This window comes from Lygodium microphyllum, chromosome 11 (genome assembly GCF_053477565.2).
Source record: "Lygodium microphyllum isolate KBCC chromosome 11, Lygodium_microphyllum_v1.1.10, whole genome shotgun sequence".
Lineage (NCBI taxonomy): Eukaryota > Viridiplantae > Streptophyta > Polypodiopsida > Schizaeales > Lygodiaceae > Lygodium > Lygodium microphyllum.
The window spans coordinates 26,050,723-26,122,811 of NC_141145.1; the positions used below are offsets into that span (position 1 = coordinate 26,050,723).

At 40.4% G+C, this 72,089-nt stretch overlaps 1 protein-coding gene across 6 annotated transcripts; it reads left to right on the forward strand.

Moving 5' to 3' along the window:
- Positions 1-11,512: 11,512 nt before the first annotated feature.
- On the forward strand, positions 11,513-55,042 carry LOC148028645 (uncharacterized). Of its 6 annotated transcripts, none has more exons than XM_087687448.1 (4): positions 11,513-11,753; positions 52,210-52,308; positions 52,469-52,657; positions 52,760-55,042. In XM_087687448.1, exons 3-4 carry the CDS (start codon positions 52,529-52,531, stop codon positions 54,593-54,595), a joined length of 1,965 nt encoding a protein of 654 aa, XP_087543574.1. In that variant the 5' UTR covers positions 11,513-11,753; positions 52,210-52,308; positions 52,469-52,528; the 3' UTR covers positions 54,596-55,042. The 6 variants fall into 6 exon arrangements, with proteins under 6 accessions (XP_087543574.1, XP_087543572.1, XP_087543570.1 ...); XM_087687446.1 differs by having other exon boundaries at positions 52,237-52,308; XM_087687444.1 differs by having other exon boundaries at positions 11,514-11,753; positions 52,210-52,657; positions 52,760-55,041.
- Positions 55,043-72,089: the final 17,047 nt, after the last annotated feature.

The window sequence follows — 72,089 nt, forward strand, 5'->3', positions numbered from 1 at the left end:
CATGATTGAACTTCATTGACAAGTTCTTAACTAAGTACCAGTGTCAACAACAGGACCTTGCCACCTAGCTGGACTAATCACCTCAAGTAGGCCAATATTGCCCTCTCTAAGCAACTCCAATAGGACACTGCTCTCTGGGAACATTGATAAAGCCTAGAGGCATGCCAACAGGCACAACTGGCCTTTGGCAATGATGTCAAGAGCAGAGTGGAGCAGTTGGAGAGAGAGAATGTTTTTTTCCAAGCATATACAACTAGAGCTAAGAACCCAAATGGCACAATCTTGCTCTTTTTGGAGATAATTGAAGAACTCTAGTGCAACTATGAAGCAAAGTGGCTCGAACGATAGAAGAAGCTTTGATGAGAACTCTAAGCTGCCATGACCAATTCCTACTCCAAGTTCCCACCTCTGCTCAACACACCAAGTAAGCCAAATTTTGATGCAAAGTCCATTCCCCTTGCCCATTCCCAGCCCACTACAACTCTATCCCATCCACCACAACATGACAAAAGCACCCCTATCGACTTCGCTCCCACTCTATGTCAAGCTATGCAGCCAAGTTCAAACTTGTCACCCTACTTCCTTTGACCTAACTGCCCACACTCTAGATCATTGTAGACTAGCCACCTAGGGAACAAGCAACCATAGCCAACTACCTCGTACCCACCACTGATAAAGGTAAACATGTTGCCACAGAGAAGCCTGTCTGTACCTTAAGTGAGAAGGATGCATCTTCACAACCCTTGGCTCTAAACTTCTTCGACTTCTCCACAGGTACCAATTCCATCGATCCAAAGTGGCAGCTCATGGTGGACCACTATCAAGCACTAGAGCAGTGGAACACCGAAGCAAAGGAGAGAATCTAAGTGCTACAATAGGTAATGTTGGACTTGGACCAAGACTGAAAGATGGAGTCCAAGCTTCTTTAGTAGCACATCCCAAAGGAACAATGGGTCAATGTAACCAGAGAGATGAAGAAGGTTGTGTTGAAATATATGACAAATGATGTATGCTCTAGGAAGAGATGCTCTGTATCCCATAAGCACAATGAGGAGAGTGGGACAATCCAAAGGCTACATAAGCATGTACTTGGTTCTTATTTCAAAAAAATAGTATTGTACTTTGTCCTTTCAATGATTGTCATGTCCTACTCAATATTTTCTTTATGAGTCCAAGCACTTAATCTTAGAACCTAATCACTTGAGTAATAGTCATTGTCTCTTGTTTATGTCATCATGGTTCATGTCTATCTATTCTACCTGCCGATAGCTAAATTGTGCTCAAGATTTGTGTTGTTTAACATGGTATTAGAGTCATGGTGAGCATGGTTCTAGCTCAATTCTCTACTTCTTTAGCTCTCCTCAATCTCAATCCAACTCAATTTTAGCTCATTATCTCCACATGCAAGTATACTTCGAGCTACTCTCTCCCCCCATATATAAGGCTAATACCAATAAGAAGACAAGTTTCTATCGATGGTGTAAGTTCCTTGATTGACCAAGCCTCAATCTCTAAGATACCCTAAGTCCCATGACCCACTCTATCATTATTTCTTCAATATCAAATAGGTTATCCCTCTTGAGAGCCGTCTCAAGTCTCTTGATCTTAACATCACATTCCCCTCATAGAGGTTGGAAAGTCCTCTTGGACTATATTGTATTCCAAAAGAAAGAAAGAAGAAAAGAAAAAAGAAAAATATGCATGTGCAAACATGACATTGCACTTAGGGATCCTCACGCTAGGAACGCCTGGTGGCCTCAGTTGGCTAGCTCCATTCCTAACCCCCTAGCCCCTCTCTCTATTCCCTCATATAAACTTAGGGCATATCAAGGGTAAGACACACCTAGGGAGCCTTGGATTTCCTATGGTTAGACTAGTCTCCCTAAGTCACTGACACAAGTTCTTTCAATCTTTTTCAATCTGTCACTACCATGGCAACAATATAGAAAATATGACAATTAACCATTCAATCAATAATCATTGAATGCTACAACCTCGCTTCGTAGCCCTACTCAGCACTATAGTCTCTACTCATTGATAAATTGTAACATAATCTCCACCATCACATCCATGATTATAACTCTTATGCACTTCATGGCATCTTGAGCTTCTCTTCAGGATTCCCCCCTTGACTCTCTTGTCCCTCAGCAACAACAATAATACTTGAATCCCATTAATTGGTTCCCTACTTCATGGAAAATTGACTAGTGGAAGCCATCATGCTATCTTCTACCTACATAATAGCATATGTAAGTAAGTACACTCACATAATAACTGCACCATATAACTGATACATGGATTGGGTTCTCAAGTATGGGACAACACTCTGGTTTTTTTCTAACCCTTCTCCCATCCATCAATATGTGCAGTGTAGGTAAAAAAAATCTAGCACTCCCCTAGGAAGAGAGCATGAGAGATTTTCCTTTGTAGATACAAGCGAAATTGGCAACTTGCAATTTCTACCCCAAGGTAGCATCTGCCATGGTGATGAGATTCAATCATTCCATTCAAATCCAACTAGTCTACATCTAGAAGGTCCTAATCTCAAGAGCACCATCTAATCTCAATTATCACTGCTTGCTTGACATCCAATGCACAAAACAACTCCAATCCCCACATTAAGCTCCAAGCAACTTTAATATCCAAAATCAAGCTCCATTGACAACCACTACACTCATTGCATATAGCCTTACAACAATCCCCAACACTTTGTGTCTCTGATGTAAGCTAACACATGCTAGCTTTGACAAAGAGTGCCATGGAATTAGCACTTGGTTAGAAGGGGGTGGTGTTAACCACCATAAAATGAGAAAGAGAAGAACATTAAAATCAATCGGCAAAGGCACACAAAGGTAGCAAAAGTGAAGACAAGTATAAATCAAGCAAAAGACACAATGCATATAATAATATTTTATCAATATCCATAGTCATACAATTAATTCTTATATTATTCTAAGCGAAATGTAGCACCTATGTAAGTTGTAACATTTTTTTCTAGGAAGTAAAGACCCATAGCTCAAAGAGGATGCAAGCACTAGCTGAGAGTGAGGGACTTGAGAGGTGAAGCTTCTTTCTTGCCACACACTTTTCTCTCCTTTCCCTTCTTGGGTGAGAGATGGATTGGAGGAGAGTTGGATTGATGTTCATCTTCATGTTTCCTCTTGTGGATTGAATGTGAGAGATAGCCAATGCCAAATTGAGTGAAGTGCTTGAAACAAAAGGTGATCTATCAAGTCCAGCAGTCAAGCTTGCAATTACTTCTTGCTTGTCATCTCAGCAACAATCTCCCAAGGTGCAAAATGGAAGACACTCTAGTTGTGGGATCAAAGAGAGAAGGTTTAATCAAAGGCAATAAGGTCAAAAGTTGTTGATAAGTGCATAAAAACATATACATGTGGAAAAAGTGTAGAGGGACAAATGATAGCACTACTCCTATGGTGTGGGTAATTTTTTAAAATGGCATAGTTAGGCTAATATGGCAACATTACAACTTGAATAGGAAACTAAAAATCTGGAGGTTGAAAAATGGCCCAAACTAGGTAAGTGACTAAATATCCTTTTCTGAAAATCTATCTTTTTACAATGATGCAATTGGCACAGCCTCTGACTAGCCTATAAACTAAGCTGTTGCAGAGATGTTTTCAGGGCATACTATGGAGATTTTGAAAAAGTAAACTTTTGGATCTATATCTTCTCAACCACATATTCTACACCAAGTGCTAATGTAGCAATAGTTTATAATATGAGGGATACTATTGCTATGAAACTTGACATAAAGCACCAGTGTCTCAATGCAGTAAAAACTACTCTTGAAGCATCAAGAACTAGGGGAGATGAGTAAGTTGGCTTGCTACATGGCACTACAAAGGTAATTCAAAGATTGAAATAAGATATGTAGGTCCTTCAAATGCATAAATCTAGGTCGGTGCCAAACAAGGAACTTCAAATGCACAAATTTGAGCTAGTGCCAAAAGAATTCAAAGTGTAAATCTCAAGGGGATGATTGTCATTAGAAAGGAGTCCCTAAGAGACATGGGTGTTGAGGATATAGACATGCTTAACATTGATTGATTTGAAGAAAATGTGGTTAAGCTATAGGCCTACAAGCTTGATTTTTAGCTAGGAAGACTTGATATTTTTCTTTAATGGTCACAAATTTAGTGTGTTCTAAAGTATACTTTTCTATTTTATTACAGTATCAACATGACAATCTAGTATGTAAAATAGAGGTGGCAATATCACTTCTCTAACTTTTGGAGACAATAATAACTTGTTCAAGAAAAAATTACATATTCTTCTTCCTAGACTACCATTTCATTGGGCGTAGCACATAGTAGTGCACCATTTGGTGAGTTCACTATTTATGGGATATCAATAATGCAGAGTATTATAGCAGGTGTATACATGCTTCAATGTCAATACCTGTATCACCCACTCTACTTTGTAACTACATGTACCTCTTATTCCCGTTGTTTGTTTCATGGATGTGAAGAGCCTTTGAATGATGCATTGACACTACCAGTACTTGATAATACATATATGGACAATCATAGTGCAAGTAATACATGTGAAGAGCCTTTAAATGATATAGTGACACTCCCATTACTTGGTGATACATATAGATAAGTATAGTATATGCAATATATGTGAAGAGCCTTTGAATGATGTGTTGACATTCCCATCACACCTATATATATATATATATATATATATATATATATATATATATATACATATACATATATATATATATATACATATACATATATATATATATATATATATATATATATACATATACATATATATATATATATATATACATATATACATATATATATATATATACATATATATATATATATATATATACATATATATATATGGACAATCATAGTATAGCTAATATATGTTTATACCCCTTACAATAAACTACTCATCATTGTTTCACTCTTTGAACATTTTATGTTTTTCCCATGTAGATAAAGCAGAGAAAAAACCAGTTGAAGAAACCTTTGGATTGTCACTTGATGCTATTGGTAATACCTTGAAACTCTATTTTACATTCTTCTCTAGAAGTGTGAATATGATTGCTTTGTCATTTATGCAGTGCATTCTTAAGCTATGTCTTCTCATGAAAGCCCAATATTGATAGTGCATGCTATGGAGGAGACAACAAAAGTATATCCTAGAAACAAGTACTCGATACCATAGAGGGTGGTAAGAAGCCCCACCATATGATAGAGGAATGGATTGAGGGACCAGTGTATCGAGTGGGAGGTGGAGAGGACATATTGAAGAAGCTTGATCACGAGCTTGAGAAGATAATGCTTAAAGTAAGATAACATCTACATGAAAGTAAAAAACTAAATAAGAAAAAGTCAGTTGAAGGAGAAACAATGGAGTTGTAGATTGATGAGGTGGAAACAATTTCAAATGTCTACCTTGAAATTTTGAGGAAGAAGAAGAGGAGAACCATTGTGTAGTGCCTTACTCTAAAGAAGAAAACTAAGATTTTGGCAATGCTTGATTCAGGAGGTAAAAGAACTAGAAAGCATTCAGCTTGTCAAAAGAATACTAACTTTGAATATCTTAACATTAAACTCCTCAAACTAAAGTCTTGAAAGAGACTCTTCTAACCCCCTAACATTATTTGCTCTACAGTATTTTTATAGCATATGGCCTCATTGTATCTTTTTTTTGAATGTATACTTTTCAATTGTAATGGAATGATGACTTCCTATTTTATCCATTTATTATTATTTAGTTACATCCATTTATTATTATGCTAGTGTTGTTTTTTAAATCGTGGTACACATTTCAACTTTTTTCTCCCCCCCCTCCCCCCAGTTTCTAAAGGCAAAGGGGGAGGTATGCTTAAGGGGATTATTGTTGACATTAAAGAGCATGAAAGAAATATAATGGATAATAGTAGTCTAAAAGGTATAAGTCCCAACATTTTTTACAATAACTTTGTGACTCAAAAGTATTTAATTCAACAAATAATTCATATTCAGTGGGTTAAATTTATGGTATAAGTTGAGAAAAGTATTTCTCAAGGCTTTATACAAACATACATTTGTATATGGTAGAACTAGATTAGATATAGAATTGGATGACAAGGTAAACAAATAGTTAGATAAATGTCAATGTGCAACCAAATGAAATGAAGGAAGATCTGGATATTGATCTCAAGATTGAGAAATTTTTACCAAAGTACCAAAGATGGTAGTATTTGGTTTCAAACTTTTGCAAGATCAAAAAACTTATCATTATTGATCTTAGTGGGCTATTGATATCAAAAGAGTGAAAAAATGAAAAAATAGAGGTGTTTTCTTTTGTGTACATGCGTCTAATGAAGATGTGAAGTAAACCCGGTGGTAAGCAATAAAGACGTTTGTATGTGTCAAATCAATGTGTGTAGTATGTTGTGTTTAGAAAACTAAAGAACATTGTGTAGATAAATGGGCAGTGTGCAAGTGAACTTTCTTAACAAAATTGCTCAATGGTTAGGTGGACCCGAATAGTCGAGTGCTTATGGAAAATAGGATCAAAGTCGAATGATGAATTCCAAGGACCATGTCTTAAATTTTGAGTAAGCACCATTTTAGGGGGGTGGATAGGAGATTTTTCCTTAGGTAGAGGGGTCAAGCCCAACTCCCCCTCGTCTCTCACTCTCTTTGAACCAAGTATAATGATTTATTTTCCTTCAGCCTTGAGATCAATTACAATGTATTAGGTCAATAGGATTTCTCATATTGATCCTCACTAAGCAAGGCCAAGAAGCTTCATTGTGCGATAGACCCAAGGCTGAGACCCAGGGTTGAGACTCAGGGCCACCCTATTGGCAAAGTCGGACAATTCTAGTGGAGTCTAGGTGGTGATGACTAGGAGTGGACCTTGAACGATTACTAAATGTTTACCTAGGCTATGGCCCAGTGTGTACATTACAAGTGGTATCATGGCAAGTTAAATAAATCTCCTTCAAATAATAAAATAATCAAAAGTTTGTTAAGAAAATTAAAGAGATTCCATATAAACAATGGAAGTTGAGGGACAAATCTTGGAATATTAGGATGATTATGACTCGTCCAATTGAGTATTTAGGCAATAATGTATACCTCGAACTTAGTAAATTACTCGGAAGAACATCTAGACTAGTTATCCATGAGTGTGGAATCCCAAAAAAAAGATTCCCTAATGGTGGCAAAAGAGATCTAATTGGAACTATAATAAGATAAAGAAATGAAATTCTGTTATAGTGAACAAAAGGCAAACAAAGATAAGGTAAGAAGGTCTTGGACTAAAAAAACACGACAAAATAAGGAAGAGGTAAAATAATGCTAGGTAGTATGGGAAAATAATATATTTAAGTTTAAAATAGAATAATGTCGTGAAAAGAAATCTCTTTTCTCACTCTTCTTGGTCATTTGTGGGATGGGCTATAACAGTTTCATGAATTGTTTCCTACACTCTATCAAGCATGATCTTAGTGTAGCTTCACCTTGAGAGACAATATATTTTGCACAATGGAGATGATCTTGCTCCTTCGACTTTCCAACTTGCCCAAATTCAAGCATGGTCTAACTACCTTGACACCTACTTACTCCATCCATGCCAACCTAACAAGTGGCATATAGTAGGACATGTGGAGGCTACATCGGGCAGAAAGACTTCTCTTGGTGTGACTGCTTATATTTTACAAGAACGATAGGAATCCTATGGTGCACAAAGATGGAGAGACAATAACCTTTAACCAATGGGTCTATCATTGTGTCACTAGAGTCATCCTACCTTGCCGCATAGTCATAGTTAGTCAATCACATGCAGATAATTATGAAGTTGAGGATCTCTCCAACTTGCTTAGTGAGTACTTAGGACTAGATACCATGAGTGATCCTCCTACTTTACTATTCTAGTAAATATTAGTTTCATGGTTGATATCATGTATGCAGCAAGAAAGCTCCCTATATCATGGATGCTATTAAAAGTTTTAGCCCCTTTATATGAAAACCATATGTAAACTTTTTGTGTAGCCTATGGCACAAATGAAAATGCAAATATATATCTCTCTTTTTTGCTAAAAGTCATGCCAAAATGATTATATAGAACCAAGCATGTTTCTTATGATGGTCTCAAATGAAAATTTTATTGGCAATCAAGTTAAATTTAAAGAAACATGAGAAGGATGTGGATATATGATCATACCAACTTAATGGATAATATGACTATCTTAATGCATCTTTCAAATATTAAAACTTGTAACTTATTCAAGCTGGCTGAATGGGTTATAAGGTACAAATAATCAAACTTATAATGATTACTTGTGACCTAACTCTTAGGGTTTTAAATCTTCCAAGCACCCCCATCTACTACTAGTCAAACAAAAGAGCAAGAGAGAAAGTTCCTTCTCAAACAAGTTAAGGAAAGAATGCGAAAGTTATTATTCAAACAAATGGAGGAATATTATTCTATCACTCCAAAGACATGTGTGGCCAATTAGGCAATGATTGCATGGCTTAGGCTTCTAGTATAAGCATGCTTATGATAGAAGTAGTGTTGCAGAGATAAAGCAGTTTTCAAAGCTACTCTAACTTGGGGACAAATTAAGGCTACAGTCCAAGATTGATGATTATAGCCTACCTATCAAAAATTGAAGATGAAACTTGTCTCAACCTAAAGTAGTAATGGATGATCCTAGAAGGCTATTAATACTATTTTGTAACACCATAGAAATATGTTCCCCACATGTCCATTTGCCAACACAAGTGGCAGGTTTCTACCAATGACTAAATATGCCTCGCAATCAACTTGAGGTAATGAGGCTTACCGATTTGGAGGATGCTTTAATGAGAGTGCAAGCATTGGTACCAACCCTTTCCAAGCAAAACAATAGGTTCAATAAAAATGATAATAATAAGTTCTCTTATCCCGATAGAGATCAAGTGAATTACCAACAAGCAAACAACAATCAGGGTCAAGCTAATCTTTCCAACACACCCAAGTACCAAAACAACAACAACAATAAAAATAGAGAAAATGAGCCATGATGCTATAGATGTAACCAACTTGGCCATTTTTGAGCTTAAGGTCCCAAAAAGGGAGTGAATGCCAATGCCAATGCTTGTCATAACCCTCCAAGTGGGGGGAACTTCAACAATCGAGGGTGCAGGCATGGAGCAAGGTGTGGAGTAGGCCATAGGAGTAGGATGCGGAGCTAGAGCTCATGTATGTGTTGTTTTTTATGACAAGATAAATCATTCTATTGAGAATGAAGTTAAAAGAGAATCTATTGATGTTACTATAAATAACCAAGGCGTTGGGTGGCAGTTCTCTATCATCTAGATTCCAACAAACCATTAAGATACTCCTTTTCAAATCCTTATTGATTATGGAGCTACTCACTCATTTATTTCTCTTAAGTGTGCAAAAAGACTAAAGTTAAGTCCAAAAATTATTAATAAAATTTTGGTAGGATTAGCAAATGGAAGGGAGACATTTTCAACCTAAGCAGTTCACAATACCCAATTTCAACTAGGAAGGGAAACCACAAAAGCCAAGTTTAGGGTCATGTTGTTAGGAGTTTATGACTATCTCTTAGGGATGAATTAGCTAGTTCTTAATGAAGCGAACATTCACTGTAGGAAAGGGCAAGTTACTTTCAAAAACCTCTTTGGAGAAATGGTTTAGTCGCAAGGAAAGTTGGGTAAATCAAGAATCCAACTAACTAAAGTAGGTTGAATCCTAAAGAGAACAAGTAAAGGACTTTCTAATTATCTAATCAAACTTAGTAAAGTGGAACACAATTAAGATGAGGACGAGTGTTCATAAGTAAGTGAGTATGCATACATCTTTCATGAGGAATTAATTCAACTACCACACTTGAATGAGAAGTAGATCATGAGATTAAGCTTATGCTTAGAGCTGAACCAGACATAAAAAGATCATACAAGATGTATATCCCTAAAGTAATAGAACTAAAGAAGTAGTTGAAACAATTATTGGACTAAGAACTCATACATCCTAACAACTCACCTTGGGATACTCATGACATTTTCTTGAAGAAAAAAGGTGAAATCCTCAAGGTTTACATCGAGTACAAGGGATTAAATAAGGTGACTATTAAGAATAAGGATCCCATTCCCCAATTAACAAGTTGTTGGAGACACTGCAAGATGATGCGATCTTTTTAAAGATTTATTTAAGATCTCAGTATTGTCAAATTCGAATGAAAGAAGAAAACATTCTAAAAACAACTTTCAATACTAGGTATGGCCATTACAAATTATTAATTGAATATTGAATCAACTCACAAATGTGAGAGAGATGAGAATATAGAAAGAGTACATGACATAATCAATGGATATAATCTCCTTGCATGCATGGATAAGCAACATCCCCATGTATATATTTATGGATTTTTGATTGGTTGTTTTGGGCTATTGATTTTCTCTTCTTACATGATATGCTTTTGCCTAGAGATATCAAACTATAGATATACTCTAAGATTTTTACCACAAAAAAAAAGTGACTAGTGTTGCATGCATGCCCACACATAATAAGTCACAATCATGTAGCAAATAGACAAAGAAAATCCACAAAAATAAAGAAAATGTTATTTTCATAGCAATTTCCATAACAACTATCTTCTTTGAGAAACCCATTGCCAAAAGAGCCCTCCTTACGAAATCCTAGCTTAGTTTCTCAAAGGCCTTTTCAATATCAAGTTGAAGATAGACAATCTTTTGACTTGTAACTTATGTTCATTTTGCAGCCATAATTACATTTAGAACATTGTCCAAGTTCGATCACTGCTAAATGAAACCGTATTGTGATGGATTTATGTGTTTCTACATGACTAGTTCTAGTCTCATGGCAATAGCTTTAATTAGAAGCTTGTATATTGTGTGCATCAACAATGTAGGGCTCAAATGCCCTAACTTGTATTAAAGAGCTATTTAGGAACCAATGTTATTATGTCATGTACCCATGATTCAAGAAGAGGTCCTTCATCTAAGAATTTAATGATCAATTTAGTAAATACTCTTTTGACATCTGGATAGGTATGAATTAGGACATCTTCATAGATATCTCATCATACCTTAGATATTTGCATTTTCCAAGGTTCTTCAAAGCATTTAAAAAATCCTTAGTAGTGAAGTTGCAAACAAGTTTGTCATTCTCTTCTTCTATCACACAACTTTCTCAATTAGTTCCAGTATCTCTTTTATTGCTTGTAAATACGAAATCCCTTCCTACAACTAAATACACTCCCAAACCATGCCTATGAATCGATTACATGCCTCCACAACAAGTTCCTTTATTTCCAGTTCTCGCACTTTGGATAGCCCTCTTGAGCATGTATTCAAAGCTCAGCCGTGTGAAATGGCTAATGTTTCCTACAACCGTTTGCTTTGCCCATTTATCTTTACACGTTTGTGTGCTTCTTTTTGCTATGCCAACGCTGTGAGGGTATCACATTTAAAGAAAAAACACTTTCCTTGAAAAAACAGTAATCACACGCGGCAATCTGCAATTGGGCTAATGGATCAAACGCACACCGTGACGCAGGATGTCCAACCCCTCACCGTACCCATTACCATTACCATCAGATCGTCATTACTAAAACTAAGTATAAGCGTGGCTTGGGCTCTGTCTATCGTCTGATGAATCGAATGTTGACCTTCGACCGGGCAGAAGGGTGGCAGGGTGCTTTCGTTGCTCCGAGCTGACTGTACATCACACGAAGACAAGTGGGTGAATATACATATTTTCCTTCCGGTTGCAATCCATCGTTTGTTGAATTGTTAATTTTGATTATAAGGTCTGTTTGATTGATAGCCGTTCCTTCCATTATATGCAATTTGTTTCAGTAGGCCTATTGGCAACCTGTTGGTTCGATTATGCCTGCATCAACTTCTGCTACTCGTAAAGCCTCTATTGCGCTAATATATGCAATCCCTCGATTAGGTCTGCTTGATAGCTGTTCCTTCCCTTATGCAATTCGTTTAATTAGGTCTGTTTGCTACCTGTTACTCCCATTATGCTTGCCCTGCCAGGTAGTGATAGTTCTACTCCTGATTGGAAATTTGATGGGATTTCAGCTTCCTACTTATCAGGATAAGCTTTGAGACTGTGGCCCATGATATGGCAATCTGACGCTCTCCATGCATGGTGATACACAGCGGTGCATGGGACATAAACAACACTGCTCACTTCCGATTAGAGGGAATAAAAGGGCCTTGACTTGTGTGCACGGAACATAATGGCATCAAAACTCTGGTTGCCTGCCCACACCGGTATGAAGGGAAACAATGAGAAGAACATTTAATATTCAAACATACTAGAAACTGCTGATGGAAAAAGAGAGCTTAGAATTGTTTGTCTGAACTAAGGGTTCCCAATGAAATTGAACGGCAGCCCTTTATTTGGATTGAATATACATCATGTGCTGCAGTATGACCACACAGGGAAATGTGGAAAAGAAATGTAAAAATGTTGTGGATAGTCTACAAACAGGCCAAACTGGTGTAGCGGTGATAGGGAATGGGTTTCTCTAATAGACTGCCGGGATACTTTGTCCTGAGGGGATTCACCAATAGGAATCATTCTTCTCTTGGGGAAACAAAACAGTGGGAAACTCCTGGTGTTTTTACACATCTGACAATTTACTGTACATGGTCTCCTCAGCAGCAGAAAACCTTTTGTGACTAGATATAGAAATCTGAGAGATGACCAGCTTTAAAATTTGTAGAGGATGATAATTTAGTGCTGTACTTGCCAAAGCCAAAATCAGCTGTTGATGGCCGAGAAAGGCAAACACAGTTCCTAAATACTAAGTTTGCAAGGTTAATGACCTCTGCCTATTATCCAATTTCTCCTGCATAGGTAGAGATAGGCAATAAGAGAAGTAGCGACATAAGCTCCATTGACCAGCCATATCTGCAGTGAAGCAAGTTGAAGATTGCCGGATGTTGCCTTGCGTGAGAGGAAACAAGCAGTGAAAGGCATGTTAATCTCAATGATCAATCAAGTCAAAACTGTAAGTGCCCCCTACAATGTAGTATGCTTGACAATTAGAAGATCTGTTTATCTCTGTGACACCAATCCTGAATTAACTTTCCCAATCATGATGCTTGTGTCCCCCTTTGTACCTGAGATCACCTTTGTGGAAGAGGCTCATGCTATTCTGCTGCCAATGATTGGAACCTTCATTGTCCAATGGCCCAGGGAAAGGTACTTAACCATGTGCAAATATGAGCATGTTACACACCTCCACCTGATGGGTCAGGTAGATGAGAAAGCTCCAAGGATGTGAAATAACAATAGAAAATTGCTTGTCATTGAAGATAGTCTCAAAGCCTGTGGAATAGACATCTATCACAAAGCTTCCCCCTCAAGTCGTCCTATGTCAGTAAGACGACTGGTGAGGAACCATATCTCCATGTCTACATGAAGCTACTGAGAGAGAATATTTGCTGATGAAGGACACGCATTGGCTACCTATGTCCAACTCCAAGCTCACATCTCCTTAATAGTAGAGCATGTTTGAGTCACAGATAATGTGTATGGCTTAAACGTAGGGCTTTTGAAATTCAAGCCAATATGAGCTCTTGAAACCTATGTGGCCATTAGCAAAGTTCAAATGGCATCTCCCAAGCTCAAAGTCAAACCTCTACAGTAGCCAACAATGAAAGCAAGAACTCCAACTTACATGCAAACCACCTAAGCACAACACACTGCAGCAAGCTTGTGAATGTGCTAGAGGATAGAAGGGTGGACCCAAGAAAGTCTCCAATTGATGGCAGATTGGCCCCATATCAAATTGATGTGGTACTTGGTGTTGGAAATAAAAACTGTGCTACAATTGACCTCCAATGTTCCAGAGTGCAAGTTGCAGGAACTAACTCTAGGTGAGATGTGAGAGTGCACATGAAAGCAAATCATGAATACGGGGGGGGAGTGTTAGAAGTGGAGTAGCGGTGGAAGCATAAACATGTGCTGAAATAAACTGCTGAAACACAAGACAAAAAGAGAAAAGAACACGATACAGATGAGAACTCAGATGTATGCACGAGAAATGGAATCCATATATCTGAACACGAGACAGTCGCATACAACAGTGAGTCACTGGCTATGTGGGCACTGGTACTGGCACTGGCTTCTCTCTCCACAGAGTCTGCAGATGGTGAAGGTGATGATACTGACTGAGGAGGAGCACTGAGTATAAATAGGCTGAAAAAGTGGGGAGCAATAATGCTGGTCGGACAGCATTAATGCTGGCCGACTGGTGCATAAAAATGCTCCATTGGCATAAAATGCCACACCAGAAAAAAACCTAAAACACCTAATAAAAATGCCCAGCCCAGATCAAACTCAGACTCACACATGAGTTGACAAATACTCTGCTAACACCCTCTCTCAGATCATGAGTGATCTGATACAATACAATAGTACAATGAAAAGGGATCAGAAACTATACAACATAGAACCACTAAATAGAACCATGGATACCCAAGCAGTGGGTGATCAAGCCACCATCAAGGTGCCTCGGAGAGAACCTGATGTCGATGTCGATCGTACCAAACACCTGAAAATAGAGAAGATCATAGCATGTCTCTGTGTCTATCACCAATGTCTCGCAGTAGCATACAAGACCATCCTGTCAAAAATGCCACTGAACATATGTGACCATGGATTCCCCGCCTTTGGCCAGACCGCCAAAGTGTCCCCTCATGTGAGCTCTAGACGAAAGCCTCCCGCTCTCTGTCAGATAACCAGCTCATCATGAACCTAGATATCAATCCCAGCTCCAGGATTTGATTTCGCCAGACTGAAGTTGATGCGTCAGGGACGTCCCTCTCTGGAACTTGTGCACCTGTATAAAAGTATAGATGAGGCGCGGATGCCCCATCTGAACACCCGCTCACACTCCCTCTCTGGCACAAGAGTGTCGTGAGGGATGACCTCATCACCACCACTAGAAAGCAGCCGAGGAAGGGGCCACCAAGCCCTTCCCGCGATCCGAAGAAGAGGATCCCTTCCGCACCTTGGACTTCACCTTGGTCAGAGGATCGGAGTCGGAGTCTGATGAAGGAGAGGACTCATTGGTAGAGTCAACATCCCGCTTCGTCTTCTGCTCCTTCTTCCTGGAAGCCGCTAACGTCTTGTAGTCCTTCCGCAAATGTCCCTTCTTACCATAGTGGTAACACTGGGCCTTCGACTTCTTCTTCCCGTCACCCCTCTCTAAAGCTACATAAGCCTCGCCTCCATAATGTGCCGGAAGCCGCCCCTGTAATCTCAAAGATGTCTCATGCTCAAGAAGCATCGAGGTCATATGTGTAAAACTGACAGGAGTCGATGATGTCTGCGCCCGCAAAGCATTGGCCACTCCATCAAACTCCGGGAGGAGCTTATAGAGGACCGTCCCGACGAGATGCGCCTTGGGAAGAGCAGATTGCATGTGCCGAAGCTGGTCTTGTACCTGCGTAACATGAAGAAGAAAAGACTGAATAGTATCTTTCGGCTCAAACTTCATCTGCTGGAGCTGGCCATAAAGTGTGACGGCCCGCATGGTGGAAGGTGCCTCGTACATTTGCTGCAACTTGTGCCATACTTCAGGAGATGTCCTATAGGAGGTAACCGCCGGTAAGACCGCTTTAGAAATACACCGAAGCAACGCCGAGTAAGCACGAGCATCGTCGGAGTCCCATGTGAGCACCGCTTCCTCATGGTTGTCCTCATCAAAGTCTTCAGGAAGAGGAAAAGGACGGAGAGGTCGAGCAATAGCTCCACAGACGATGTACCATAACCGCTTCTGCACAAACCAAGCTTTCATGACAGCACTCCATGTGAGATAATCAGGTCCATGTAACTTATCATTAGTGGAAGTGCACGGAGGAGCCATATGGAGAGGATAAGAAGAGAAGTAGAGAAGAGATGGAATGTAGAGAAGAAACACAGCCAAAACACAAGCACAGACTGCAGAAAATGAGAGTTCACATGCAATATAACCCAAAATCTGATCAATAGAAGACACAATCTGCTGCAGAAAGTCAAAAAATCAGTCAAAAACTGCCAAAAACAGCAAAAACGGCCTGAAGTAACAGTCACCCAGCCACGAGAGACGCTGAATCAGCAAAACGCAGGCTGTAAACTGGAGAAAAACAGGTAGAAAACTGTCGCGAGCAGCTGCAGATGAAAAACGCAGGCAGCAGAGGGTGCGTAGGCAGCAGGCGATGGCAAGACTGCAAAAAACGCAGGCTGAAAACAGCCCTAAAACAGGTCGCCTGGCTGCGACAGCAGTCGTCTGATCAGCAGGGGTACAAAACAGTCCTGAAATCAGCAAGAAAACACAGTAGAAACACAAATCCTGAAAATTGATACCATGTCAGAAGTGGAGCAGCGGTGGAAGCAAAAACATGTGCTGAAATAAACTGCTGAAACACAAGACAAAAAGAGAAAAGAACACGATACAGATGAAAACTCATATGTATGCACGGGAAATGGAATCCATATATCTGAACACGAGACAGTTGCATACAATAGGGAGTCACTGGCTTTGTGGGCACTGGTATTGACACTGGCTCCTCTCTCCACAGAGTCTGCAGATGGTGAAGGTGATGATACTGACTGAGGAGGAGCACTGAGTATAAATAGGCTGAAAAAGTGGAGAGCAATAATGCTGGTCGGACAGCATTAATGCTGGCCGATTGGTGCATAAAAATGCTCCACTGGCATAAAATGCCACACCAGAAAAAAACCTAAAATACCTAATAAAAATGCCCAGCCCAGATCAAGCTCAGACTCACACATGAGCTGACAAATACTCTGCTAACAGGGAGAACCTATAAAAGGAGGGGAGCTTTTCAGTCTTGCCAATGCCAGTCTCTTGGGAGCTCGAGGAGTCCAGACCTCCAAGTAAGTAACTTTTGTTATGGGAGCACTGGCGGTGCCCGAGAGAATAGACTAAATATAAGATTTGACTTAGGGCTTCCTAATTCTTGAGCTCTTCATTTTCCTTTGAGGCCTAGAGTTGTTTGTATCCATTCTAGTTCCTAAATAGAATTGATAACATTGTAGCTATTGGACAGATCTCAAGGCATCTCAGTTTTAGCCCTTATGATCACCGTTTGTATTAACTATGCACAATATCAAGACTCCCAATCTATCAAACATAAGCTATTAACAAGAGCTTGGACAATGTTCTAGAGCTTCAATAATGATTCTTTTCTAGACTAAGCTATTTGTCATGCAATCCTTCAGGCATGCAAGTTGCAACATATACCTTCAAAGTGAGGAAAACACACCTACTATTGGGAGGACATGCTTGAAGCCTTAAGTGTTGTTTATGAATCCATTGCATCTGATTACAAGATAATCCCACATAGAGGCACAAGGTACAATGGTAACAAGATACGGAAAATCCCATAACCCTGGACCGTAGGTATAGACAATAGGACTCGATAGGATATGAAGGATCCCAAACCCGGGACTGTAGGTATAGATACAAGATATGAGAATTATAAGATCTTTCTCGACGGGGATGAACAAGATACAAGATAGTACGAGACAAGATCTCGTACTATGTGATTATAAGTCGACAAGACAATAGGAGTATAAGGGAAGACAAGACAAGACTAGATACAATGACTAGACAAGAACTAGAGCCGGAACTCGAAGTTACTTGGAGGTCTCGACTCCTTGAGCTCCCAAGACGGGCATTGACAAGACTGAGGAGCTCTATGGCGAGCCCCTCCTTTTATAGGTGTTGGAGGGTGGCTAAAGATTTTCTAGAATGTTCCATGATGACATCATCGATGATGCAGGCGATGACATGGCATACCTTTTAGAAGGCTCTATGATGACATTATCGATGATGCATGCGATGACATGGCATACCTTTTAGAAGGCTCTATGATGACATTATCGATGATGCATGCGATGACATGGCATATCTTCTAGAAGATTCTATGATGACATGGCAAGTGTGTATGGTTGGCTCGAGGATGTCCTATTAAGGGTGCGTTCGCATGGGGTGTTGATTCATATGGCATGAGCAAGAATTAATTCGTACACTTGATCATGGTATGTACGTGACAACTTTGAGTTCTAGTTCTAGTTTTTATCTAGTCATGGTATCTAGTGTTATCTTGTCTTCCATTATACTCTTGTTGTCTTGTCACCTTGTAATCTCATAGTATGAGATCTTGTCTAGTTTTGTCTTGTATCTTGTTCATCCTGATTGAGAGAGATCTTGTAATTTTGATATCTTGTATCCATACCTACGGTCTTAGATTGTGAGATCCTTCATATCCTATTGAGTCCTGTTGTCTATACCTACGGTCCCTAGGTTGTGGGATTTTCGTATCTTATTAAGTTTTCATTGTACCTTGTGCCCCTACGTGGGATTATCTTGTAATCAGAATTCTTGTAACAAACCTTGTATCTAGTCTAGTCTCCTGAGCATGGTCTAGTGCTCCCATAACAATTTAGCAAGACTACTTTCGAGCCCTTTTGAGCACCTGGCCATCACTCGCAATCAATCATTGGAAGATCATGTCATGAGCTACCCTTACCTAGATCAAGTTCTTACTAAAGAAGAGCTACACATTGCTAGCAAGATCGACTTTGGTGGTCTTATCACTGATGTTGTCACCTTTATCACACACGTAGGCATTAGACCTCACGATATGGACCACCATGCTCAGTTGGAATATAACCCATAATTCTATGCCTGGCTTCTGCAAGGTAATGTCCTGCCTACGCGTGCTTAAACGCCCTTAACCCTTCGCTCTCCAATCCTAGGAAGGATTCAAATCATTCCTGAGGGAGGCAGGGGGTAAGGTGGAAAGGAAACAAGCATAAAAAGAAAACTGGAAAAGAAGAAAACAAACATGTCTTAAATGCCAATCAATGTTTAAATGACAAGACTTAGAATGTGGAAAAAATTATCATGGATATTTTTGAATCGTATGGATTGCTTGAAGCAAAAAATATGGTGAGCTATGATATACGATAGGAACCTAAAATGGCAAGGCAAGATAAAGGTGGCAAGCTTCAGTTCATGGAGGAAGAGCAAGCAAAGTATGGCTTGACGGTAGAAATGAGGGGTTTCGATGTATTGATGGCCATCATCCAAGAGGCCATGAAGGACGGAGAAGGAGGTGGAGAGGAAGTAGGGGAGACCCCTGACCGATTGCCACACCCGAGCAGTAGTCCAGTGAAAAGACTATAAGTGATAGGGAAGTTCAAGAGGCACAGTTTGGCCAAAGAGAGCCCAGGGCACCAAAGAAGAAAACCCCATCGAAGCCACAGAAGGAAACAAAAGAAAGAATGACCAAGGAGGAACGGGCCAAGCTGAAGAGGGCCCAAAGAGAGTCCAAGAGGGCCGAAGAGGAGAGAAAGGAGAAGGAAGTAGCTGAGCTGAAGAGAGTGGAAGAGGAGTCAAGAAGGGTTGAAAAAGAGAGAAAAAGAAAAGTAGAGGAAGAGTCAAAAGAGTTGAGGAGAAAGGAAGATGAAGACATGGTCGAGGCCATGCATAGGTCAGTGGAGGAGACTTTTGGTGCAGAAGAGCTAGCCACCATGAGCCCTTGGAGGGAAGGAGAGCCAAGTAGCAGCGCGCCAGGGCCTTAGAGGTTGAAGGAGTCCCAATAGTATCAAGCAAGGGCAAGGCCCCAAATCATCCCCTCCCATCAATCTGCACACCCCACTCCACGACCACCTCGACTACCCAAGACACTGCATCTACTATGGACACTAGCAAGTTAATGCCCATGATGCAGTTTTTGGTAACGAAGATGTAGGAGATAGCTCCGGATTCAGGAGCAGGAGTCCCCACCGCAGGAGCTAAAAGACTCCCGTAGCCAACGCCGAGTTGAGGTAGGATCCCAAGAGGCGAAAGCTAGAGACCTCTACGACTACAGCAGCTCCCACGACACCCACGGCCACAACATATGATGAGTACGTCAAAGAGCTTCTAGCACAGCTAGAAAAGGCCAAGGAAGAGAAGAGAGCGACATCAGTTGAGCTAGAGATTGAAAGAGAAGCCTCAGCAGCACTCAAGTTGGAAGCAATCCACTAGGCAACAAAGCATCAACGAGAAATTCGAGAGCTAAAAGAGCAGCTCAAAGCTAAGGAAGAGGCAGAAGCAAGTAATTGAGGTTGTGGTTAGTGAGTGCAAATTATTTGATGGCCTTCAACCTATCTTAAAGCCTTTGAAAGCCAAATGCACTTCTTTGGAGTTTCGTCCAACTCGAGCAATTATTTCTTATGGCTTGTCACACATGCTTTGCGGGTTAGAGTGACGGATTTGTTTGTGCAAGACTCTAACTGGAATGTTTTTAAGAAAGCACTCAAAAATGAATATTTTTGGAAGTATTGTGGTATTGCTACGTGGAAGACATTCAGAGAGTGGGTCTATGAGCCCAACCAAGGACTTTGGGTCATTTTCACCCAGGACTTCTCCAATTTGACCCTTGGCTGGCCAAATGCTGTCCCAAATCAATTCGGGATGGGCTGGCTCTTGAAATCCCTTGATAATCTTCAATTATCAGCTTGCTGATTTCAATCCCTTGAGCCTTCAATCTCTAGCACGGATCCCAAGGTGGCTGCTAAACCCTAATTTCTGCTGTAAATTAGGGTTTACTGCAGAAATTACAAATCAGCCCACCAAAAATGGCTGAAATCTCCTCCAAATGCCTAAGAATTACTGAGAATGACTGAGCATAGGCTGAAGGAGATGAGAGAATGCTGTAAAGAGAGAAAATTTTGAGATTTGTCGCGAAGAATTGATCAAAATCAGTTTGCTGCCCTGTTGTACCGCCCCAAACGGATGCACCAACAACAATAGGAGCATCAGAGACTGTGATCTTCAGGAGAAAGTGCATCAGCAGCAATCGCCAGCTTCCCAAGGTCAAGAATATGCAATCTCTATCACCAAAATGGTCTCCAATGGCTGGAAAATGGCCCCAAAAGCTGGCAGCAATAGTCCAATACCTCTTTCCAATAGCTCCAAAATGAAAAAAGGAGATTTCCCTCTCCCTTTAGCCCTATTTAGCCTTTCCCCCACTTGCATGGGAAAGTTTTGCCAAGTGGCAACTTTCTTAATCCATTTTCAGCAATTTCTAGCCATTTAATTAATTTTTAGAATTAATTAATTCTGAAAATTAATTCAGCCCTTAATCCGTGCCCAAAAAATTGACCTTGCCCATCCAAAAATTAATTGGCTAGGCCATTTGCAACCCAAAGTGGTCTCATGCATTAATTGACCCTTGGACAAGCATTAATCCATTAATTAATGCCTAGTCCCTAGTGTCACCACTGACACTTAATGGCCAATTAATGGTCTTAGGGGCAAACTGACACCAAAATTCACCTAGAATCTAACAAGTGTAACTTGTTACAACTTTTGCCTTTGATACCCATCTTTTTCACAGGGTCCTTCGGCCTTCAACTGTGAAAAAGTAGCTTGCACCTTACATATGCAACACATGTGCATCTTTTAATTGCACATTTGATTAATCCTTTAATCAAATGTCAATTAAACATAAGCAAAGCATCAAATTTTCACGTCCTTGCGAGAGACCACCCCCTTGAAATCCTTGCAATTGTCCTCGATTGCAATGTAATGTGTCAAAGCAAACAATATTGCAGTGGAATTTTCACAAGGCATCATAGTCAACACAACATTGGCCACTGCTGGCTAAGTATCTCATATGCCCACCATTTGCTGAAAATTTCCAGCCAGTATAAACATAGCATAAATGAAAGATGGCTTCGGGAAAGACAGAAAAACGATGAAACCTCTGAGCACGAGTACCTCTTCTCCTCCCAACCACGCCTATTACGAACATTTAATATTTTTTCTGGTTCATGTGGATTAGATTGGTCATTGAATAGCTCCTCAATATCATCATTTAAGATTAGATTATCCAAATCACCCAGCTTTTTCCTTAATTTACTTACATGAAAAACTGGATGTATTTTACTACCAGCAGGTAGTTGGAGCTTGTAAGCCAATTCTCCCACCTTTTTAAGTATTATGAAAGGACCACAATACCTTGGTGAAAGCTTTGGACATTGTCCCTTTTTCATAGTTTTAGTTTGTTCAGGCACCTTAAGATAGACCAATTCTCCTTCTTCAAAGGAGATGTCTCTTCGGTGAGGATCTGCATATGTTGTAGCTCGATTTTGAGCCTTTTTAATACTTTCTTGAGCAAATTTTAACATACTATTCATATCCTCCAAAAAGTCTTTAGCTGCCTGAACCTTTTCCTTATGCAGTCCTACTGCAAAAGGAGCTCTGGGCTGAAACCCATACATTAACATAAATGGACTATATCCAGTGGAAGAGTGCTTGGCACTGTTATATGCAAACTCTGCTATCGGTAAATACTCTTCCCAATTAGTTTGCCTTTTACTTACATATGCCCTAAGCATATCTTCAAGAATTTGGTTAACCCTTTCAGTTTGCCCATCTGTTTGGGGGTGATCCGCCGTACTCATGCTAAGTTTAGTATCCAATTTCCTAAATACCGCACACCAAAAATGACTATCAAATTTCCTATCCCGATCAGAAACTATATTTGCCGGAAGGCCATACAATCGGTATATGTTCTCTACGAACAATCTAGCCAATTCTGGTGTTTTAACATCAGTTGAAGTTGGAATGAACCTAGCCATTTTGGTTAACCTATCCACAATTACCCACACAGAGTCGTGCCCCCTCTGTGTTCTAGGTAAAGCAACAATAAAGTCCATGGAGATACTCTCCCATTTTCCCGAAGGAATCTCTAGTGGATGGAGAAGTCCTCCCATTTTTAATCTTTCAGCTTTATTAACGTGGCATTTATTATATTTGACCACATAGTCAAGGACGTCCTTATTCATTCCAGGCCAATAGAACTGCCTTTTAATAAGACTATTAAGTCTTATTAACTCCTGGATGTCCCGCCCTAGGGGTATCATGACACTCAAAGAGTATCTGGCGCCTTATTTCTGTATCTTTCGGGACACATACCCTACCCTTGTAGAGTAAATAACCATTATCAATGGTAAAATTCTTCCACTTGAATCCAGTTTGAGCAACCCCTGATGCTCCATTTCCTTGTTGAACATCCTCAGATATTCCTTCCTCAGTAGGAGCACTTTCATTTGGATCCCCATTTTTTATTGCTTCCCATATGTTGGAATATGCCGGATCAACCTGGCATTTCCCTTTTAAAGATTCAAGCAAGTTGGAAGTGAACCGAGTAAAACTCAATTCATTAATGATGGGCATTCTGCTGAGTGCATCAGCTACTATATTATACTTTCCTTTTCTATATCTTATCTCATAGTCGAACTCTTGGAGGAGTTCGGTCCATCTGGCTTTACGCCCGTGTAAATCCGGTTGATCATTAAGCCACTTAATGCTTTCATGATCCGATAAAATCAAGAGTTTGGCACCATATACAAATAGTGCCTCCATTTCTTCATTGCATGTACTATTGCATACAGCTCCCTCTCATAAACAGAATAATTCTGTTTTGCACGGTCTAATTACTTGCTTTCAAAAGCAACTGGTCGACCTTTTTGTAATAAGACCGCGCCTATTGCCTTATCACTGGCATCAGCTTCAACCACAAATGGTTTATTGGGATCCACTATTAATAGTACTGGAGCTGTAGTAATAGCTACCTTAAGTTTTTGAAAACTTTCATTTTGGTCTGTTCCCCAATTAAAACTTTTTCCTTTCCCTTTAAGTTGGTCTGTCATTGGAACAGCTATTTTGGCATAATCTCGAATAAATCTACGATAAAATCCAAATAAACCTAGGAAGATCTGCAGCTCATCCAGGTTCCTTGGAGGTGGCCATTCAATAATTGCCCTTACTTTTTCTGGATCCATATTGATTCCCTCTTTCGAGATAATATGCCCCAAATATTTGACCTCTTGTGCAAAGAATTCACATTTAGTTTTCTTTGCATAAAGAGAATGCGTTCTTAACAGTTGGAATACTAACTATAAGTGTTCCAAATGTTCTTCTCTTGATTTACTAAAGATCAAGATATCATCCAAGAAGACTACTACAAAATGTCCTAGATAGGGCCGTAAAACACTATTCATCAGCTTCATAAAGGTAGCTGGTGCATTAGTGAGGCCAAAAGGCATCACCAAAAAATCATAATGCCCGTATCTAGTACGAAATGCTGTCTTGGGAACATCTTGTGCCTTAATTCTTACTTGGTGATAACCTGATCTTAAATCTATCTTTGTGAAGAATTTTGCCCCTTGTAATTGATCAAAAAGATCTTCCATTCTGGGCATAGGAAATTTATTCTTCACCGTTATTTTATTAAGTGCTCTATAGTCAACACAAAGTCGCATAGAACCATCTTTTTTCTTTATCAATAAAATTGGTGAAGCCCAAGGTGAATTACTGGGTTGAATAAACCCTTTATCCAGGTAATCCTTAATTTGTCTTTCAACTTCTTGATGCTGTGTTTCGCTTAACCTATATGGTGGTTTAGAAATAGGGTGTGTATCCTTATTTATGTCAATTGGGTGATTTATATCACCCCTATCTGGTGGAAGGCCACTTGGTAAATCAGAAGGAAACACATCTTTAAAATCATCTAACAAACTACTTAATTCATTATTAACATTCAACTCACAAACATAAGAAAATTGTTTCTTTATATTACAGAAAGTAAAAGTGTTCTGTACAGGAAGAGACCATAACATATATACCTCACAAACTTCCTTCTTTATTAGCTTCTGAACTTCAGTAGAACACAACAAAGGATTATCAGATACTTCATGTTCACCTTGAATGACAAAAGTCTTACCATCCCTTTCAAATTCCAGTGTATTATGATGGTAACTACGTTTTAAGGATGGTTCCAATCCCCATAGCCACTCCCTCCCTAGAGCAATATCAGCTCTTTCCATGTTCATTATTTGGAAATCAAGTTTATTTTTATATCCTTGAATTTCAATTTCCAAATTGGATACCATTGTATCCCATATTTTATTGTCTTGGCCTTGCATCATACGAACAACATATTGATGCCCACTCCTTTGTTGGGGAAGTTTCAATTTTTTGACAAGTGCATAATTTATAAAATTATATGTGGCAGAGTCATCAATCATGACTCTAACCCTCTTTCCAGCTATCAATCCATATACTCTAAGTAAATCATGTGGCCCAAAAGTAGGTTGCCACATAGAAGTTGACATACAACACTTATGTTGTACATCCATGTGCAAGACCTCTAAAGATTTGTACTTTTCATGGCCCTTTAATTCTAAGGTCTGTACTACATGGATTTGTTTTTCTTTTCCCTTGCCCTTGTCCTTATCTTTTCCTTTATCTTCCCCCTTTTTCTTTTGAGGGCAATTCCAAGCAGCATGGTTAGGGGATAGGCAATTGAAACACAACTTTTCTTTTTTGGCCTTATCAAAGTCATCAGGACTTAACTTTGGCCTCACATATGGTTTCTTTTCAAAAGGTTGTTTTTTACCCTTAAAGAATGGCATTTTCCTTTTAAATTTGCCCACAAATTTTGAGGTTTCCAATTCCTTAGACTTGGGCTCCGTATTGGTGAGACTAGTGAGTGTACCTGGACGCATACTATCTTCATGAATTAATGCAAATTTAATTGCTTCTTCCAGCGTCTTAGGTAAACTCCGTTTTACTTCCTTTTTACAGGCTTTATCTAGTCCCCTAATGAATCCTCTTGTTTTTTGGAATTCATCTATTCCTTCCAATTTGAGGATTATCTCACGATATTCCTCCAGATATGTTAGCAGGGGTCTTCCCTTTTGTCTGACATAATCCCAATCTTCCCAATTTCTTTCCATTTCATTTTCAGGAAGGAATTCTTTCAAAAGGACGAATTCAAATTGAGCCTAGGTTTCAGGTATTTTATTCGCCTCCTTTAAAGTTCGTCACTTTTAATGTCACAATAAAGCTCAACAATAGTCCAGAACTATTGCCAGAAACTCATCGGATGCATCCCAAACTCTGGTCTCTCAACAGTGCTGACTACACAACCATAGTAAAGTATAAACCGAGCCAAAACCATGGTTGAATTGTCAATGGCATTCAATACACATGCTGCTGTCCATAGAACCAGCCGAATACCACTAAAACTAATGATCATACACTGAAAACCAGCACTCGGTAATCAGTCTCTCATGATTATAGCCTGATGCGAATGTACAGTTTCAGAGCTGCAGTGAAAACCATACCCATCTGCATACATACCACAGTGACTAGTACAGTGAATAGTGACCTCATTACAAACATACTGTCAGCACAGTACCTTGGATGCATGCTGAATACATCCGAGATCCACTTTACACGAGAGCAGTCCATTCCTGGAGGAGTGGAAGTGCTACCTCCTCCTTGAGTATCAGGTGGTACTCTGGACCCTTGCCCTGCTGAACCTGAAAGAGCCCGATCCAAAGTCGGCTCTAACTGAAAGGCATCAAGGTAAAACAACAACTAAGAATGGTCTGCTAAGTCATCCTCTTCCATCCATTTAGCATCCATTGGTGAACAATTGTGAAACTTCACCCCATAGCTTATGGAAGCTTTACCTTTGACCTTTTCTCTTTATGTGCCAAAATCTGCTCAGATACCAATATCTCGTTCAGCTCCTCTACATTGGATTGAATTTCAGCAGATACATCCTTAGGCACATCAGCATAAAAGGGCCTCAACAAGCTCACATGAAAGGCATAGTGTATCCGCTAGTGTAGAGGCAATTTCCATGATAGCTAGCATTAAACGGAGCATTTGCATGACCAACACTTATTCCTTGAGCCCCAAAAGCACGACGGGGTACCGATGCTTGCCCATATGCATGATTTTGCACACCAAGCATCATACCGATGCCGCCATACATCGGATTATGCATTCCATGAGCCATATCCGAGTACATTGGGTTATGCAAGCCATGCATTGGTTGCTGAAAATTATGGGGAGGTGTGCCATACATTCCCACATTTGGTCGCTCACCCACCATAGCATGAAAAATTGTGCTACCACCAAAGTAAGCTGGCTGCCCCAAATTCTCATGAAAACCTTGTTGTCCAAAAACTATAGGATTAGCATTTACATCATGAACTTGCATTTGCATTTCTTGCCCAATTGGCACCAACTACTTTTCATGGTGAGCATCTTTAGGAGCATCTTGAGAAGGCTTTGGCTTGTTCTTCAGTGCATCTTGCTGTCCTGAAGTTCTAGAAGAGGATTTTCTCTTCTTACCCTTGTTGTCCTTCGTAGGAGTGTTCAAAAACCGAGCAAACTGAGGATCTTTTACCAATTCAGCAAAGATATTGGCTACTATCCTCATTCGATTCTTGAATGCATCATCAAATTCCATTTCCCCTTGTTGATCATCATCCTCTTTCTGCATTGAGGGTTCAACATCTTGGCCTTCAACCACATTTTCAGCATGTTGTCCACGATTCGTGCCTTGTCCAAGATCAGGCATTGCATTTCCTTCTTCCCCATGTGAATGTGCATCATGAGAGGCATTATTACTGCTTGATTGCATCCCACTGTATGAAGACATCTTGCTGTAATTTCTCAGCTGAGCACAAAGATCAACAGTAGCACAAAGCTTTGGCTTGCAATCAAGTGCCTCGGGCCCACTAAATCAAGAGATTTGATGTATCCCGGCAATGGAACCTTGAAACTAGCCTTCTTTCTTGGAATGGGTGGTGATAACCTGATCTAAGAGTTAATTACAGCAATAAATATATGCACATAAAATGAAATACACACTTTACCATAACATTCTTGGATAGTAGACACCCTGTTGGCCCCAAAATTGGTGCCCCTTGCGGTATTTCTTTAGCTTTCATTCAATTGGAAGGAGTACAACTCGAGATTCTTCAATCTCCTCTTGCTAACCAAGTGCTCTTGCTGTCATAAATGTCCAACAAGCCTTTTGGGTCGTTTGCCCCTTGATTCACCCAAGACTTCTTCTCCAATTTGACCCTTGGCTGGCCAAATGCTGTCCCAAATCAATTCGGGATGGGCTGGCTCTTGAAATCCCTTGATAATCTTCAATTATCAGCTACTGATTTCAGTCCCTTGAGCCTTCAATCTCTGGCACGGATCCCAAGGTGGCTGCTAAACCCTAATTTTTGCTGCAAATTAGGGTTTATTGCAGAAATTACAGATCAGCCCACCAAAAATGACTGAAATCTCCTCCAAATGGCTGAGAATTACTGAGAATGGTTAAGCATAGGCTGAAGGAGATGAGAGAATGCTGTAAAGAGAGAAAAATTTGAGATTTATCGCGAAGAACTGATCAAAATCAGTTGCTGCAAACGGATGCACCAACAACAATAGGAGCATCAGAGATTGTGATCTTCAGGAGAAAGTGCATCAACAGTAATCGCCAGTTTTCCAAGGTCAAGAATATGCAATCTCTATCACCAAAATGGTCTCCAATGACTGGGAAATGGCCCCAAAAGCTGGCAGCAACAGTCCAACATCTCTTTCCAACAGCTCCAAAATGAAAAAACGAGAATTCCCTCTCCCTTCAGCCCTATTTAGCCTTTCTCCCACTTGCATGGGAAAGTTTTGCTAAGTGGCAACTTTCTTAATCAATTTTCAGCAATTTCTAGCCATTTAATTAATTTTCAGAATTAATTGATTCTGAAAATTAATTCAGCCCTTAATCCATGCCCAAAAAATTGACCTTGCCCATCCAAAAATTAATTGGCTAGTCCATTTGCAACCCAAAGTGGTCCCATGCATTAATTGACCCCTGGACAAGCATTAATCCATTAATTAATGCCTAGTCCCTAGTGTCACCACTAACACTTAATGGCCAATTAATGGTCCTAGGGGCAAACTGACACCAAAATTCACCTAGAATCTAACAACTGTAACTTGTTACAACTTTTATCTTTGACAACCATCTTTTTCACAGGGTCTTTCGGCCTTCAATTGTGAAAAAGTAGCTTGCACCTCACATATGCAATACATGTGCATCTTTTAATTGCACATTTGATTAATCCTTTAATCAAATGTCAATTAAACATAAGCAAAGCATCAAATTTTCAGGTCCTTGTGATAGCATCCTTGTATCTATGATGTCAATTGTGTTTATCTATTTTTAAAAAAAGAAAAAAAAAGAAAATAAAGGAAAAAGATAAGAAAAGAAGAAAAGAAAAGAAAAGAAGAAAAGAAAAGAAAAAGAAAGAAAAGAAAAAGACTAAGTCCTCTTCTGTTTGTGCTTGAGTTTTGAGTTTTGCATTTAGGGTTTGAGTTTTGCTTTCTGTGTCTCTCTCTCTCTCTCTCTCTTTGTGTTTCTATTGTGGTCATACACTGTGTTTCCTTAGTGTAAACCCTAGCATTTTTCTTCATACCTGTATCTTCTGCTTTCTCATTAGAAGAAAGCTTGGAGGCATCATGAGCTGTAGGACAGTCTATAGTCGTGGTCATGAGCTCCGCTAAATCATAGGACTCTAGGATGGCAAGCATCATTACCTACTAGATGTGGTAATTCTCCCCATTGAGATTGTGATTTGAAGGAAGAGTCCCTAACATGGGTACCTTATGGTCCATAATAGCTTGAAACTTTGCGTCCAGTGTGGTAGACATTGTCAATGAAATATGCTGCAAAAAATAAGGGTAGTCTTGAAAGATGGTTCGGGCAACACAGAGAGAAAACGATGAACAAATCCTGAGCACGAGTGAGTCTTTTCCTCCCAACCACGCCTAGATAAGTGCTGGCACCTCTCTCCTCGTTTCCTCTGCCAGCCGTCAACTTTTCTTGAGTCCTACTATTCTTGGACTCTCTTACCCTCTAGGCTCCCCTTAACCCCGTTCGGGCGCCCAAGAGCCCGGACGGTCATTCTCGTGCTTGTTCCCCTAGATTTACCTTAATGTCACATTAAATGTCACTTTAATGTCACATTCCATATTTATGACCTTAACGTGACATTAAATGTCACTTTTAATGTCACATTAATGTCACATTTCCTTCCCCTTAAGAATCGGTTTCGTCCTCGAAAACGATACTTGGAAGGTCTAACTGTAAATCGGGAAACCTTTTCTTTAAAGTACGTGCTCGCTCCCATGTTGAGCTTTCTTCTGAACAATCTTTCCACTTAACCAAACATTCTTGATAAATAGTATTCCTCGTTCGTCTAGTACGAACATTTAATATTTTTTCTGGTTCATGTGGATTAGATTGGCCATAGAATAACTCCTCAATATCATCATTTAAGATTAAATTATCCAAATCACCCAGCTTCTTTCTTAATTTACTTACATGAAAAACTGGATGTATTTTACTACCAGCAGGTAGTTGGAGCTTGTAAGCCAATTCTCCCACCCTTTTAAGTATTATAAAAGGACCACAATACCTTGGTGAAAGCTTTGGACAGTGTCCCTTTTTCATAGTTTTAGTTTGTTCAGGCACCTTAAGATAGACCAATTCTCCTTCTTCAAAGGAGATGTCTCTTCGGTGAGGATCTGCATATGCTCTAGTTCGATTTTGAGCTTTTTTAATATTTTCTTGAGCAAATTTTAACATACTATTCATATCCTCCAAAAAGTCTTTAGCTGCCTGAACCTTTTCCTTATGCAGTCCTACTGCAAAAGGAGCTCTGGGCTGAAACCCATACATTAACATAAATGGACTATATCCAGTGGAAGAGTGCTTGGCACTGTTATATGCAAACTCTGCTATCGGTAAATACTCTTCCCAATTAGTTTGCCTTTTACTTACATATGCCCTAAGCATATCTTCAAGAATTTGGTTAACCCTTTCAGTTTGCCCATCTGTTTGCTGGTGATCCGCCGTACTCATGCTAAGTTTAGTATCCAATTTCCTAAATACCGCACGCCAAAAATGGCTATCAAATTTTCTATCCCGATCAGAAACTATATTTGCCGGAAGGCCATACAATCGGTATATGTTCTCTACGAATAATCTAGCCAATTCTGGTGTTTTAACATCAGTTGAAGTTGGAATGAACCTAGCCATTTTGGTTAACCTATCCACAATCACCCACACAGAGTCGTGCCCCCTCTGTGTTCTAGGTAAAGCAACAATAAAGTCCATGGAGATACTCTCCCATTTCCCCGAAGGAATTTCTAATGGATGGAGAAGTCCTCCCATTTTTAATCTTTCAGCTTTATTAACCTGGCATTTATTACATTTGACCACATAGTCAAGGATGTCCTTATTCATTCCAGGCCAATAGAACTGCCTTTTAATAAGACTATAAGTCTTATTAATTCCTAGATGTCCCGCACTGGGGGTATCAAAGAGTATCTGGCGCCTTATTTCTGTATCTTTCGGGACACATACCCTACCCTTGTAGAGTAAATAACCATTATCAATGGTAAAATTCTTCCACTTGAATCCAGTTTGAGCAACCCCTGATGCTCCATTTCCTTGTTGAACATCCTCAGATATTCCTTCCTCAGTAGAAGCACTTTCATTTGGATCCCCATTTTTTATTGCTTCCCATATATTGGAATATGCCGGATCAACCTGGCATTTCCCTTTTAAAGATTCAAGCAAATTGGAAGTGAATTGAGTAAAACTCAATTCATTAATGATGGGCATTCTGCTGAGTGCATCAGCTACAATATTATATTTTCCTTTTCTATATCTTATCTCATAGTCAAAATCTTGGAGGAGTTCGGCCCATCTGGCTTTACGCCCGTATAAATCCGGTTGATCATTAAGCCACTTAATGCTTTCATGATCCGATAGAATTAAAAGTTTGGCACCATACAAATAGTGCCTCCATTTCTTCATTGCATGTACTATTGCATACAGCTCCCTCTCATAAACAGAGTAGTTTTGTTTTGCACGATCTAATTTCTTGCTTTCAAAAGCAACTGGTCGATCTTCTTGTAATAAGACCGCGCCTATCGCCTTATCACTGGCATCAGCTTCAACCACAAATGGTTTATTGGGATCCACTATTAATAATACTGGAGCTGTAGCAATAGCTACCTTAAGTTTTTGAAAACTTTCATTTTGGTCTGTTCCCCAATTAAAACTTTTTCCTTTCCCTTTAAGTTGGTCTGTCATTGGAACAGCTATTTTGGCATAATCTCGAATGAATCTACGATAAAATCCAGATAAACCTAGGAAGATCTGCAGCTCTTCCAGGTTCCTTGGAGGTGGCCATTCAATAATTGCCCTTACTTTTTCTGGATCCATATTGATTCCCTCTTTCGAGATAATATGCCCCAGATATTTGACCTCTTGTGCAAAGAATTCACATTTAGTTTTCTTCGCATAAAGGGAATGTGTTCTTAACAGTTGGAATACTAATTGTAAGTGTTCCAAATGTTCTTCTCTTGATTTACTAAAGATCAAGATATCATCCAAAAAGACTACTACAAAATGTCCTAGATAGGGCCGTAAAACACTATTCATCAGCTTCATAAAGGTACCTGGTGCATTAGTGAGTCCAAAAGGCATCACCAAAAAATCATAATGCCCGTATCTAGTACGAAATGCCGCCTTGGAAACATCTTGTGCCTTAATTCTTATTTGGTGATAGCCTGATCTTAAATCTATCTTTGTGAAGAATTTTGCCCCTTGTAATTGATCAAAAAGATCTTCCATTCTGGGCATATGAAATTTATTCTTCACCGTTATTTTATTAAGTGCTCTATAGTCAACACAAAGTCGCATAGAACCATCTTTTTTCTTGACCAATAAAATTGGTGAAGCCCAAGGTGAATTACTGGGTTGAATAAACCCTTTATCCAGGTAATCCTTAATTTGTCTTTCAACTTCTTGATGCTGTGTTTCACTTAATCTATACGGTGGTTTTGAAATTGGGTGTGTATCCTTATTAATATCAATTGGGTGATTTATATCATCCCTATCTGGTGGAAGGCCACTTGGTAAATCAGAAGGAAGCACATCTTTAAAATCATCTAACAAACTATTCAATTCATTATTAACATTCAACTCACAAACATAAGAAAAATGTTGCTTTATATTACAGAAAGTAAAAGTATTCTGTACAGGAAGAGACCATAGCATATATACCTCACAAACTTCCTTCTTTATCAGCCTCTGAACTTCAGTAGAACACAGCAAGGGATTATCAGATACTTCATGTTCACCTTGAATGACAAAAGTCTTACCATCCCTTTCAAATTCCAGTGTATTATGGTGATAGCTACGTTTTAAGGATGGTTCCAATCCCCATAGCCACTCCCTCCCTAGAGCAATATCAGCTCTTTCCATGTTCATTATTTGGAAATCAAGCTTATCTTTATATCCTTGAATCTCAATTTCCAAATTGGATACCATTGTATCCCATATTTTATTGTCTTGGCCTTGCATCATACGAACAACATATTGATGCTCACTGTTTTGTTGGGGAAGTTTCAATTTTTTGACAAGTGCATAATTTATAAAATTATGTGTGGCAGAGTCATCAATCATGACTCTAACCCTTTTTCCAGCTATCAATCCATGTACTCTAAGTAAATCATGTGGCCCAAAAGTAGGCTGCCACATAGAAGTTGACATACAACACTTATGTTGTACATCCATGTGCAAGACCTCTAAAGATTTATACTTTTCATGGCCCTTTAATTCTAAGGTCTGTACTACATGGATTTGTTTTTCTTTTCCCTTGCCCTTGTCCTTATCCTTTCCTTTGTCTTCCCCCTTTTTCTTTTGAGGGCAATTCCAAGCAGCATGGTTAGGGGATAGGCAATTGAAACACAACTTTTCTTTTTTGGCATTATCAAAGTCATCAGGACTTAACTTTGGCCTCACATATGGTTTCTTTTCAAAAGGTTGTTTTTTACCCTTAAAGAATGGCATTTTCCTTTTAAATTTGCCCACAAATTTTGAGGTTTCCAATTCCTTAGACTTGGGCTCCGTATCAGTGAGACTAGTGAGTGTACCTGGACGCATACTATCTTCATAAATTAATGCAAATTTAATTGCCTCTTCCAGCGTCTTAGGTAAACTCCGTTTTACTTCCTTTTTACAGGCTTTATCTAGTCCCCTAATGAATCCTCTTGTTTTTTGGAATTCATCTATTCCTTCCAGTTTGAGGATTATCTCGCAATATTCCTCCAGATATGTCAGCAGGGGTCTTCCCTTTTGTCTGACATAATCCCAATCTTCCCAATTTCTTTCCATTTCATTTTCAGGAAGAAATTCTTTCAAAAAGACGGATTCAAATTGAGCCCAAGTTTCAGGTATTTTATTCGCCTCCTTTAAAGTTCGCCACCACTTATATGCTTTGGGCCCCAAAGTTAAACTAGCCTCCAGTGCTTGGAGATGTGGTGGGGTATTTTTTAATTTATGTAAATCTTCCCATTTTTGGAGGAAATTAAAGATTGTGTCTTTATTCCTATCTTTTTCCTCCCCATAAAATTGAGGTGGTTTCATATCCTTTAAAACTGGATTATCCCTTAATTTATGGTAAGTTTGGGGTTCCTTAGGATCTCGCATAGTCACATCTAAATCTTTTGATGAAGATGGGACATCTGAGGTTTCTATCGTATTTTTATCTCTTTCCAACAATAAAGTTAATTGAGATTTTATTTCAGTGAGTGTTTGGGTTAAAAATTCCATTTGAACCCCCTGAGCTTGCACACGAGCAGTAAGATCATCAAATTGCTCTTGTGTAGCAAAAAATTCTTCCCATTGTTATTCTTGTATTTCTGGTTCATGGGGATCTACCATAGGTTGGTCCCCGGAACTAGAGCTTTCCATTACCCTTTCTTTCCCTTTTTCTGCCATTAATACACTGGAATTGGAAAGCAAAAATAAGAAATTTGCATACAAGATAAAGTACTTCCCTGATTTTTAATGGCAGGCTATGGTTGCTGATTTGGAAAGAAGCCCAAAGAGTAATGAACAAATTTGATCTTCCCGGATTAGAACAGTGAAGCAATCATGCTGGAAATTCAATTTCCTGACTTTAGTCGTGTATGACATTTTTCCGTCTGTCTCACAGCAGTTGTCTCACGCACAGCAATCGTGACACATTTTGCCTCCGTTGAGCACCATCAGATCACGTTTTGCCTCACGGCTGATGCCTCACGACTGATGCAGCTGACGCCTCACCTTTATTGACAAAAAACGGAATCTTTTTGTCTCACGCTGGTTCATCCGGCAAGTCGGACCAGAGACGAATCCCCTTTTCTTTTTCGCCTTACGCCAGTCGACGGACCAGAGACGAATCCCCTTTTCTTTTTCGCCTTACGCCAGCCGTTTCACCCCCAAAAAATGTCACTTACGTGACGTGGCGTATCACATACTTCTTCTTCGAAATGTCTTTCGTCAATTAACGACGTGACGTGGCGACTGGTATGCTGGCAGGCAACCCGTCGACTGATGGCGGGCAACTCGTCGACAGAAATGCTGGCGGGCGAGCTTCAGCTTAATTAGCGAATAGTGGACAGGCAACTCGTCGACAAAAACGAATCACCAGACCATCGATGAAGAAATCCACACATCCATACGACACTACATGTCGGCTCTGATACCAATGAAAGATGGTTCGGGCAACACAGAGAGAAAACGATGAACAAATCCTGAGCACGAGTGAGTATTTTTCTCCCAACCACGCCTAGATAAGTGCTGGCACCTCTCTCCTCGTTTCCTCTGCCAGCCGTCAACTTTTCTTGAGTCCTACTATTCTTGGACTCTCTTACCCTCTAGACTCCGAGCCTTAACCCCGTTCGGGCGCCCAAGAGCCCGGACGGTCATTCTCGTGCTTGTTCCCCTAGATTTACCTTAATGTCACATTAAATGTCACTTTAATGTCACATTCCATATTTATGACCTTAACGTGACATTAAATGTCACATTAATGTCACAAGTCCCTTTTGATTCCACACATGATGTTGGTGCCTACTAGGACTTCCTTTGCTTGTCCTCAAAGAGTTTCGATCGCTAGAGGCAATGAAAACTCAAAATTTTCTTCAAAAGACTGAAAATGCAGCCTTTTCTCCTTCACCAACAGCAAAAACCTGCAAAAAATAGCTTCGCTCCTTCCCTATGCTTCACCTATTTGCCTCAACCTCGGAATGTTGAAAATGCAAACTTTTGTTGCGAAGAATCTTCTTGATCAGGTCTGCTCACAATCAATCAGCCCTTCTACATTGCTCTAATACCATGTCAGAGTGCATTGAATGCGGAACCATATGGATAAGATTGAAAGACAATGAATACGAGAGAAGAGGGAGAGAAAAGAGAGATAAGAATGCAGAAATTTGCTGTCAATGAATGTGGAAATGAAGAAGGCAGAAAAGAAACGAGTTATCGAAGTATGTCCTTGAGTTGATCTCTCTCAACCACTTGAAATGACAAGTGTGATGGGCAGGGAGATAGCCAGCTATAAATGGCTGGAAATAATGCAATAAAATAAGTAGAGCGGCTAGCAAATTGGCCAACCAGCTGGAAAAACTGCCTACTAGCAATCAATATAGTAAATTGTACATAAAATAATGCCCAATAATGACAATTGCCATGTGGCATTGTCCGTGCCCAGTAAAAGGTGCCCATACATGGTGATTGTTGGAAAATGCCCAAAAACTAATAGGAAAATGTGCAAGTGTGCCTGAGAGAACTGATTGCACCAATTGTAGCTTGAGAATGCCAGTCTAGGGGATGACTAAATCTCTAACAAATGATAGATATGGGCCTTTTCCACTTCTTTCTAGGTCATGAAATTTGGTAGACTCCAAGGGGGATTTTCATCTCCCAATAATAGTTTGTGTAGGAGCTTTTGACTACGTTTGAGATGGAGGGTTGTAAGGCTCTTGCTATTCCCATGGATCCAAAATGAAAGACTATGGCCCATGTAGATTTATCAAAGGCAGATGCTACTTGCTACAGATAGTTGATTTTGTCGTTGATTTGGCTCCTTAGTACTTAGATTGATTCTAGCAAGTACGGGGGATTCAACATTTGTTTTACAAGGCTGGACGGATTCCGATTGGGTTGGAGATGTTGACCACTGGATGTCACGAGGACGTGAAAATTTGATGCTTTGCTTATGTTTAATTGACATTTGATTAAAGGATTAATCAAATATGCAATTAAAAGATGCACATGTGTTGCACATGTGAGGTGCAAGCTACTTTCTCACAGTTGAAGACCGAAGGACCCTGTGAAAAAGATGGGTGTCAAAAGCAAAAGTTGTAACAAGTTACACTTGTTAGATTCTAAGTGAATTTTGGTGTCACTTTGTCCCTAGGACCATTAATTGGCCATTAAGTGTCAGTGGTGACACTAGGGACTAGGCATTAATTAATGGATTAATGCTTGTCCAAGGGTCAATTAATGCATGGGACCACTTTGGGTTGCAAATGGCCTAGCCAATTAATTTTTGGATGGGCAAGGCCAATTTTCTGGGCATGGATTAAGGGCTGAATTAATTTTCAGAATCAATTAATTCTGAAAATTAATTAAATGGATGGAAATTGCTGAAAATGGATTAAGAAAGCTGGCACTTGGCAAAACTTTCCCATGCAAGTGGGGGAAAGGTTAAATAGGGCTGAAGGGAGGGGGAAATCTCGTTTTTTCATTTTGGAGCTGTTGGATTGTTGCCGCCAGCTTTTGGGGCCAATTCCTAGCATTGGAGACCATTTTGGTGATGGAGATTGCATATTCTTGACCTTGGGAAGCTAACAATTGCTGTTGATGCACTTTCTCCTGAAGATCACAGTCTCTGATGCTCCTATTGTTGGTGCATCCGTTTGGGGCTGGTACAGCAGGGCAGCAACTGATTTTGATCAGTTCTTCGCGACAAATCTCAAAATTTCTCTTTTTATAGCATTCTCTCATCTCCTGCAGCGTATGCTCAGCCATTCTCAGCAATTCTCAGCCATTCGGAGGAGATCTCAGCCATTTTTGGTGGGCTGATCTGTAATTTCTGCAGTAAACCCTTTAGCAGCCACCTTGGGATCTGTGCCAGAGATTGAAGGCTCAAGGGACTGAAATCAGCAGCTAATAATTGAAGATTATCAAGGGATTTCAAGAGCCAGCCCATCCCGAATGACAAGTCCTATTGCATTGCATTGCGTCAATGAAAGTTCCATTGCTTTGGTACCTTATCTCGTATTCTAGACCATTGATGTGGTTTATTGCAAGACGGAGGACAACTTGACAAATTTGTTTACAAAGGCTCTTCCTTGGACCGTTCTTCGACAACACTCTTGATCATTGAGCCTTATGCCCTGTCCAAGATCTGAGACGGGGTGTTAGAGATTTATTTAACTCCTGGACAGGCATTGGCAGGTTACTATTGTACAACTAGTACTCTTAGGCACACTTATACATTTCCTATTTATTAGGTCGGACAGCTAGATGCAATCTACAGGTCATTTCCAGTTTTATCGGGCGGTCAAACAAGATGTGCAGGTTGCCACATGCCACAATGTTTGTGCAGCATTTTTAGGCATTATTTTATTCAGCGATTGCATATTTTATTGTTTTTTTATATGCCTATTCATAGGCAGCCTGCCCTGGTCATCATTCACTTGTCTTTTCAGGTGGTGAGAGAGATTGGCTCATGGAGATAAATTTGATAGCCCATATATACATATGCCTTCTTCATTTCAGCATTCATCTACCGTAGATTTTTGCGTTCTACTATCTCTTTGCTCTCTCCTCTTCTCTTATGCTCATTTTCTTTCAATCTGGTCATATGCTTTTGCATTTGCTGCACTCTGACAGACTCTGCCCAGAATTGGTAAATTCTAACATGCAGTGCATGCTGTTTGAAAACTACAGCTTATACACACAGTGATGTATGTGGTCCATGCGGGACCGTGCTCTCAAGCATCATCTTTATTTTGTCACACTACTTTTGGGTGTATGGCTTGAAGGCCAAATCGAATGTACTATGTATTTCAAACACTTGGTTGCTAGGTTGGAAAATGAAATTGGTTTGAAAGTACAGACTCTTCATACAGACAGAGGGCACGAGTACATGTCTAAAGTCTCTGAGGCTTATTTGTTGGATAGTGGCATTACTGTAGTGCATGATGTTTGAAAACTACAGCTTATACACACAACGATGTATGTGGTCCCATGTGGGACCATACTCTCGGGCATCATCTTTATTTTGTCACACTCCTTTAGGAATACTTCGGTGTATGGCTTGAAGGCCAAATCGAATGTACTATGTATTTCAAACACTTGGTTGCCAAGTTGGAAAGTGAAACTGGTTTGAAAGCACAGACTTTTCATACAGATAGAGGGCAGGAGTACATGTCTAAATTCTTTGAGGCTTATTTGTTGGATAGTGGCATCACCTATTATTCTAATGTGAGGATGAGTCCTTGATAGAATGGAATAGTGAAATGTAAGAATTGCACTCTTATGGAAATGACTAGATGCATGTTGAAGAGCAAAGGGCTGCCTCATAGATTTGGGCTTGAAGGCCTTATTGTTAGAGGTAGAGTCATCCCTTGGACAGGCTTTGTGAGGGTTTCTGCACAGTTAGGGTTTGGTACAGCATGTTTTCCCGGCCAGGCAGAGGACACGTCAGCAGCAGGCAGTACAGTGCCATGTCAGCAGCTGTAGTTGGACAGTGCAGGTTGCAGTCGGACTGTTTTATCATTATTTTATTCAGTCAGCTGCATTTACTGCAGCCGACCTGGTGCAGGCATTCTTTATTTTCTGGCTATAAATAGCTAGTTGGTGGCACACTAAGTCATTCATTTAGATTCTGGTCTTGAGATCTGTTGGCTAAGATAGATTGTGCTCGGGCTGACGGAGATTGAGGTCATCAAGTCGGAGACACACACAGATATTTCCTCTACCCCCGTGTATATTTCTGCACTCTTATACAGCATACTGCACTGCAGATTTTCTGCTTTTACACTCTCCTTTTCTCTCTCTCTCTCTCTGTGTTCACACACACACTCTCTCTCTGTGTTCACTCTCTCTCAGTCTTTGTCCTACGCTTCCACATCTCTGCACTCTAACATGGTATCAGAGTGGTGAAGACGGACTGATTGAGGTTGAACCTACCTAAAGAGGAGATTTCAGCGTCACACAAGGCTGCGTTTCCAGGATTCGAGGGCGAGCGGGAGGGCTGCGCATCGGATCAAGGCTGAAGTGAGCGTGGGCGTGCGGGAAAGGAGTCTAACTGGTGAATTTGCTGTAGATTATTACTGTTCGAAGGGGAGGAAGGTTGCATTTTAGGCTTTCCACTGCAGATTTTACCTTTTCATCGCCTCCGGTGGGTGAAGAAGGTTTGGGCAGCGGAGGAACCAGCCCTAACAAGCTGTGTTTACATAGTCAGAGGGGGCTGATTTTGCGCTTGTGCAGGTATTGCAGGTGAACATGTCTATAGAGGTTGATTTGGAGTTCCAGGCGATCATGGACAAGAAGGTGCCTGTCCTACCGGCTCTTCCATCAGATCAAAAGCTTGAATGGTGACAATTACCGCATTTGGCGGGTAATGATGTTGGCCATTCTAGAGTCTTATGATCTGGAGGAGCTTGTGTTGGGGGAGATTAACCAACCCTCGGTACTAGATGAGTCCAAACTCTCTTCCAGTGCTCGTGCGGAGTTGACCAAGGCCCAGTCTCATTGGGACAAACTAAATGCTAGGATTCGTTCTTTTCTTTTTCTGTCTTGCACTACAGCCGTGATAGCTCACATCGAGCACTTGACAGTGGTTTGAGAGATATGGCTGGAGCTCGACCAGATGTACAACCGGATGACCCTGATGAAGAGGGTTTCTTTGGAGGTGCAGATGTGGACCTTGTCCGTGAATAAGTCTTCTTCGCTTCGAGAACACATCAAGAAGCTTCGACAGCTTCAGATGCAGGTTCAAACTGCGGGGAAGTCTATTTTCTCCGAAGACATGGTGATTACTTTACTGTCCCAGTTGTTGCCACGATTCGGTACTTTCTATTCCGCTTTTATTGCATCAGGGTGGGAGTCAACTCTTCGGTGGGAAGAGTTGATGCGCCTTGGACGGGGCGACATTCAAACGACGTTCCACGGGTCAACGGAACACCCCTCCCACCCCCCCGGTCACGTTCCTATTTTTCTTTTTTAAAGAAAAAAATAAAATCAGATTCTACCTCTTTCTTGAAGGGGTTTCACGCGGCAGGCAGAAAAGGCCAGACTTGTGCAATTTTGGCCCAGAAATTTGGGGCTTCTTCAGACTGAGTACTTTTCATGCAAAATTGAGGCATCTGCGTCAGAAATTGCAGACATTGTGCGCATTTGAATTGGGGATCTTGCCAAAATTATTGAAATTTTGCTCATCTGAGTGAAATTTCTCAACATTGGATCCATAAAATTTGGGGCTTTTCCCAGATATTGAAGAAGTTCCATGTCCGTCATCTCAAACTTCTCATGAAGTGTTGCCTTCATCTGCTCGACCATTTGAGTATGGTCACCTGTCATAATCAAGTAGTTCATATAACGGACAAACAACACACAACCTCCACCTGAGGTGTGTATATATAATTGGGGGCAAACTTTGGAACACTGATACCCTAATGTCTCTTGGAGAAACGAGTCAATCTTCTCATTTCAAGCACGGGGAGGTTGCTTAAGGCCATAGAGAGCCTTCCACAACCTGTACACCTTACCATCAAAAGAACCGAAGCTTGAAGGTTACTTAACATAGATCTCCTCCTTCAACTCTCCATTTAAGAAGACAGACTTCACATTTAACTGATAAACTGGCCATCTCGTGTGGCTAGCCAAGGCAAGAATGATGCGAATAGTGGCCATCCGAGCTGTAGGGGCAAAAGTATCATGGAAATCAATACCTGGGCACTGTGCAAAACCTTTACCAACAAGGTAGGCCTTGTGCTTGTCCAATGTGCCATCATTGTGGTACTTAGTCTTGAAGACCCATTTGACTCCAATGATCTTTTTATAAGGAGGCTTCGGCACGAGATACCAAGTGCCATTCCTTTCAATCGACTCTAGCTCTTGCTCCATCGCCTTCTGCCAATGATCATGCTGTAAAGCATCCTTCATGGAAGTGGGCTCTTGTAACCGGTCTATGACTCACATAAAGTGGTAGTTCCTTCAATTAACACCTAGTCTTTTCACACACACACACACAAACAGAGACCTCACTCCCTCGCTCAACACCAGATTGGCCCCGAAGACTAGCACCCCTCTCGATATTTCTTTATCAATTAAAAGAGGGAAAGTTACAAAAATGAGTAAATCCCAGCTGCATAAGGACAGTATAGCATGTCCAGAACACATCCTTTTTAGGAAAGCATTTTCTGTGACCATAACTCAATAATCCATGTGCAGAATTGCAGTCTATAGAACTTTGTATTTACTGTTTTTTTACTGTCCAGCATATCTAGAACAACATCCATTTTAGGAAAGCATTTTCTGTGACCATAACTCAATGATTCATGTGCAGAATTGCAGTTTGCAGAACTCTGTATTCACTGTTTTTTACTATCCAACATATCTAGAACAACATTCCTTTTAGGAAAGCATTTTCTGTGACCATAACTCAATGATTCATGTGCAGAATTGCAGTCTGCAGAACTCTGTATTTACTATTCTTACTGTCCAACATATCCAGAACAATATCCCTTTTACCCTGGCATCATTCCAACAGTAAAACAGTCCCACCAACAGCACTAAATAAGAGCTGAAAAACCTTATTCCTTCGATGGAATCAGCCCATCATGTAGAGCATTTTCTCTGAGAATAGAGAGAGAGTTGACCAAAGGGAGCAAGCTCTATCTCCGTACATGAGTCAGAGATGAAGACGAAGAAGTACTCTCCATAGTTGATGTACTTGCAATAATCTGCCCTTAGCTCCTCAAAACTTCACTCTCCGATCTGCCCCTCATGCCTATTACGTTTTTTTTAAATGCTCTCTCTCTCCTCAAAACTTCACTCTTCCATCTTCTATCGGAGGGATTATAGTGCCATCTAGATGCTTTGCACATCTTTTGTAGAGATAAAGACATCACAGTGAACCTTGGAAAGACCAAAACCATGGTTTTCAATACTTCAGCAACATGGGTGACTAGGTCTATGTACCAGTTCACATTTGGGGGAGACATACTGGAGCATGTGAGGGAATATGTCTATTTGGGAGTCACCTTCTCTGGCCCACGTTTTTCGTTGAGAGGGGCATCAGAGGCACGTCTGGCATGTGGATATGCAGCACTAAGGGCACTCGAGAGTCAATGTGCTCACATACAGTTCCAAGAGCCCCGCACCAAACTCTGGTTGTTTGACACCCTAGTCACACCTACATTACTATATGGAGCAGAGGTATGGGGTTGCAGCTTGTACCACAGGTGTCTTAGTCTTAGCCCACTCACTGATTAGATTGGAATAGAGAGGGATTATTATGATGGTTGGCATAGTGTGGAAAGGCCATTGATCATGATGATAGTACGCATGATTAGGAGTAAGCCCTCCACTCCACATCCCATTGTCAGAGCAGAGCTAGGGGCAACACCTATAGTTACGGAGGCACTCTTTAGGAGGGCAGTGACCTTTTGGCACAGACTATGGGAACTTCCATGCCATAGATACTCTAGATTGGCACTAACCGCATCTAGACAACTAGCAGTTGGAGGTGAGAAGAACTGTTGGTTTTCACACATGACTATTTGAATGAGCCTACATGTCTTCCACCTTTGGATTATAGCCTTGACTGCTCTACACTTTCTCTCAGCCAATTAGAGTTGAACCAGGTGATCAGAGCTGATATCTTGAGGATTGAGACAGCAAGGACATGGATCCATCCACCACTCCCTCTAGGATCAAGGATGGAGTTCTACAAGAGTCATTTCTTGTCTCTCTGATGATGGTTTCGCTATTCGGCCAGCATATATGGACACTCATCTCTCCCATAGCATATGGGTTGCTATCGGATAGATTCGCACCTCCTCACATAGGCTTCAGATGGAGACAGGCAAATGGACAAATACCTTAGCAGACGATAGGACTTGCCAGCTCTGTGGTCGAGAGCCTGAGACGGAGGAGCACTACATATGTAGATGCACAATATACTATGACATACGAGGACGGTACCACTGCCTCTTCCGTGATGGATTTGGACCCCTTCGTCGTGTCATGGAGTATGAGGATCAGAGATGCCTAGGTCTTTTTCTCGTGGAGCTCGAGAGGCGCCGAACTGCACTACTATGAGACAGGAGGCCAGCTCACCCAGAGGGACATACATAAAGAGCAGTGACAGACTTCTTCTACAGAGCTGACCCTACTGACACTACCAACCTAGCAGAGATAGAGCCACCCCGCTAGACACCTTACAGGCCACACCGTGGTGTCACATTGGACAGAGCCACTTCCCTTCGTCGAGCACAACGACCCCGTCTACTAGGACCACGTCTGAGGAGGCCACACCATAGACACCGTAGACTCACCACCAGGCATATCAGTGAAGCAGCTAGGGACCGCATCATAGCTGATATTATGTGCAGATCTTGAGATCACCTACAGCCCATTGTCCCCATCACAATTGATCTCCCACCATATTAGGCACTATGCCAATGTTGGGCTTCTTTTTACTTGGTGCATCTTTATCCTCCGTATCTTTAGAAGATTGTTGTGGGCACTTAAAAGCAATATGGCCTTTTTGTTCACATATAAAGCATTTCCTAGCCATCATTAAAGCCTTTCTTTCTTTAAATGATTTGCCAAAAAGTGGCCTCTTTTGTCCTTTGCCTCGTATAAAAGAAGTCTGAGGTTGTTGCTGAAATCTTTTCTTCCAAAAAGACTTCTTTGTAAAGCTGGTCTTTTTTGGAAATTGCTTCTTCTTCTTGCTAGGATTGTGCTTAAACTGAGAATCCTTCTTTTTAGTGCCTTTAAAGTTGTTAGCTTTTCCTTTCAACAATGCATTTGCCACACCAGCATTTTCAATTAACTGTACCATATTTGTAACCCTAGTCTTGGTACAATAATCCCTGATGGCTTCGGGCAAACCGCAACAATACTTTTCAATTTGTTGTGACAGGGGCACTATCCTGTAAGAACTCACGGGCAAAAGTGCTTCCCAAAATTTCATATTGTACTCTTCTAAATCCGCACAATTTGCCGCGTCCAATTTATGCCATGTCACGACATCTACTTCAAACGTGTTAGTTAACCATGAGGTTGCAAACAACTGTTTGAAATGGACCCAAGCGGACAGGTGCATATCCTTGCATCAACAATATGTTCCACCACTGCAAAGCATTACCTTTCCAAAAAGTTGCAGCCTTCTGCACCTTAGAAGTCTCAGTAAAATTCCCTCCAGTGTAAGTTGCATCAAATTGCTGTATAAATGTCAAAGATTTTAGCTTATCTTGCATACCACTGAAGGTTTCAAACTTTAATGCACGACCACCCTCTTTATAGTCTTTAGGCTTTGCACTTTTTGGTGTCAGATTGTCATAGATAGGTGGCTGTAAAAAGGAGAGTCCCTTAGGCGCATTATCAGCATTCATTTCACCTGTCTTAGCTGCCATATGCCCACTAGGCTGAAAAAAACCAGCCGCTGCATTTTGTACTCAAGGCATCAAATAAGGACTTTGCAAAGTCTGATAACTAGGTTGTAGACCAATATTAGCATAAAGTGGGTTCACTGCCTCAATAGGCATCATTCTTGGTGGCCCTCTAGGCAAGTATCCTTGATAACTCGTGAGTAATCCATCCATTGCTTGAAAAACTGACCCACCACCAAAGTAACCAAGATAAGTAGCAAATCGAGGAGGAATAGTTTGCTGTGCCACTTGTGCATAACTACCTTGACCATTCACTCCTTGATCCTATGCTTGTGCTTCTTGTTGCACTGAACCTATCTCCATGTTTGGTGTCTTTTCCTCATGCTCACACACATTAGAGGTTTGACTTTTTGAGCGCTCCATAGTATGATGTGATGACTCAGCATGAGAATCCTCATTATGTGATTTCAAAAATTTTTGCACCCAAGGATTCTTTACAAGCTGTTGGAAAGAGCCAACCATATTGAGGAGTTGTGCCATAAACAAGTCCTGTTTTTGCTCCTCATCCTGTGGTTCAATCTCAGTTCTAGAAAGTGCTGACACCTGTGCACCAATACTCTCTCTTCGGTGTCTATGAGCAGAAGAAGAACTCTCTTCTTCATGGGGGAGTTTTCCTTTGGCTTTGTTCATGTCTGCTATCTCTCTAGTCCTGTAATCTCTGTAAAACTTGTGTATAGTCTTTTCACCCAAAACTATCTGAGCTTAAATTCTTATAGAAAAGAATTCAAATCCTGGGGATGGAACCATGTAACCGGTCTATGACTCACATAAAGTGGTAGTTCCTTCAATTAACACTTGGTCTTTTCACACACACACACACACACAAACAGATACCTCACTCCCTTGCTCAACACCAGATTGGCCTCGAAGACTGGCACCCCTTACGGTATTTCTTTATTAATTAAAAGATGGAAAGTTATAAAAATGAAACGTTCCAAAATACATAACCTGTGAACAGTTGGTTTTCATATTTTCTAAGTAAATCCCAGTTGCATAAGGACAGTACAACATGTCCAAAACAACATCCTTTTTAGGAAAGCATGTTCTGTGACCATAACTCAATAATTCATGTGCAGAATTACAGTCTGTAGAACTCTGTATTTACTGTTTTTTACTGTCCAGTATATCCAGAACATCCTTTTTAGGAAAGCATTTTCTGTGACCATAGCTCAATGATTCATGTGCAGAATTGTAGTTTGTAGAACTCTGTATGTACTGTTTTTTTACTGTCTAGCATATCCAAAACAACATCCCTTTTAGGAAAGCATTTTCTGTGATTATAACTCAATGATTCATGTGCAGAATTGCAGTCTATAGAACTTTGTATTTATTGTTCTTACTGTCCAGTATATCCAAAACAACATCCCTTTTATCTTGGCATCATTCCAGTAGTAAAGCAGTTCCACCAACAACACTAAAGCAGAGTTGAAAAACCTTGTTTCTTCTTCGATGGAATCAGCCCATCATGCAGAGCCTTTCCTCTGAGAATAGAGAGAGAGTTAACCAGATGGAGCAAGCTCTACCTCGGTACATGAGTCAGAGACGAAGAAGTACTTTTCATAGCTGATTTACTTGCAACAATCTGCCCTCATCTCCTCAAAAATTCACTCTCTGATCTGCCCCTCATGCCTATTACGTTTTTTTAAAATGCTCTCTCTCTCTCTCTCTCTTTTGGGAATTTGTGCCACATGGCATACATATAACAATTTTCCTATTTAAACCTTCCAGTCTACAATTCTCCCTGATCGATGCAAAATTTGACCTCAGCATAGACTAGAGAATTAATCCTCGTGTAAAAACGAAGAGAATGATGTGAATAGATTCTGGGGTCCAAAAATAGTAACTCCCTAAATTTTAGAGATGGTGACCCCTGTATTTCTCAAGTTGTTTTGAGCAACTTTTATCATTGCAACCATATCAAAAAGTGTAATGTGGCTTAGTTACGATGACTTTTATTCTGTGAGCATTCTTACACGTGCATCTTTTGTCTTGGCCAGGCTCATTGTCCTCCACCATCTCCAGTGGCTAAGCACGCAATCCCAAACCACTAGCATTCTATTCTTTAGTGCCCATTCAATATGGAACCGGTCCTAAGGCTCAGACAAACTATTAGTCCAATTTGTCCCAATAGCTGCCTCTTCTGGCCATGTAAAGATCCCGGCTTAATCCAAGAGAACCCTGGGGGTAAAAAGCAACAACAACTAAAGAAAAGAAAAATAAAGTATTTATATAAGTAAATAAGGAAAGCAATTGCAAAAAGTATCACCAGCTGGTGTCAGCTCTCGATCCTGCATACATGAGTCATCAAACAGTAATTAGTGTAAATAAGCTCAGTGTGGTGTGCTTGGTTCCTCCGAGAATGCCGCGGACCATCTTGTGGCTGCCACTCCTCAGGGACCCCCTCAATTCTTGCATCATGAAGAGTGCTACGAGCCCAACGAGGAGGCCGGATCTTGCCTGGCCGCTCTCCATTTGCTGAAGTTTTTGGAAGGTCCATAGATGGCGGGGGAGCAATCGGTGAATCCGGTGGCTTGAAACTAAGCTCCTCGTTCGAAGAAGAGTCCTCAAAAGGCATAGGATCCAAAGGAACAGTTGTTGGGGCCTAGCTATCATCGGGATCTCCAAAAAGAGGGTGTTCTTCACTCCCTTTGAGGCTAGAACTTCCACGAAGTGAACATTACGCTCGTGTAGACATCTCCCTTAACATAATCATACAATCGGTAGCCTTGAGACTGCGAGCTACAGCCCACAAACACCTATATTTTGAAAGACGCTTCAAATTTGTCACGATGTGTCTTTGGGATGTGAACATAGGTATCACACCCAAAAAACGTAAAATAAGAAACATCTAGCTTGGACCCAAAGTACGCCTCATATGGAGTCATACCAACAACAACGGAAGTAGGGGAACGATTAAGGATGTGAATTGCGGTAGCCACAGCCTCAGCCCACAGACACAGAGGTGTCTGATGATGCTCCATCATGGTATGGGCCATCTCAATCACACTGCGATTCTTTCACTCCAAGATGCCATTCTCGTGAGGGGTATTTGTATTGGCAGACTCCTGGTGAATATCACGATTTGCAAAAAAACAAGCAAACTCATTAGAAACAAACTCTCCGTCCTTATCCGATGGTAAGGTCTTCAACTTTTGGCCCGATCAGTTCTCCTCAAAGAGCAACCAATCCTTAAAGTTGGAGAAAGCCTCTGACTTCATCTTCAAGAAATAAGCCCATGTCATCCTGTTGTAATCATTCACAATGAGTATGAAATACAAGCTCCCTTTAAGGGACTTTGTTCTCATTGGTCCACAAAGATCAGTAGAAACAAGCTCCAAGGGTGTTGAAGACCGCCTTGAAGCCTTGTTGGGAACAACATCATGAGTTTGCTCTCCACGGATGCAGGATACACAAGATTGCTGGCTCACCACAATATTCGACAAACCTCGAACAAGCTGTCTCTTTGACGCCTTTCGAAGGTAATCATAATTGAGGTGGCCAAACCGAGCATGCCAAAGCTCGGACTAAGTTTGTGAGGTAAGAAGAGGAGAAGTCAATGTAGAAGAAGACTGCAACTTGTAGACTCTATTCTCCTCATAACCTGAAGAAAGAACTTGTCTTATTCCTCGATCAAGAATTCGAAAAGAATCCACATCAAATTCGACCAATAGGTTGAGGGCACAAATCTTGTGCATCAAAAGAAGATGGTATCCCAAAGCTGGCACATAAAGTACTTAGGATGTACGGGCATCACCATGTCCATTTGGAAGAAGATGCATGTTGCCCCATCCTTGTATAGGAATAGACGAACTGTCACCAATGAGAATCTGGCTATGTGAAGGCCGCAAATGAGCAACACATGCTGAAGGAGTCATGTACCAGGAGGTACCACTATCAATAATCAACTCACGAGTGTATGGGGCCATTAATGTAGCATCAGAAGTTGTCAGTGTGGAATCCTCAACCACCTCCATGTGGAGGAAAGTAGTTGATAAGGGAGCAGTAACCACTTCGGAATCCTTTGAAGATTTCTTCTTCTTCTCCTTGTCAGAGCAATCCTTTTTCCAGTGACCTGTTTTGCCACAAATGTGACATGTAGACTCCTTGTCCTTAGATTTGTCCTCCTTTCTTTGGTCCTTCCCCTTCTTCTGAGAGGATTGACCAAGGCCTCAGATTTCGAAGCATTGGTTCCTTCTAGTTGCTCCTCTTGGTCCAAGACCATAGGAACTAGCTCTTTGCACTGAAGTGTCTCAGACCGCCCGGAAGCAATCAAGGTGGAATAAAAACCACTGAAGCAGGGCGGTTACTGTGGAAGAAGTGTTATTGCCATGTCTTCGGAAGTGACCACCTTCCTTGTGTTTTGAACCTGTATCTAAAGCTGCCTTAGCTTGTTGATATGCTCCCGCATAGAAGATGACTTGTTGACACTCATGGTCCACATCTATAGTTCCAAAGAAACTTGCTTCATGACGGTCATTCGATTGTACATTTGATCAATATCCAGTCATATCTCCTGGCCTACCGTCAAGTGCTTAATATGAGAGATAACAGTTGTAGTACATGAGAGAAATAAAACGAGTGAATACGAGCTTTGAGTTTGTCTCAATGTGCTTGAGCCTTTGCCAGCCTTTGCCAACTCCATCTTATCACTAGAAGAGAGTCTGGACTCGTCTTGTGAAGAAGGACGATGAATGGCCTCCGTAACAAGCTCCACCAAATCATAGGACTCCAGGATAGCAAGATCATGATTCGCCAGATGTGGTAGTTCTCTCCATCAAGCTTTTGATCTGATGGAAGAGCCGGTAAGACGGGCACCTTTCGGTCCATGATCGCTTGGAACTCTGTCTTGGTCTCAGAAGACATCTTCACCTACAATGCCTGATAGAACACAAAGAGCAGCCCCCTATGACTGTGAAAATACAGCCTACTAGGGCTATGGTTCACTCGTCCTGCTCCTCCTTCACCCGTTGGAGGCGATGAAAAGGTAAAATCTGCACTTGAAGGCCCAAAAAGCAGCGTTCTTCCTTCTTGAAGCAAAAAACAGTAGGAGCTTCAGCAAATCTTCTCCTTTCTCGCATGCCCACACTCGCCTCAGCCTTGTTCTGATGCGCGGCCCTCTTGCTTGCACTTGAATGCTGAAAACACAGCCTTGTGTCGTGTTGAAATCTCCTCTTTAGATGGTTCCACCCTAGGTCAGTCCTTCAATGCTTTGATACCATGTCAGAGTGAAGCAATGTGGAAGCGAATGACCAAGACAAACAGTGAACAGAGAGAGAAGAGAGAGAGAGAGAGAGAAAGAGAGAGTGAAATGCAAAAAATCTGCAGTGAAAAATGTTGTATAAGGATTACACAGGTACAGAGAGAATATCTACGTATGTCTCCACCTCGAAGATCTCAGTCCTAGCCTCGAAGGCAGACCCCACGGTTTGTAGCGTGAAATCTGTGAAAACAACTGATTGAGGCTGTTGAAAACAAAGCCTATAAATCTGCTGGAAAAAATGCCTCGAATAATGTAGGTTGGCTGCATTTAATGCAGCTGATTGCTGTTCGACTGCCTGCCATCAATTCTAAGCATCTTGAGGTGATTGTCAAACCCTAGTTTCTATTATAAATTAGGGTTTATAGAGAAGATTTTGCAATATCTTCGGCTTTGATGACTCAAATGGTTAGATTTTGTTGAGATAACTTGAGAGATGGGTGTAGGATGAGAGAGAATGCTTTAGAGAGAAATTTTAGAGTTTCATTGTGACAAAAGGTTGAAAAATTGTTGCTGCCTTGCTCAAATAGCCATGAAAGTTGTCACCTAAAGCTTAAGACCACTAGAAAGGCTGTTGTCCCCTCCTCTATGCTATTATCTACACTAGAAGGATTTTGGGTTTTCGTCACTTGCACTTGGAGGGCTCCAAACTATTGATACCTGCTGTAGGATTGGTCCCTAGTGCTTGCAAATCACGTTATTAGCATCTTCTTGCTCTTTGATAACCTCTTTCTCTCTCAAAATGGCTGGAATGGACTTCCACCAGCCCCCAAAAACGTTTTTCACACTTGCATGGGCAAGTTTTGCAAAGTGGTAACCTTCTAATCCCTTTTTTCAGCATTATCCGGCTTATTAAATTGATTTTCTGAACATTAAATCTGAAGATTAATTGAATAATCATTCTAGTGCCTAGAAAATAATTCCACCAGCCAATAATTAAATTGGTTGGGCCAATTTGTTTTCCAAGTATCCCTAAGCAATTATTAGCCCTTAGATTGGCATTAATTAATTAATTAATGTCTAGTCCTCTAATGTGACTACTCAAGTTGAACCTATGGTTGGGCATGCCCAATTTAGGATGATTCTCTACAGTGGTGCCATAATTCTAGACAAGGTTACAACTTGTGGTTGACCAGCCCCAGTTTTGGCGGCACTCTCTAGACGCCCATAGTTCTGGACTTGACATCTTACCCTATTACATTTTGACGTTATGTCTGAAGTTTTGTTCAATACAATATAACATTGAAGTAAAGTTCTAAGCAATACAATCATGTGGACAATGTGACATTGAAGGCAAAAAATGTAAGATAGAAAGTCAGCAGAGGCTGAAGTGTATCATGAGTTCTTGCTCTTTACAGAGTCTACTCTTCAACCATCTCTCTGTTTAGCATGTTCTTTGGTTTATTTTCTGCATCATAGTTTGACACAATACTCAGGTATTGTTGCATATATGTAGATGTAAGTTTGGAAAGTGCGTATGCAGAGTTAAAAGAAATTGGAGACAGTGAGGAAATTGAACTTGGAATGCCCTTATCTATTTCCAACACACTGTCTGGTGCAGCTCCACTATGCCAAGTTCTCATTTCAGGAGTTCAAATGCTTAAAATCAAGCAGTTGATGCTACTTGTGGAGGTGTTTCTTGCTGTATGTTACTGAATTTTACCTATAAACTGTCTTGTGTGTGCACACAAACTTGTGCCCACTTTTTGTTGAAGGGGTGGAGTATATTTGGAGAGGCAGATTACGGGGTAAAGATAGACCTGGCAGTTAATAAAATGTCAGAGAATATGGCAACCAAGCAAGAGAGAATTGAAATAGACACTAGCCTTCCTTTTGAATCTGTCAGGGCAGCTGTCAGCTTATTTGGTGAAAAAGTTGACTTGAACAAATCAAAACCTCCAGAGGTATTTCTTCAGTTTCAACTTCTCAAGCTTTGTGCATAGTCATCTCTTTGCCTATACAAGTTGATATTTTAAGTTATACTAACAGGAAAACTGCTGTGACAGAGACGCACTGAATTAATACTTGCTCAAGATGAATTGCTCAAGGCTAGAGAACAGTTGGCACTTGCAGAAAAAGCAAAAGAAAAAGCCTTAGAGGAGTTGGAGTTGACCAAAAAACAGTTGGAGAATTCAACACACAAGATGAAAAACGTAGATGGCATGACTGCACAGGATGGTGCGGACAATATTCAGAAAGGAGATAACGTTGAGCAATGTCTGGTCGAGGTAGAAGAAAAACATATTGTTTGGGAGACCCAACATAAATCCTCTTCTGTGAATCAGAGGACTGTGTCTGCTGATTTGGAAACTGCAAGACAAGAGTTGGCACATTTAAAAGAAGAGCTTCTTGGTTCTGTGGAGGAAAAAGATGCAATCTTGAAGCAAACTGAGGAGGCATTAAATACTGTGGATGTAAACACAAAGATGGCTGAAGATCTCAATAATGAAGTTGCAGGATTAAATGAGTCTCTGGTTCTATTGAAACTTGCTTGCATAGAAGCAAACAGGGATAAAATTGCTCTTCTGGAAGCAAAAGGAGGAGAGAAGGGACTGGCTACGAGGGATTCGAATGATTCAGCACTCGCAAAGAAAGAGTTGGAAAGGGAAAGTCTTCTTGAAAAGGAACTTGCAGCTATAACGACTGAGTTGAGAAAGCTACAGATGGATATTACGAGTGCAAAGGACAATGAAACCAAGGCACTGAATGCCAACAAAGAGGCTTCTGCCACTTTGGAAACTCTAAGATTGGACATTGAACGAACTAAAATGTCAGAGGAGACTGCTTCTTCTTCACTTCAATCACTATCTACTCAGCTGGAAGAAGCCAAGGATGCCCTGAAGAAGAGGTTAGAAAATGTAGCCTCCCTTGCAGCTGTGTTGGAATCATTGCAAGCAGAAGTGGAGCTAACAAAAAGAGAACTGACAAGTGTGAGAGAGAGAGAAGGTAATGCAACAGCAGCAGCATCTGTCCTTACAGGTGAACTTACAAAAATGAAGACAGAGCTTGCAGCTACAGTGGCAGCAGAAGCTAAAGCAGTTGAATCTATCTCAGGCCTTTCCCAAGCATTTGAGCAAGTCAAAGCAGAAGCTGCAGAAGCGAAGGGTGAAGCAGAAGCTTTGGGTGAAGCGGCATTAAAAGCAAGAGCTGATGCAGAACAAGCTGAAGCAGCCAAGCAGAATGCAGAAAAATTATTGCAAACTGCTCTGGAGGAAGCTGAGGCAGCCAAGGTTGCTGAATCTGCAGCAGTTGCACAACTAAGGTCATTATCTTTGAAGACAAATGAGACTCGAGCTTCAGAAGTTGAAGCTGGTGCTGGAATAATAATCTCAAAAGATGAGTACGATTCTCTGCAGAGAAAGGTGCAAGAAGCTGAGGAGCTTGCTAACATGAGAGTGGCTGCTGCTATCGCCCAAGTTGAAGCAGTGAGAGCAAGTGAGCAGGAAATTTTACGCAAGGTAGCAATGGCATCTGAGGATATGGAGAGCCTGAAGAATTCAACCAAGCAGGCATTACAAAGAGCTGAAATGGCAGAGGCAGCAAAGTCGGCAGTAGAAAATGAACTGAAGAGACTGCGAGAGCGAGAACAAATGCAAAGAGAAAAAGAGGTGACAGTAAAATCAGGGAAGCTATCTTTTGGAAGTGGAGATGGAATGCTTTCTACGTCAGGCGCAAGAGCACCTTTGGTTGAATCCTCTATGAATGCTGTGAATAGGAGCCTGGCAGATGAAGAGACTGCAGCATTCAACAGACCTGCAGCACAAAAGAAAAAGAAGCCTTTTCTGGATTCCCTTGGATCATATCTGTCCATGAGAAAGAGCTTCTCTAACAAACCCAGTTAGAGCTTTAGAGTATTGATTCTGACAAGGCAAATAAATAATTCCTCAAGAGGCATGATGAGGTATCACACATGTACTACTATTTTGATCCTGAGATAATCGCAGGTGGGAAATAAGCTTTTCAAGAGTCGCTATAATTGTCACTCTTTGAAGGTGTCACTGACACAGGTTCCAAAACCCATTTCAAATAGTGTACATTTTTTAAATTGTGAAAATACCTTGTAACAAGTCAGAGTGTTGTAACATAAAGGTCAATGAATTTTTGTTCCACCTTACCAAGTTCTGTTTGTAAAGATACAACCATCAAGTATTGGCTATTAGTCATGGATACAATGGAGTAGTGAAGTAATAGTACCAGGGAAAGTAATAAACCACTACACATATTCCTCTAAGGCTGGTTACACACCGCCAGTTTGTGCCCACTATCAAATTCAAGGAACTGGGCGTTAAGCCTTTACACAAAAAAACAACCCTTTGTTATCAAAAGTACATGTGTGGGGTAATGGTTAAGCCAATTGCCTTTCTTGCTAGTGGCGGGAGTTCAATCGAATTTTGCTTGGCCCACTGTTTCTTTTAATGAGAGTATATCTGTCATGTGGGTTGGGCGTGGATTGTGCATCTCAGATGGGCATACATTAGTATCCTAGAAAAATGAAGAAAATAGCACTCTTCTCATCCTCTCCTCTCAACATAAAAGTGGATGTTGTACTCCTCCCACCCCTCACAATGCTCTTTGATGGAAATGAAAATGAAAATCCCGTTTCTCTCTTTAGTGTTCAATAAGATGGTGGGCATCTTCTTGAGCCACTGTGCTCCTAGCAAAAAGAGGATGCGTTATGCCATTGAAGGACATGATGCCCAAATATACCATGTGTTTTAAAATAATTTAGCTCTAAAAGATATGTAGTGCACTTCACTCATTCGATGATCTCAAAGAAAGGATGGATGCAAAGATCATGTGCCTAGCCTACTCTTATATTTATGCTCTATGCATTTGTGCTTACCCAAAGGTTTATTGTTTAAGTCAAAGTTATTTATCACTTAGTAACTCACCTCTCACTTGATAGAGGAATCTACATCTATTCTCCTTTACACCCACTCTTAAGAACTCAAGATAATGATTTGAATACATCCCAGGGGTTCACCTTATAAAACATGTAAGATACCATGTGAGTTCAAAAGAAAGTGTACTATATTTAAAAAATTTACATGATTATATTTACAAAAGGGATTTTTAAATTACAACTTGAAAAAAATCTATAAGTTTAGTAAAGTAAAAGGGGTTATTTTAATGTCTTATAGCATGTAAAGTAAGGATATCTCTTAATATCCTTTGAACATATGTTATATAGATGATTTTTTATAGGTGGATTCCCTAGGGAATACATGAATCTCTCTCATAGTCAATGTAGACTGATATGGCTCTCAACTTAGCCTTCCACCTTACTCTCTAACCCCACAGTTTGTAATAATGAGTGTATGAAATTTTCTTTCGAGTGCTATATCATGTATGTATAATGATGGTGTTCACTCTTGTGCATGTGCATCTAAGTTTACTAGATATAGCCCCAATGGGCCTCATGTCGTGGAGTGCATTTGATGGTCCATGTAAGTGCATCTCCCCCATCCCCCTCCCTCTCGACATGGAACTATTTGAAAGGAAGGGGTATATGACGCCCCAGTGTAGCGCAACAAAATTAATGCAGTGTAATGATATACTCAATGACCAATTCCTAGTGGGTGCATATTTCAAGGATAGGAAATAAAAACCTTATAACTTCTTCTTTTGATCTCCCTTGCATTTTGCCAGCTCATAAAACTTTGGATGATAATATAACCTCTCTCCTCTCTAAAAGAAAGTAAATCCAAAGTATATACCTATATTCGTGCTACTATGCAATAGCCCAAAAATAAAACAAAACAACCATCTATGGGCTAATTCTATGCTAGCCAAAAATGCCCTCAAAGTGTTTTGTATGAAGATCTTCAAATGCTGGAAAGTGGTTCAAATGAGAACATTTAATGGCTTCTATGCTCTTAAAGAAACAGACCATTCAAAAGGTAACCTAAGACACTCTTTCTTCAACTAGGTTGTTGATCAGAGAACAAAAATTCTTATGTATTCGCATACTATCTTTGCTCGTGGCAAATCGAACTTTTAATTTGGTCAATTAGGATATTTGATGGTAACGTACACACATGAGAACATTGATGCATTAGTCATTTGCTTTTTTGAGAAGCTAAGAATAAATCAAACATTCACATTTCCTCATTTGATGAGAAGTTTAAGTGAATGCACAAAGTCCCATCCTACACCATTTCTCATACAAGAGGTACCTGATTTTAAAGAGCATGTGAGGTACTTGATTTTAAAGAGCATGTGAGAGGTTATTTAGATGAAGGGAAAAATGCATTAGTTGGCCACTAAAAAACCTTGCACTTTAAATTCTACATGGTTGATGGAGATCCATTGACGCAATGCAAGATACATGCACTAAGAGTGAGCGACCATCTATATTTATAGAATCAAACTAAAAAAACGTGGTGATGATGGAAAACCAATGCTTTCTCAAGGTGTTTCTAAGAGTCGTCTAGTTTATAAACATATAAAATATCATGACAAAGCTATACAAGGCTTGAAATTTGTGCTGAAAGAAAAGGGGAGGCCTCTCTACACGCAAAATGGATTGGACCTGTGACTCAATATTGGAAGCAAATGGTTGATGCCTTGAAAACTCACAGTATACAAGAAACAACAATTTGTCATAGTCTTTGGCATAAAAGTATGCCTTTGCCAAATTTGATCATTGAAAAAATATATATTGATGAAAGAAAACTTGGTAGTGTAGAAGACCATGAAGGTCCTTATTATGGTCCCGAATACAAAACCAATCTAGGGAAGAATTCAAAACCAACACTGATATATCAAAGACAAGTTTTGTTCTTGTGAAATCCAATGATAAAAGTCTATTCTATATGGTGAGGATTTGCACTTCTAATGTGAATAAGGAGAAAGGAACAACAAACTACATGAGGTTAATGATTCAATATTGGGCTCCTATACAAGGCATATGAACACAATTGATGTAGAAGTATATCAAGATTTTTGGAAGAAGAATTGCAAATGCAATAGAAAGGATCGTAAGACATGGGAGCATATGGATAGCATACTATGGAGCTCGAGACTAAGAGTCACAAATGGAACAACCTCACAACCCAACAATATTTTAATTCCAAAGTCTATGAAGATCCCAAAATCTCTAGTTGCAAAAGCTCAAGCTAATTTAAAGCTCGCAAGTTTTATTGGTGGTGATGGTTGTTTAGAAAGTCATGAAGAAGTCCCATAGGCTTGAGGAATACCTTTCACATCATTGTGTTATTAGATAAAATTAGATAAGTGGCATTTCAAAAGGTCATTTTTGGAATATTGGAATACTCTTTAGCATCTCTAGTTGTGAGCCTACCAGAGTTTGGAGAATGTTTGATTGCCTAGAGTTAGAGTTTCATGTTTGGACACTTCATGTTGGCTATTTGGCTACCCATCGTTGGATAGCCTTTGCTTTATTTCTTTTATGTATAGAGCCTTGTATGTTGTTGATTAGTTTAATGTTCACTACTAGTATTTATTATGGTTCTCTCTCACTTGCTCCACATCTACTCATTCTTGATTTCTTGTGTCTTTCATCATCATTTTCAAAGAGATCTTTATTATGTTTTTTTGTGTTCTTGGACACTTAAATCATCAACTCAACTTTTAAAGTTCCATTAGCATCTTTTGAGAGTATTCTAACTGTCTATTATGATACATGTGAATATTCCTAATCAATTCATCACAGAACCATTGATTTAAATGAATGATTTCTACAAAAAACAACCATTTATTTATAACAACTACATATTATTCATATTCTCTTGCCATCTTTCAAGTATCCTCCCTTATTTTAGCACATCATTTAGATAAAGATTTGTCAAAAAATTGAGTACGTAGCGAAATTCCTAAATGGGTCTTACCAAGTGTTGAATGATTTAATCCAAGTACAATACAAGTCCAGTGAGTTTCTAAGGTGTGATGTAAATATCTTTAAAGCCACATATTAGTGGCAATCTTTAGAATAAACGTGCTGTTTTATTTGCAATACGCTCTTGGCATAGTCACTTTTTGTGCACCTCTCAATTTAGGGATAGCTTATAAGAGGGGAGAAAAGATACATTATAAGATACATCGATTAATGAATGTGTAATATGTAGATGTGCAATGACTTTTGTATTTCTATCACATACGCACCTTAAAGACTTTGCCTGAGAGGGAATCATAATTTTAAGTCTATATACAAAATTAAATACTACCATGAAGGGACCTGAGAAGAGAGAGAAAGAAGAGTAGAGGAAGAGAAAAAAGTGATGAGGAGAAAGAAAGACTAGAGAGTTAGGAAAAAAGAGGGAGAAGCCATAGAAGCTATGAACAAGAAGGTGAGGCAAGAGACACTAAATGTATTAATGTCCCAAATATGTGAAACTTTACATATCTCATCTCTTTTATACATATGTCAGTGTACCAGGATATTATTAATAATTTGTATTAAAATATATTTTCTTTTGAGCTTCTTACAATCTACCCCTTCCCAAAGGCTTTTGCCCACAAAATCAAAGTTACAGTAGTTGGAAAGGATGGATAAAACAGAGTATTACTTTGTTTTTAGCTATACAAAGTATAGAAATGAATGAAAGTTTGAAGATATTATATTGACTAAAATGAAGATGTGAAGGTAAGGCTCAACTGTATACGTGATCTTGAGGTCCTCAAAAGAGTTTGGGGCCTTTAAGTATTTAATAAATAAATTCAAAAATGAAAGGACAACTTGCCATAAATGCAAACCCCACTGAATAAAATTTGCCATAACTTCTGGTAGAAGTATCCAAATGAAGTATGCCACATAGTAGCTTTTAAAGAGTAATTGGACCTTATGTAGATGGCACATTTTTAAAAATTTGACAGAATAAAATTTATTCTAAAATAGACCACTATCAAGACCTTTTCTACTCTATAACTAGCTCCGTTGTAGTTATGCTTCAGCCACCACCAATGCATCCTATAGATAAGAAAACTCATCTAATATAGATTCGGGTCTCCAAGAAGCTTCTTCAAGTGGTAAACCTCTCCATCTAATCAAATATTCAATGATAGAATGAGAGCAAAGATTCTTCTCAAAGTGACCTATGATTGCCTCAGAGATGTACTGAATAAGACCTTCTTCATCTATAGGTGGCAACTCATCAATTGTATGCACAAGAGTACCATAGAAGGGCTTGAGCTGACTAACATGGAATACATTATAAATCTTAGTGGAAGAGGGCAGTTCTAATATATATGCCAAGTTTTCAATCGCTTTAGGATCCTGTAAGGTCCATAAAACCTATGAGCAAGCTTGTTACTAGATCCATCCTTCAAGGTAGAGTAACGTGACTTACACACCTTCTTGGAACTCTAAAGATCGACTCTTCTCATCTGCATACATCTTCATTTTATCTTGGGCCTTCCTAAGATTCATCTTACATTGTTGAAGAAGGGTGCACATTCTTTCCAATTCTTCTTTCCCATGAGGATCGATTTTCTAATTGAAATTGACTTTGGGTAAGGGTACCTTATAACCATACTACATAGCCTCAAAGGATGACACTCTAATACTACCATGAGTGGAGTTATTATAAAAAAACTCAGCCAAATGCAACCAAGAATTCCATGCATACTACACATCATGATAGAAATGGTGAAGGTAAGTCTCCAACCACTTATTTACCCTTTCTATTTAGCCATCGATATGTGGATAATAGGACGTAGAAGGATGCAATTTAGTGCCCATGGAGCTGATTATCACCGTTTACTCATGAACTTTGAATCCGTGTCATGTACAATCACCTACGGTAATCCATGTAGTCTAAAGATCTACCTTATGAACTGTTTAGATACATGTGAAGCAGTAAATTGTGTGTTGGTAGGAATAAAGTGGACTGCCCTGGTGAGTCTATCCACTACCACATAAATACTATCCCATCCCCTTTTGGTAGTAGGTAAACCAGTAATGAAGTCCATGGTAATGTGCATCCACTTGCCATCATGAATAGGTAGTGGCTGCAACAAACCATGTGGCTTATTGGTGTTGTCCTTATTTTATTGACAAGGCATATACTTCATAATAAAATTTATAACATATTTCCACATTCCTTTCTAATAACTGCTTTTCTTGCAGGTTAAATGGCCTAATCCGTAAGTGCATCTCAAAAGAAATCTTTCTTCTTTAACCTATCCGTCAAAGGAGCTACAATAGCCACATAATGCTTAATGAATCGAGGATAAAATGATGATAGACCAAGAAACCCTCTAAGTTAAGTAGTGGTACTAAGTGTTGGCCAATATTTAACACACTACACTTTTTTAGAGTCAACCTATATCTCATTTTCACTAACAATATGACCCAAGTACTCCACCTTAGTATGCATAAAAGAGCACTTCTTCTCCTTAGCAAAGAGTTTGTGATGTCTCAATACATCAAAAACCTTCCTCATATGTAATAAATGGTCATTTAGACTCGTATTGTAAATCAATATATTATCAAAGAAGACCAAGACAAAGTGAAAGAAAAAAGGTTGCAAAATCTTGTTCATTAGACTTTCGAAGGTAGTTGGAGCATCAGTAAGCCCAAATGGCATTAGTAGAAAATAGTATAGCCCGTGATTAGTCCTAAAGGCAATCTTAACTACGTCACCCTATCGCATACGGATCTAATGATACCTTGACCTCAAATCAATCTTGGTAAAGAATCGAGTCCCTTTGAGCTCATCAAGTAAACCATCAACTCTAGGTATTGGATACACGTTCTTCACTGTGATCTTGTTTAGATCCATGTAGTCAATACATATCCTAAAGAATTCATCTTTCTTCTTTAGTAACAAGACTGGGGATGTATAAGGTGAAGAACTAGGTTCAATAAACCCCATCTCTAGAAGCTACTTGATTTACTTGGCTACTTCTTCACTCTCATACTTAGACAATCTATAGGGTGGCTTATTAAGTGGCTTTGAGTTTAGCTCTAAATCGATAGAGTGATTCACTACTCTATTAGGAGGTAATGAAGTAGGTACTTCAAACAAATCCTTATACTCCTCAAGAAGAGCTTTTAAAGATGGATGATCTAATGAATTTTTAGATTGATCTTCAACCTCTTTATTCAAGTGTAAAATAAAAATCTGTGAGCATCTCTTATACTTCTTGAGTTGTAATAAGGTAAAATATCAAATTTACTAGAGATTCCCTATAAAATGGACAAGCTGTCCTTCAGAGATAAACTCCATATACAATTATGAGAAATCCATAGTAGTCTTTCCTCCTAAGGTCATTAGCCAATCACATCTGAGTACAACATCCTATGGGCCCATTTCCAAAGTAATCAGTTTTACTTTTGATTTTCAATCAACTATAAGAAAATCTGTGGGCATATTTAAGTGCTGATTTCTTCTTCACCATGTGCTACTTGAACTCTTATGACTACCATTGAAAATGAGGATGTGGACACCTTTCCTTTTTATTGGGGTGGTAGTATGTCTTTTGATCTCAGATGAATTATTGATGAGCCACATGCTGCCACTAATGGTTCCATCTCCATGGATGCTTGGACATGTTCTAAGAGCCCTAGTACACCTTGTATGAAGGATAATATTAATGGAAATGATGTGTTTACCTTGATAGATATTGGCGGTACACACACATTTTTATGAATAAGTCAGTTGTAGACAAATTGAATTGTCTTTCCAGTAATTTACAACAAAATGTATTTGTCTCATCATTATCATCCTCTAAATCTTCAAAGATGAACATACTATTGTTAATCCCAATACAAGAAAGAGAAAAATGAAGCAAAAGAAAATTCAAGAAAATTTAAAAATGCTAAGCAAAGCCAAAAAGGCGGCTTGACATAAGGATAAGAGAAAAAAAGACCAAAAGCACAAGGGTAACCTTAAAAGTCAAGGCAAGGGCAAAGGCGCATGCTAAAATGTAAAAGTGTCCCCAAATTTTTACAAAAGAATGCTAGGCTCCCTCCTATGCAAGTTGTAAAGAGTAGGCGGGCATAGGTGAAGGCATAATGTAAATAGAAGGGAATAGGAAAAGAGGATCTTGATAAGATGGTTGGTCATGCAAAAAAAGGGATGGGTGCCCAAAGGGATAAGGGTAGGTATAAAAGCCAAAAAGTGAATAGAGAAGCTCATTCTTGGCGTATGGCAAAAGTGGCTCTCTTCTTCTTCTCTTCTCTTCCTCTTCTTACTTGCTTGTGCTTGTGTTTGAGAGAGGGAGTGTGAGAATGGGAGGGAGTGAGTCTGTGAGGATGAGGGACCGTGGTGGTTTTCTCTTTTCTCTTCTCTTCTCTCATCTCACATGCATGGCTATGGAGGATGGAGCTTGAAGGTGGAGGATTGAGGTTGCTTGAGCCCGCATCTCGGATCATGGAGCTATCGATGTGCGTGAGAGAGAAGGGTACTCCAAACAACTGATACAAAGATAGCTTTGTCCACCCGTGCACTTCCACTATGAAGCTTAGATGGCGATCTAGACAAAAGATATGTGAAGAGCTTAAGGCTAGTTGGAATAACTCTAACTGGGTGAAAGATAGATGTTTGATGGTTGTGAAGGGGTTTAGCTTTTATAGCCAGTGAAGGGAATAATGATGGATGACCTTCAATATGTACATGTGTCTCTTGACCTTCCATCTAATCACGTGTCTCTTAACCTTCAATATGCACATGTGTGTTGACCTTCCATGTGCCCATGTGTTTGTTGACCTTCCATGTGCCCATGTGTTTGTTGACCTTTCATATGCACATGTGTCTTTTGATCTTCCATGCGCACCTCCACTAGTTGGCTAGGGAATATTCCGACGAATATTTCCTTTACTGTTGGCTAGGGCCCCTAGTAACTCCCTTGCCCTACAACTCAATGCAATGTGCCTCAAGTTGCTGCCAACTGAACTACTTGGTCTAAAGCTTTTTTCCATCTGGTCACATATACCTCATCTGACATACAAGTTAATATTGAGGCTCACATATGGTTTCTCCTCATAATGGGGACCTTACCACTTTGAGTACTATGGATCGTTGGTAGCACCTTATGAGGATGGGGCATTGAGCATATTTAACATAGTACTCTAGCACCAAGGCAAGATGTCCTAGCCTCTGTCTATTGCCCAATATCTTTTCTCATAACATTTCCTTTCATCTCTCTCTCTCTCTCTCTCTCTCTCTAGTTGGAGGCACTAACCATGCATTGTCTCGTTGATGTCTCAATAGTCGAGCCCTGTCGTGCAGCACCCTCCTATGGCTCCATCCAGTACGGAACTTGTGCTCTAGGGGCCTAAGGACAAGCTTTTTGTTGCACTCTAATTGATCCTTGCATTGCAAAAAATAAGAATTAAACCAACCTCTTGATATTTTGAATCATTAAAGCAATTCAAAGATACATGCTCCTACAAAATATGCACTCTAGGTATGTAGGTCTCTAGAAACAATCAAATGCGTCGATGGAAAAGAGGTCTGCCTCCGATGGGTACAATGCGTACTTGGCCTCGATGTAACAAGTGACCCCTAACTCTGTGGTGCAAGTCCTGAACGGTGGCTAATGTGCTATAGGGCTCTTTGGCGGGGTGGTACACACCTGGGAGCCTGAGTACTCCCTAGAAGTCGTCGCATATCCGAGCGTCACTTCAAACGTAGATGGGGTGGTAGAGGTCCAGTGCCATCATTGTGGAGGCTCGCTACAAGTAAGAAAAAACACAAGATAATTAGTCATATGTTCATAGGACCTCAGGCTAACCTAAAACAGAGGAGCAAGTTATCTAACTGTGTCTCAAGATTCTACTGAGTCACAACCCCATGACCTAGTGGCTGGGTAGTGGCTAGAAGGGGAGTCCGTGTAGTGTCTGGAAGGGGAGTCCATGTAGTGTCTGGAAGGGGAGTCCTACTAGCATTGAAAAGTTAGAATTTGGCCCCTAAACTTATTATATACCAAATAAATATTGGTTCCACGCCTAAGATGCGTGTCCATCAAAAATGATAATTTCTTCTAAATAACTTGAAAACACGCTATCGCCCAATGCTTCCCAGAAGCACCGCCACCTTCTCTACACATCAACTGAAGCATTCACAATTGTTAGAAAACAATAAAATTAAGCCAACAAAAGTGAATACCTAGCAGACTTCAGCTACAAAATAAATAAATAGGTTAGAACTCAATCCTAACCTTAATTTATTTACGAGTGCACACTCTAAACTCATAAATGTCCATTAATTTAAATATGTATTTTGTGGAATCACCCGCTTTGGAATCACCCACTTGCACATTAAATTAAGGATACGCCCAAAAAGGACAGGCATCCCCATCAATTTTTTGCACAAGGAATCCACCTTGTGTATGAGCCCCGGCAATAAATATAATTTAATGGAATCCACCGGAATCTCTCACTCCAGTTGGAGGTACTAACCATGCATTGTCTCGTTGATGTCTCAATAGTCAAGCCATGTCGTGCAGCACCCTCTTATGCCTCCATCCGGTACCAAGCTCATGCTCTAGGGGACTAAGGACAAGCATTTTGTAGCGCTCTAACTGATCCCTGCATTGCAAAAAAGAAGAATTAAACCAACCTCTTGATATCTTGAATCATTAAAGCAATTCAAATATACATTCTCCTATAGAATATACACTCTAGGTATGTAGATCTCTAGTAGCAATCAAATGCATGGATGGAAAAGAGGTCTTCCTTCGATGGGTACAATGTGTCCTCAGCCTCGATGTCATAAGTGACCCCTGAATTTCTGGTGCAAGTCCTGAACAGTGGCTAATGTGCTGTAGGGATCTTTGGCGGGGTCGTACACACCTAGGAGCCCGAGTGCTCCCTACAAGTCTTTGCATATCCAGGCGTCGCTACAAATGTAGATGGGGTGGCAGAGGTCCAGTGCCATCATCATGGAGGCTTGCTACAAGTAAGAAAAAACACAAGATAATTAGTCATATGTTCATAGAACCTCACGCTAACCTAAAACAGAGGAGGAAGTTATCTAACCATGTCTCAATCTTCTACTGATGAGTCACAACCCCTTCACCTAGGGGCTGGGTAGTGGCTAGAAGGGGAGTCTGTGTAGTGTCTGGAAGGGGGGTCCTAGTAGCATTGAAAAGTTAGAATTCGCCCCCTAAACTTATTATATAAAATATAAAACTCTTTATTCACTATGTAAGAGGTGATCCACACTTGCATGCTCCTCTTGCACGTTGTCCTATATGTGGCTCTCGAGAAGAGCCCTCATTAGTGTGAACTGGCCTCAAATTCTACTGGAGGTGAACTATCGTTGTCTCCAACTGTGCATCAAGAGGTGCTCATAATCTGGCCAATTCTTTGCTATCGGCACTCTGGGGATGTCACTCGCCCGCAAGATAGTCCTCAAAACAATCGACAAACTAGTCCTCAAAGAAGCCATATACGTAGACGACCTATTTTCAAAAACAAAAAAAAGTAACACATCATGTGGCAATGAGGACACGATCCTATTCGAGGTATTCATGTTCACTTTCAGATGTTCATGACAATAATTTTTCGACTCAAACCCAATCTTAAAACCGTGAGATGGATTAGAAGTGAGTGGAAAAAGCCTACTTTGTTGTAGCCCTCTTCTCAAGTAGAATGGAAAGTAGTTTACTTAACTCCCTCTTTCTGAGTCCTCAAAAGGTTCATCATACATGATGGGGAGCCCATCTTGGAGCCCTCATCGCATGCAAGAAAATAAATCACTTGTAGGTGGCAAGAAAATGCCTACTAACTTAGATTCACCCACAAACATTAGCTAACAAAAAACAACCAATGGCCCATCTAGTAGAGTTGAAAGAGGTCCATCCATTTTGCATTATTCTCCTTTTTCCTTTTCACATTCTTGGTTGAACCTAAAACCTCATTATTATTAGTGTCTCCATTGAATTTCTAGGTCAAAGGTTACTAGAATGTAGAACCTTCATTTATAATACTTCTCAAAATTTGGTGCTATCACACTAGGACAATCATAACATTTTTCTCATATTTCACTTCAATCTATTGGAGACATCAATATTTCATTTTATCTATCCTCTCCCTTTCTCTCTCCCCCCTTAGATCTCTCTCTCTCTCTCTTTCTCTCTCTCATCATCACTCCAACTCTGCTTCAATCGTATTGGTTGTCTATTTCCCTTTACTTTTAAGGGTACCATTCTTTTCATCTGCCTTCTTGACAGAAGAATCTATGATTCCATGTCCTTTCTTCTTGCACTAGAAGCACTCTCCTTGAAAATTCTTCTTACTACCCTTCTTCTTTTTGTCACTGTAACGTGTTCACCTGTTTGCTTGCAGGACACGTCTTAGTAACCCATCAGGAAGAGAGTTTAGAAAGCTCCGCCCGGCACTCCCATGGAATGTTACGGGGTTTGCGATCTAGGACTTCTCGAGTCTGCCACATAGCAGAAGTATTCTGACCGTTCCCACTTAGGACCGACCCGAATCAGGGTTTCCCCAATGGTCAAATTCCTAAAATGGCAGCTAGTGTCGAACCCTAGGCGAACTACTTTATGCTGAAACGTCAGGGTCAAAGTGGATTCATGCTGCACTTGGTTCAAGCAGAATGGGAAACAAGAGGGATACAAAGCTCGACCTCTCTGCCCATAAGGCATAGTCCCATTCCGTCCCCCTAAAACAACATAAATCAGGATACTAGTAACCCGAACTCTTGTTCAGTGTTGCATGTTGTTCATTTCCTTCGAGAAAAGTTTCCTGCTGTCCATTTCGCTTGAGAAAAGTTCTCGGCCAATCGGGACCACCCATCCCTAGGACAGACCCATGGCCACATCCACCGCACTTTCCTCAGGGTTGCTTTAGTTGTCTAATTACCTACCACATTTAGTTGGACACGCATAAAATAGCTTTCTTAATTAGCCAGTCAGACGCCAGTTCCTTCACGTAATCTTAGCACTTGACATAGAAAAACAGTGTCATTAGCTCGAAGGCTATCCATAATCCGCCCGAAGGCTATCCAACAATCCACAGGGATTACTAATCCAAGATTTCGCTCGTAGACTAGTATGCGGGACTCGAGATCCAATCCCGAGTCATGTTGGCCTCTTGTGCAGGGCCCGAAAGGAAAGGGATTTACGGCCAGAGCCCCCCTGGCACCCAAGCGTCCTCCTGCTCTAAGTAGTGCCCAACGGAGAGACCTCTTGCGGCGGGTTCGGTCCACATTCCCGGTGCTTCTAATAACCCCCTTGGTTAGGGTCAGGCAGACAGTTGAGGATAACTGATGCTGCCTCTCCCTTCAACTTGAAGCATTAATTATCTTTCCATCCTTTAGTTCCTTGAGCAAACAATGCAAACAGTACTTCTAAACTGTTACAAACACAATCAAACCAGTGGTCGTTTAATTGGCCAGTTGTTAAGGAGTGAATCCTTCTCTCCCAATGCATCCAGCATTCGATCCAGGATCAATTGCGACTTGGCAAGATCCCCAAGGGTTTGATTGTTTACCCTTTTGTCCTTGGGTTAGGGTCATACCCTGTCAACCCAAATTAACCAACACTTTAGGTTTCTTTAAGTTAAGACAATGCATCCTAGCGATCATGTCGCTCTAACTTGTTTGATCCTTTGCTTACTAGGCAAAACATAACCTCCCTAAACTTGGCAAATCGGCCCAAGAAAGGTGATGTAACAGGATGTCTAGTCATCCTTTTGCAAGTTAAACTTGCGCTAGAACCTGCCAACCTTGTTCCAAGGAGTGGCAATTTTATCTTGTGGATAAACCACAAAGCCATGCAATGTTGCAACTTGTTGCACAAGTGTCGCACCTATTTCATGGGATCATTTCACCCATTGAACGACGTTTCCTAGCCAAGGAGTATGTTTAGTCAAGCTGTAGGGTTTGGGTGTCTCCTTACCCAACCCAACCCTAGGCCGACAATGTTTGGTCCTGGGGTTTCCAAACTCAACCTAAGTTTTAACATTAGGTCGGTCGATCCTTAGGGTAGAAACCCTAGATCATTGTTTGCATGGGCATCCAATTGACCCAAACATTCCGTGAATGTGGGAAGGACCTTTGGGTTTGAGGGTTTCGACTTGGCATCCAAGTACGATACTAGGCTGCATTTCTAACGTGCCAAGCCCTAGCTAGTACTTGAGGTGTTTATCGTATCGACTAGTTATGCCTATACGAATCCCTTGCGGGTTAGGTGATTTAGCTAAATTGGACTACTTGTCTTGTGACAGGGAATGATCCTTTCCTAGGGATGCTAAACTTGTTTTAAAGGTGTAGGTAGTTGCAAGACGTCATAATACATGTAAACATGAGATTCATTACTTCTATGCACCAAAAGGTTTGCAATAACCCTATCTTTTCTTGCTAAAGTCATTATGCCTGATAATTTGGAGAATAACATACATAGGACCTACTAGGATTTACATCAAGGAGTTATGCCAACAACCTTTTGTCTAAGCTTTAGAATTTCATGCTTTGATAAGCCATGCAATCTTTTCTAAATGCAACTCGATGAAATGAAATTTATGCATGACGAATATGTAACATGCAACCCTTTTCTAGATAAAACATTATTAATGAAGTTCATGTGACATGCAACCTTTAATCCATTCGACAAACATCTTCGCATGCAACGGGCAAGTTTATGGTCCCATTTCCATGCTAAGCAACGGACGTTGACAATTCTTTCCATGCGAGTCATAACAAGGAAATTATTGAATAAATGCAAGATACGCATGTTCTTTCACGACCTATCAAGGATGCACTTAACAATTTCAACTTTTAACTCTAAGCTGTATGTGCTTAGGCTTGTTACTTTCGAAGTGCACGAAAAAGCAACATGCAGCTAAGCTCCTAAGACGGACAAGTAGTTTATGTTCACAACTTTGGAAATGCAAATGATCCAGTTGCATGATATGCACCAATCCTTGTGCGTCGTTTACAGAGATAATTTCTCAAATGTACTTTTATCACTACTACATGAATTAACGATAAGCATAAAATGCATTCTCCCTATGGAATTAAGCGTGCTTAAAGCATTTCTTATATGTGGGATTACAATCGTAAAACCTGGGCTTGTGGATCCGTGGGGATGTCCACGTGTATGTTCGGGGAAGAACCTCCCGCGGGTGCACCTTGCATCTTCTTGGGAGCCATCGTAGATATGATTATGGACTCCTCGGATTCCTTCTAGCCTTTACTCTCGCTCTCTGAGACTGCTTGTACGTCGATACCTTCTCCCTTGCGTAGGAATTGGAGGTTTACGAACCCGGTGTTAAAACCGGGGGAGGCACGTAGAAACAAGGCTTATGGGCCTTATCTTTAGAAGCTTCTAAGAAGCTTCTAAAGAGCTTCTATCTCCCAGAAAACGTGGAGGAGAAAGGCGAATGATTGGAAGGAGAAAGATTGACGACGACGGGGAGATTGAGTCAATGAGGATGATCAACGGTGCAGCAACAGCGGCAGTCTGTCAAACTTCACGGTGGCAGCCAGCTCTTGGTGTAGGGCAACAGTCCTTCAGCACGGTTGCATTTGTCTTCTCCTCTTTGATCGTGCTCATGTGCCCACCCTAAGGGGTATTTTTATAGTGATAAGGGGGGGGGGGAGAGACTCCACACACATGGAGCCCTCATGCTTCTCCCTTCTCCCCATGCACTCCACCTCTACAAGCTCCCCACACACCTACTTACTCTTCTCATACTCCCTCTCCTCCAGTCATGCATCAGCTGGGGGAAGGGATAATTAGTAAAAAAAATTGCATAAATTTCATCATTATCCAATTGCCCCTTCAAAAAGGGAGTTCTCCCACGGCTTTTACGGTCTTCAACCCCGGCCTCAATTTCACAATGCGAATGGGGATTTTTTTATCGCGCGCACGGGTTAACCGCTTAGCCATTGTCATGAGTCGACACGGGGGAATGACTTTGCACAGCTTATACGCTGGCGTGTGGTGATCAAGTCCTATAATATTTTTGGGCTGAAATATTATAGTCACCATCAATTTTGGTGGTACCACCCTTCTTCTTTTCATCACCATCATTTTTGGTTGAGGAACCACCTTTGCCTTTTGCATTGGCAGAGAATGCAGCATCTCCATTTTTGCTTCCTTCTCAGGCTTTTAGCCTCAACTCCTCCTCCATCAATAATGCACAAAACTCCTCAAGAGTCAAAGCTTGAGGTCTTACCTGAGTATTAAGGGCAGTTTCTTGTCCATCAAACTTTTGTGGGGACAAATCTGAAGATGCCTCCTCACTAGCTCCTCGCTAGTCTTTTGTATCCCAGCACTAGCCATCTAGTTGCATAGATTGCATCACTTCTTATGCGCAAGAACCACTTCCAAAAGATGACATCGTTTCTCTTTGTTGTTCAAGCCTTTTCCTCTTGGGCACTCTTTGATCCCTAGAGCACCCTGGGCTCTGATACCATGTAAAAATTACAGAGTGCAAGGAACAGATTTTGAGAAAGAGATAGAGAGTACACAACACATAACAATAGAATAAAGAAAATTCTTTAGCTCCAAACAACTAATACAAAGATAGCTTTGTCCACCCGTGCACTTCCACTATGAAGCTTAGATGGTGATCTAGACAGAAGATATGTGAAGAGCTTAAGGCTAGTTGGAATAACTCTAACTGGGTGAAAGATGGATGTTTGATGGTCGTGAATGGGTTTAGCTTTTATAGCCGGTGAAGGGAATTATGATGGATGACCTTCAATATGTAAATGTGTCTCTTGACCTTCTATCTAATCATGTGTCTGTTAACCTTCAATATGCACATGTGTGTTGACCTTCCATGTGCCCATGTGTTTGTTGACCTTCCATGTGCCCATGTGTTTGTTGACCTTCCATATGCACATGTGTCTTTTGATCTTCCCTGTGCACCTCCACTAGTTGGCTAGGGAATATCCCAATGAATATTTCCTTTACCATTGGCTGGGGCCCCTAGTAACTCCCTTGCCCTGCAACTCAATGCAATGTGCCTCAAGTTGCTACCAGCTGAACTACTCTGTCTAAAGCTTTTTGCCATTCGGTCATATATACCTCATTTGACATACAATTCAATTTTGAGGCTCACGTATGGCTTCTCCTCATAATGGCGAACTTACCACTTTGAGCACTATGGATCGTTGGTAGCACCTTATGAGGATGGGGGATTGAGCATATCTAACATAGTACTCTAGCACCAAGGCAAGATGTCCTAGCCTCTGTCTATTGCCCAATATCTTTTCTCATAACATTTCCTTTAATCTCTCTCTCTCTCTCTCTCTCTCTCTCTCTAGTTGGAGGTACTAACCATGCATTGTCTTGTTGGTGTCTCAATAGTCGAGCCATGTCGTGTAGCACCCTCTTATGGCTCCATCTAGTACGGAACTTGTGCTCTAGGAGACTAAGAACAGGCTTTTTGTTGCGCTC

Excerpts from the sequence above, each read along its gene's own strand:
- LOC148028645 (XM_087687444.1), top strand. The coding sequence starts at position 52,400 with ATGTTACTGAATTTTACCTATAAACTGTCTTGTGTGTGCACACAAACT. Across the intron at positions 52,658-52,759 it reads ACAAATCAAAACCTCCAGAG|AGACGCACTGAATTAATACT; the intron begins GTATTTCTTCAG and ends CTGCTGTGACAG.